At 46.0% G+C, this 61,402-nt stretch overlaps 1 protein-coding gene across 1 annotated transcript; it reads right to left on the bottom strand.

Moving 5' to 3' along the window:
* Nucleotides 1-6,871: 6,871 nt before the first annotated feature.
* DCT (dopachrome tautomerase) lies at nucleotides 6,872-30,488 on the bottom strand. Its single transcript, XM_083501242.1, has 8 exons — nucleotides 29,981-30,488; nucleotides 23,002-23,301; nucleotides 21,592-21,692; nucleotides 18,500-18,666; nucleotides 15,645-15,824; nucleotides 15,428-15,563; nucleotides 9,916-10,117; nucleotides 6,872-7,607 (listed from the first exon to the last, which is right to left on the bottom strand). The coding sequence occupies exons 1-8, from the start codon at nucleotides 30,276-30,278 to the stop codon at nucleotides 7,426-7,428; spliced, it is 1,566 nt and encodes a 521-aa protein (XP_083357368.1). The 5' UTR covers nucleotides 30,279-30,488; the 3' UTR covers nucleotides 6,872-7,425.
* Between the last annotated feature and the right edge of the window lie 30,914 nt (nucleotides 30,489-61,402).

Raw genomic sequence — 61,402 nt, 5'->3', positions numbered from 1 at the left:
CAATTCAAAGTGTTGGTGCTGACCTTTAAAGCCCTAAACGGCCTTGGTCCAGTATATCTGAAGGAGCATCTCCTCCCCCATCGTTCTACCCGGACACTGAGGTCCAGCACCGAGGGCCTTCTGGCGGTTCCCTCACTGCGAGAAGCCAAGTTACACGGAACCAGGCAGAGGGCCTTCTCGGTACTGGCGTCTTCCCTGTGGAACACCCTCCCACCAGATGTCAAAGAGAACAACAACTACCAGGCTTTTAGAAGACATCTGAAGGCAGCCCTGTTTCGGGAAGCTTTTAATGTTTGATGTATTATAGTATTTTAATATTCTTTTGGAAGCCGCCCAGAGTGGCTGGGGAAGCCCAGCCAGATGGGCGGGGTATAAATAATAAATTATTATTATTATTATTATTATTATTATTATTATTATTATTATTATTATCTAATAAGTAAGAGACCTTTGTCTTAAGCCTTTGTCTTGCAGCACATGGTTCAGCTATGGAATTTTCTACTACAAGGCATTGTAATGGCCGCCCAGTGAAGATGGCTTTAAAGGGGCTTTAGAGGATAGTTCATGGAGGATAAAACTACCAGTGGCTTCCAGCCATGATGGCTATGTGCTACCTCCATCGAGGTGGGTATCAGAAATGAAGAGAGTCCTGTTGTGCTCAGGATCTGCAATTGGGATTTCCCACAGGCATCTGATTGGCCACTGTGAAAAGATGATGCTGGACTAGATGATAATAATAATAATAATAATAATAATAATAATAATAATAATAATAATAATTTATTATTTGTACCCCGCCCATCTGGCTGGGTTTCCCCAGCCACTCTGGGCGGCTTCCAACAAAGATGAAAAATACACTAAAATGTGGTAGATGGTCCATTGATCTGAACCAGCAGGGCTTTTCACATGACGTCTTCCCTAAACAATGCCTGTTTGCATCCTATATCCTTCCATATCAGGCCAGAAGGGCAACTAAGCACTTAAGACAGTGGCAAGTCATGTAGGGATCAATGGGGCTTCATGTTTTTAGAGAGGCACAATACCTCAGATAACCTTAAGTATCAGGGAGGGGGGGAATAGAAGATGCTAATGAAGTCACAATTAGGTTTCAATTAAATTAACAACAAGCTCTCTTAGAATTCATAATCTAATTTGTTAATCAGCCTGCAGCAGCAGCATCTCTCGGTGGGGAGTACAGGGAGGTTAAACCAAGTGTAGCAAATCACCGAATGTATTAAATTAAATCCGAACTATTGAAGGGTACAGAGTGTGCTGCCACATTCAGACACAAAAAGGGTTCTAAAGAGCCTACACCATATATAGACTACCCCCTCGCCAAAGAGTTGCAGCTCTATATTATGACAAGAAAGACACCATCCCCAAAAGCAAAAATGAACAAAACCAAGTTCCCATTCTGTGAGTTAGGTTGGGCTGAGTTTTGTTGACTGGTCTAAAGTCCCTCACTGAAATTCATGGCTAGATGGACATTTGAACCTGGGTCTCCCAATCCTATATGTTATAACCACTACACAACGCTTAGCCCTGGATTAGGAAGCATGGGCAAGTATCTCTGCTTGAGGCATACAAGGTAAAAGGTAAAGGACCCCCTGGATGGTTAAGTCCAGTCAAAGGCGACTATGGGTTTGTGGTGCTCATCTCGCTTCAGCCGAGGGAGCTGGCATTTGTCAACAGACAGCTTTCCAGGTCATGCGGCCAGCATGACTAAACCGCTTCTGGCACAATGGGACACCGTGACAGAAACCAGAACACACGGAAATGCCATTTACCTTCCCATCACAGCGGTACCTATTTATCTACTTGCACTGGTGTGCTTTCGAATTGCTAGGTTGGCAGAAGCTGGGACAGAGCATTGGGAGCTCACCCCATCGCAGGGATTCGAACCGCTGACCTTCTGATTGGCAAGCCCAAGAGGCTCAGTGGCTTAGACCACAACATCACCTGCATCACCAGAATTACAAGAGTATTGCGGGAGTATTGCATTCACCTGCCTTCCTCACTGGTGTCTCCAAATGCTGCGCCAAACACATGCCTCCTTTGCAGGAAATGTGTGTTAGTGTAACCAGACGTCCCCGTTTTCCGGGAACAGTCACCGTATTTACAAATCAGTCCCCATACAAAATCCATTGAGGTTGAAAAGTGTCCCCGGATTCATTGAAAAAAATCTGGTAACCTTATGTTAGTGAGACCAGACATCGCTTCTCTATTCATTCCCTGACCTCCACACTTTCATTTTAAAGAGAATACAAATTTACAGGGTGGGAAAGGGATAATATGTTTGCCTCTCCCTTTTCAAACTGCTTTGTATTAAAATTTTACAACACAAACACTATAATAAACCTAAAAAGACACAAGTCAGGGGTGGTGTTGACAGCTGCCAGTACAGTATTAGACAGAAATGAGGGCAGTTTGCTTCATGGTGTTAAGGGCGTTTCACCTTAAAGCTGGAAAAGGTTCTGAAAACGACAACCAAAATGTTCCAGAGGGTGGAGCAATTCCCCAGTCAGGAGAAGTTACAATAGTCAGGGATTTTTTCATTTAGAGAAAAGGAGAGTAAGGGGATATACAATAAAGGTGTTTAAGATTACTCGAGGTGTGGATAAAGAGGAGAGAGGGAAGTCTTTCCTCCCTCTCTCATAATACTACAACCTGAGACTCCCGAGTGAAGCTGAGTGCTGGAAGACTCTGGGCAAACAAAAAAAAGTGATTATTCACACGGTGGCAGCACATAGCTAAACAATGGAACACGGATAACTTTGAAGCCTTATTTAGGCAGATTCACAGAGGATGGGACTACGAATGGCTGCCATTCACAATGGCTGTGTCCTTCCGCCAGCATTGCCAAATTCAAGCTTCTGGGAACAGAAGTTTTTGCGTATTTCTAGAAGCTTATACTGATGCTGTGGTTGTTTTTTTAAAAAAGAAAACAGTATTGTGGCTGCTACACCGCTCATCTCCCCTTTTAAATGCCTGTAGTTGTAGCCCCTCTACACCAGTGTGGTGTAGTGGTTAAGAGCGGTAGTCTCGTAATCTGGGGAACCGGGTTCGCGTCTCCGCTCCTCCACATGCAGCTGCTGGGTGACCTTGGGCCAGTCACACTTCTTTGAAGTCTCTCAGCCCCACTCACCTCACAGAGTGTTTGTTGTGGGGGAGAAAGGGAAAGGAGATTGTTAGCCGCTTTGAGACTCCTTAAAGGGAGTGAAAGCCGGGGTATCAAATCCAAACTCATCTCTTCTTCTTCTTCTTCTTCTTCTTCTTCTTCTTCTTCTTCTTCTTCTTCTGTCTTGGTGGGCATGCATTTTTGGGGTGGGCCTCAGCTCACTCTTAACCAGGGGTCAGCAACCTTTTTGAGCCATGGGCCGGTCCACCGTCCCTCAGGCCTTGTGGGGGGCTGGACTATATTGGGGGCGGTGGATGAACGAATTCCTATGCCCCACAAATAACCCAGAGATGCATTTTAAATAAAAGGACACATTCTACTCATGTAAAAACACACTGATTCCCAGACCGTCCACAGGCCAGATTGAGAAGGCGATTGGGCCGCATCCGGCCCCCGGGCCTTAGGTTGCCTACCCCTGCTCTTAACCTTGTGGTACCAGCTATAGGGCTGGTGTCAAGGGCTGGACTGAGGAGGAATGGTGTGGACCGCCCCCTCCCTTTTCTTGAACCTCCCCAAGAACAGGAGGACAGTATTGATTTAGAACAGTGGTTTGCAGAAGGGCATAGTTCAAAGGCTGCAGAGGGGAGAAGCTGGGAAATATTGGAAGAGGAACAGTAGGAAGAAGAAGCACCACCAGGGGAGAGACAGCTGACAGACTCAGTTTCCTTGGAAAGCATTCCTGACTCCCCCCTCTCCCAGAACCAGGTGGGCATTGAGGGTATTGGAGCAGAGAGCTCAGAAGCAGAAAGCTCAGATTAGCCGACACAGGAGTGACGTCTGATGGGGAGGCGTAGGGGCATGGGACTTTACTTGGATGCCATTATTAGGGAAGGCTGCATTCCTTCATTGCTCTCTGTGAATTATTGAATAAATTGCTTGGTGAGAACTTTTATCATTTCTCTGATTCTTGGCTACCACCGTGAGAGGGATCTGATTCCCTAAAGCCTGACTGTTGGGCAGAACAAATTCACACATGCCGTACGCAGAGCATACAGACACCTCTCCCTTTGAGATCCGCAGCAGTTTTGAGCATGAACTTTGTAGGAATCCCTCTTGCGTACAAAGTACACCATACCATGGTCCAGCAGAGTTTGCGTTGTCGTAGTCCCATCTATGCAGAGCACCTGTTTGCACTCTGCTTCAGGCAGGGATATCTGAGTACTGTGGATGAATATCGGCTGTTCTGTACACGGAAGTAAAATTGTTCCCTTTTCCATGTGCACGGTGACCTGACAGCCTAAAAGCAAGGGAGGCTCTGGGATGATGCCGTGACGCAGTGCGTCCAGAGGTTTGTCATGGGACTGGCTTGTGTACCAGGGTTGTTTTCGATACCACCCCCTTGTAGCTTAGAGTCAAAAAGGTAAAGGACCGCTGGACAGTTAAGTCCCATCAAAGATGACTATGGAGTGCAGCACTCAGCTCACTTTCAGGCTGAGGGAGCCGGCAATTGTCCACAGACAGCTTTCTGGGTCATGTGGCCAGCATGACTAAACCACTTCTGGCACAACGGGGCACAGTGACGGAAACCAGAGTGCACAAAAACACCATTTACCTTCCCGCTGCAGCGGTACCTATTTATCTACTTGCACTGGTGTGCTTTCGAACTGCTAGGTTGGCAGGAGCTGGGACAGAGCTTAGAGTGCACCTCTGTTGGAAGAGGCCCTCCAATATGGAGCCCTTGATCTGGGTTGAGACCGTGTTTCAGGTCAGGATGCCACAGCTGCTTTTTCTTCAAAACAAAAGTGGCCAGTTTAACCATGCTTTTTCCCCAAAGCTTTGGTCCTCGGTTTTGATTCTGATCAAGCAGAAGAGGTCGTTCTCAAGCGAGCCACAAGAGGGCAACCCACACTTTCATGCAGAACAGTTTCCCATGCCTTCTAAAACAAAGTTTTCTCTTCCTTCTTGCATTTTTTTGAAGATTGCGTTTTATTTAATGAAGCAAGCAAAACACAGGAGGGAAAGTAAGACTTACAGCTCCATGATCTGTAGGTTGAATAGCCACATTTCACTGGGATCCAAAGTGCTACTGCAATGTGTATTAGCCAAGGATGTAATACAGAAATATCAGCACATTTTTTTTAAAAAAATGAATTTATGCAAACAGTTAAACAAAACAATGTAAAATCCAGCAATCACTAGCTGCACTTGGAAGCAAGGTTCTTCTGTGACCTGGAGCTGCTCTGAATCAGGCCTATACATTTGTTTCCAAAAAGTGCACCCACTATTTGTGGTGCAGTGTTTAGAGTATCTGACTAGCACAAGGGAGACTTGGGTTCAAATCCCTATTCAGCCGTTTAGCTCACTGGGGGACCTTGGGCCAATCACTGGTTTTCAGCCTCACCTACCGTATTTTTCGCCCTATAGGATGCACCGTCCCATAAGGCGCACCTAGTTTTTTGGGGGGGGAAATAAAGGGGGGAAATTTATTTTTTCCCCCCAGGTGCAGGGCTGGGGCGGCCCGAGCTTCCCCCGACCCCAGCCCCCAAACAGGCAGCTCTCTGCAAGCCGTGGGAGCCCAGCGCTGGCTCCCGCTGCTTGCGGAGAGGTCCGCAAAGCCTGGACGCGCTGAGATCAGCGCGCGCAGGCTTCGGGATGCCAGCAACTCTCCCCAAGCAGCGGGAGCGCTCCCGCTGCTTGCGGAGAGGTCCGTGAAGCCTGGAGAGCGAGAGGGGTCGGTGCGCACCGACCACTCTCGCTCTCCAGGCTTCAGCGAAAGCCTGCATCCGCCCCATAGGACGCACACACATTTCCCCTTCATTTTTGGAGGGGAAAAATTGCGTCCTATAGGGCGAAAAATACGGTACCTCCAAGAGTTGTTATGCAAATAAAATGGGCAGAGAGGGAATGCCATGCATTATTCTTGAGGTCCTTAGAGGAAAACTGAGATAAAAACAAATAATAATCACTTTTGGAAGCAGGATAGAGGGGAGAGGCCCACTGAATCCACTTTTTTCTCATGCTCTTCAACAGGCAATTAGCACTATCAGATACTGGTGGACACCTTTTCACCAGGGAGCAGACATACAAGTAGGAATCAAAGTATGTTACTGCACACAAAGAGATGAGGAATTTAATGTATACAGAACACTTCAGTGAAACATGCGAAGCACAGTGTAATAAGCACTCAGAGCCGACTAAAAATATAGGAAGGTAGCAAACGACAACACTTCTCCCCTGGCAAGTGTTCTTTAAGCACCGTGGGCATGCTCTGTACAGCACTTAGCACGCTGTGCTAAATAAATGTTAGAACAGCATTCACAGTTAAGTAGTTAGGAGATCAAAGTGGTGTTACCCATATGATGGATATGTGGATATCAGCATTGCCTGTCTATAACAAGGCATACAGTGGTACCTTAGTTCTCAAACTTGATCCATTCCGGAAGTCCGTTCCAAAACCAAAGTGTTCCAAAACCAAGGCATGCTTTCCCATAGAAAGTAAGGCAAAATGGATTAATCCATTCCAGATTTTTTAAAACAACCCCTAAAACAGCAATTTAACATGAATTTTACTACCTAACAAGACCACTGATCCATAAAATGAAAGCAACAAACAATGTACTGCATTGTTTGCAGTCAATGTACTGCAGTTGTTTGCAGACAATCAATCAATCAGTAGCTGAACTGGGTTCCACATAGTCACAAAAACAAAACAATAAAGCCGCAAAAACGATAGCAAAAACAGACAGGCCTCAGTGTAACACTCAAAATGGAGTATGTTCGGCTTCCGAAAAAAGTTTGCAAACCAGAACACTTACTTCTGGGTTTGCAGTGTTTGGGTTCCAAGTTGTTTGAGTACCAAGGCGTTTGAGAACCAAGGTACCACTGTATTTTGAATGTGTGCAACACATCAGTTCTTCTCCTCTATATTTGTGCACCTAGCCACCTATAACACCTAAGAGAAATCTCTCAAGGTAACTCTGGGCTAAGAGCGGACAAATCAATTTCACAGAGATTCGGCAAGCTGGGGAGGATTCCTTCCTGCACATGTGAGCACCCCACTTTAAATCCTGTGAGAGCCGATGAGTTGCAGGAATCAAGATCTGCACCTGTCCTTTCAAAGGGTGTTGACGTGCGAGATGTCAGCCTCAAATCAGAAAGGAATGGAGGCTTAGTTGAACTGGTTATAAAAGTATAAGTTGTCCGGGCGTTGTTCTCTGTCAAGATGCTAAAGCGACAAATGGTATGTGTTGACCAACTGACTTCTCAAGGGCAGTCAATTGCAAAACACTTCGTACCCACCCACCCCCCTAGGCTTCGTCGCTGTATTTCTTCACGCTAAACCTTGCGTTCATTAGCGGCTCAAAACCTTTCCGGTGTCTCCGGTGCTGGAAGAGGACAAGCAGAAGGACCAGAACAAGTAAAGCAATCAGAGCTCCTCCAATGGTTGACCCAACCATGAGAGCCCAAGTGCGGGCCTCTTCAGCCGATTCTGTGAAGGCAGAAGAGCAAAGGCAATTGTTAAGTTGTGGGTGAACATATCAGACGACACAGCGATTCTTCAAACAGCTCTTGTTTATTCACAGGCCGGAACAGAACTGAACTGAAGGGTTCAGCCAGCCTGCTTATGTAGAGCTCCACTAGAACGCAACAGTAACCATTTTCTGTAATTATCCAATCACTGAACGTCACTTTCAGTCCCTTATTTGCATAAGTGGACCTGAGTGAAAACTATCTACATTATCCCCCTGCTGGCCCAGGGTGAGAACTTCAGTACATAACACCAATTATGGTCTACAAATGACAAACAGGTCAAATCTGTAATGATACACTGGGCGGGAGACTTTGGGTATAACATACAGCTCACAGCTTGGGAGAGGTTATGGAATTGGGATTTAAAGTTCACGGCATGTTATGTGTCACGCCTGTGGGGCATGCACTGGGCCCCCTCAATACCAAGGGGTCCCAGCCCCTTTAATAATAATAATAATAGTAATAGTAGTAGTAGTAGTAGTAATAATAATAATAATAATAATAATAATAATAATAATAATAATAATTTATACCCCACCCTCTCCAGCCAGAGCTGGGCTCGGGGCAGCTAACACCAATAAAATTACAATAAAACATAATGGGGGGGGGGGAGAGAGAAACTAAAAAAAACCACACCAGTTTATTAAAATATGGGTTAAAATACAATTTAAAATGCAGCCTTATTTTAATAGTAGCCCATAAATCAAAACCATAAGGGGAGGGAAACATAAGGGTCAGACTGAGTCCAAACCAAAGGCCAGGCGGAACAGCTCTGACTTGCAGGCCCTGCAGAAAGATGTCAAGTCCTCCAGGGCCCTAGTCTCTTGTGACAGAGCGTTCCACCAAGTCAGGGCCAGTACTGAAAAGGCCCTGGCCCTAGTTGGGGATTGTAAGCCAAAACAACCTGGGACCTCCAAAGTGTTGTTATTTGTGGACCTTAAGGTCCTCCATGGGGCATATCAGGAGAGGCGGTCCCGTAGGTATGAGAGTCCTAGGCCACAACAAAGACTGAAAGGGCCGGAGATACGTCAGCCCTCAAAGTTGGCATGTCTGCTGCCAAGGGTTGGCTGGTGCTGAGAGTGACACTGAGTGTCTGAAGCTGTTGGTCCGAGGGTCTTCTTGTGGTTCCCTCATTGTGAGATATGAGCTTACAGGGAATCAGGCAGATGGCCTTTTGGGTAGTTGCGTCCGCCCTGTGGAACGTCCTCCCCCAACAGATGTCAAACAGATAAATAGCTTTGTGATTTTGGGGACTTGAAGTTCACGGCATGTTATACACTGAAAGAAAATTATATGAAAATGATGTACCGACGGCATCAAACTCCTAGTAAATTAGCAAAAATGTATAAAACGTGCTCAAATGTATGCTGGAAATGTAAGGGGAAAGAAGGCACCTTTTATCATATGTGGTGGAATTGTAAGGTAGTAAAAGGATTTTGGGAAATTATATATAATGAGTTGGAAAAAAATGTTTAAAATAACCTTTGTTTAAAAGCCTGAAGTCTTCCTTTTAGGAATTCTAGGTGTGGAAATCCCAAAGGAGCAGAAAATACTATTTATGTATACGACCACGGCTGCACTGATGTTACTGGCCCAGAGATGGAAAGAAGATAAATTTCCTACCAGAGAAGAATGGCAGATGGAGTTAATGGATTATGCTGAAATGGCTAAAATGACCGGAAGAGTCCGAAATCAGGAAGACCAAAATTTCAATAAGGAATGGGGGAAATTTATAAGCTACCTTAAAGACCATTGTAAACAGTTAAAATCGTTAGTAGGATTGGAATATCACTTGTAGTTTAAGGTTAAATTACAGACATAGTGGAAGAGGTAAAGGATTTGGATTAAAGATGAGGGAGGAAATAGGATTAATAATAGGACCAAAATAGGGGAGGATGGAAGTCCAGGAAATTCCTTGGAATCTTGCTTTTATGATTTATGCCTAATATAACTCTAAATTTTTAATTTGAAACACCAAATAAATAAATTTTGTAAAAAGAACAAAGAACAAAGCCACAGCCACACTCTAACCATTACACTAAATCCCTGGACAACTGCCATAATTGACAATGCTTCCATTGTTTTTAATAGCCATGCTATTAAACCGGTGGGGATTGTAAACCAAAACAACCAGGGGCACCCGTTTGGCAAAGGCTACCACGCTGTGCCTTTAGCCCAGAGTGGTACCACACTGCGACAACGGGTACATGCTGCAGTGCTGAGCTCTTGCAAGCTAAACTATATAACTCACAAAACTATCTAGTTACCAGGCAAGTCAATGGCATAGCTGTAGCCAAGTTGTTCTGCAGGTAGAAACAGTTCATCGTTGGCCACTGGAGGGAAGAAAGGCACCATGTTGAACTTCCGGTTGTGGCCAATAGGAGCCAGTTCTTCGGGCCACGCACTGCCAGATGGGCGGAATCGTTTCATCCATTCATCAAAAATAGCGTCCGTAAAGGAATGGAGGACCTGGGAAGCCAATTCACACATGATCTTAAGCTCACAGGGATATGCCCAGGCCAATATGATGAAAACAAATAATTTGCCCGTGTTCATTTTATTCCCTGTGCTGTTTATCATCTATATGAAACTACTGAGTGGGGTCATCTGGAGTTTTGAAGCACAGTGGTGCCTCGGTTAAGAACAGCCCTATTTATGAACTATTCGGTTTACGAAACTCCGCAAAACTGGAAGTAGTGTCCCCGTTTGTGAACTTTACCTTGGTCTAAGGATGGAAGCCGAATGGTGGCAGGGCATCGGAGGCAGGAGGCCTCATTAGGGAACACATCTCAGTTTAAGAACGGTTTCAGCTTGAGAACGGACTTCCAGAACGGATTAAGTTCGTAAACCAAGGTACCACTGTACATTGACAGCAATAAGCTGATGATACACAACTCTGTTTCTCTTTTATATCTGTGAGGTGAGGCAGTGGATGTGCTGGACCGATGTCATGCCTCAGTAATAGACCGGATGAGAGCCAACAAACTGAAGCTCAAGGCAGATAAGACTGACGCACTGTTAGTGGGTGGTTCCCTAGACCAGATGGATGGGAGGTTGCCTGCTCTTGATGGGAGTCGGAGTCTATCAACACTTGAAGGCCCACACATTTCCTAGTCCTATCATAATGCAATCAGCAGTGCTGGCTGTTACTTCCTGGCATGCTTTGAAGTGACACCAAGACTCAATATTTAAAATAATCCAAATTTCAGATAAATGAAGCCACGATCTGTAGGTAAGGGGAGCAAATGAGCCTCAAATCCTCGGTGAGTTAAGGACTTCTGCTGCATGCAAAGTGAGGCTGCAGTGGATTGAGCAGATGAGACTAAGAGTGGGTCCAATGGTCAAAAATATGGTTTCTGCAGGTGTTGTAGAAGGAAGTAAGGGGCAGATGGCGCTCTTCAACCCAGAAAAGTAGCCCATCTTGTTATCTCACAGGATACCTTTGGGAAAAGGGACGCGGGTGGCGCTGTGGGTTAAACCACAGAGCCTAGGACTTGCCGATCAGAAGGTCGGCGGTTCGAATCCCCACGACAGGGTGAGCTCCCGTTGTTCGGTCCCTGCTCCTGCCAACCTAGCAGTTCAAAAGCACGTCAAAGTGCAAGTAGATAAATAGGTACCACTCCGGTGGGAAGGCAAATGGCATTTCCATGCACTGCTCTGGTTCGCCAGAAGCGGCTTAGTCATGCTGGCCACATGACCCGGAAGCTGTACGTCCGCTCGCTCGGCCAATAAAGCGAGATGAGCACCGCAACCCCAGAGTCAGTCACGACTGAACCTAATGGTCAGGGATCCCTTTACCTTTGGGAAAAGAAAAGGTTAAGGAATAAACTCTACACAAATCTGGAGTGGAGTCCCTAAGATGGTTGGACCTTGTACACCTCTTTCCAGCAATTCCTGCAGCCAAGCTAGTGTCAAACATATTGCTCTGCTTTCCTTTGGACCACATCAGGGAGGTAATAACAAGCGGTATGTTACAACAGCTGTGAAGGTGGATGAAGGCTGCAGCAGATAAGAATCTACTGGTCATCGTGACTACTCATGCCATTGGAACAGAGCCTTACTGCGAAGACTGTGCACTGGTCAGCATGCACTGATCTACACACATAGAACAAATTCAAGCACAGGCATCTTCCAAAAACCCAACCCAAAGCCAAACCCCAAAAGTCCCACGGTGATCGGCAAATGGTAACGGGGGCAGGATCGTGAAATCTGGAAGCCCCTAGTCATGAACTGGCACATGGGCGGTGGATACAGATTTAGTCGTTCTGACTCAAGGAACGAGGCAGTTGAGCAGCTCAGCAGCTGTATCCATGACTGAGCGGTCCTTTTTAGGATCCACTCGGCTCACCCCAAAAAGGGGAAGGAGCTAGAAAAGGTGCCCTAAACATAGTCTGCCTCCCTTTTTCCCTGACTGGATTTTCAATGTCCCCACTGTGGAAGGACGTGTGGATCTAGAATTGGCCTCCACAGTCACTTACGGACTCATTGTTAAAACCGTGTTTATGGGAGACAATCTTACTCAGCTATACGAGTGATCACCAATCAAAGGAAGAAGAAGAAAGAATCAGGGAGATCTTGTCTAGACAGCCCAGGACCTCCATACATACTGCCCAAGCTGCACACAGTGGAAGGTTACTTTGGTGCAGCTAGCACAGTGATTTGGTGGTGCACTCAATATTCTCTTGAGACAGATGGAAGCTAGCAACAATATTTAAGAATTGCAAGGTTGGATTTAATAATATATCAATATTACTATATCTAGATTCTCTAATAGGCTGGTCCTGGGATGCGGGTTTTCATTTTCTCTCTGTTTTTATCAGTTTTATTTATTACATTTAGATCCCTGTGGAGTTCAGGAAACTTTACATGGGGCATCAGCTCTACTGAGAACAGCATCTTGTGCCTTCAGGTTCTGCTCTGGTCAGACGTCACCTGGAGTACTGTGTCCAGTTCTGGGCACCACAATTCAAGAAGGACACTGACAAACTGGAACATGTCCAGAGGAGGGCAACCAAAATGGTCAAAGGCCTGGAAACAATGCCTTATGAGGAACGGCTAAGGGAGCTGGGCATGTTTAGCCTGGAGAAGAGGAGATTAAGGGGTGATATGATAGCCATGTTCAAATATATCATAGAATCATAGAATCATAGAATCATAGAGTTGGAAGAGACCACAACGGCCATCGAGTCCAACCCCCTGTCAAGCAGGAAACACCATCAGAGCACTCCTGACATATGGTTGTCAAGCCTCTGCTTAAAGACCTCCAAAGAAGGAGACTCCACCACACTCCTTGGCAGCAAATTCCACTGTCAAACAGCTCTTACTGTCAGGAAGTTCTGCCTAATGTTTAGGTGGAATCTTCTTTCTTGTAGTTTGGCTCCATTGCTCCGTGTCCGCTTCTCTGGAGCAGCAGAAAACAACCTTTCTCCCTCCTCTATGTGACATCCTTTTATATATTTGAACATGGCTATCATATCACCCCTTAACCTCCTCTTCTCCAGGCTAAACATGCCCAGCTCCCTTAGCCGTTCCTCATAAGGCATCGTTTCCAGGCCTTTGACCATTTTGGTTGCCCTCCTCTGGACACGTTCCAGTTTGTCAGTGTCCTTCTTGAATTGTGGTGCCCAGAACTGGACACAGTACTCCAGGTGAGGTCTGACCAGAGCAGAATACAGTGGCACTATTACTTCCCTTGATCTAGATGCTATACTCCTATTGATGAGGCCCAGAATTGCATTGGCTTTTTTAGCTGCCGCGTCACACTGTTGGCTCATGTCAAGTTTGTGGTCAACCAAGACTCCTAGATCCTTTTCACATGTACTGTACTGCTCTCAAGCCAGGTGTCACCCATCTTGTATTTGTGCCTCTCATTTTTATAAAAGGATGTCACATAGAGGAGGGAGAAAGGTTGTTTTCTGCTGCTCCAGAGAAGCGGACACGGAGCAATGGAGCCAAACTACAAGAAAGAAGATTCCACCTAAACATTAGGAAGAACTTCCTGACAGTAAGAGCTGTTTGACAGTGGAATTTGCTGCCAAGGAGTGTGGTGGAGTCTCCTTCTTTGGAGGTCTTTAAGCAGAGGCTTGACAACCATATGTCAGGAGTGCTCTGATGGTGTTTCCTGCTTGGCAGGGGGTTGGACTCGATGGCCCTTGTGGTCTCTTCCAACTCTATGATTCTATGATTCTATGATTCCTTCTCTGGGCCACAGAGAATGAAAATCCACCTCCTTCTTTGGGTATCAACCATTCTTTAAAAACCTGCCATGAAGGAACACAGCCGTGGCTTCTTTCCTTAGGCATCGTTACAGAATGGTACTGCAGTCAATCAGAGTTCTTAGATTTCCTACAAGTTTTTTTCCATGTACCGTAGTTCTTCTATTTGCATTACTAAAGCTGCAGGGTTCGAGCTTTAATTTAGCCGCCAGATGGAGCTCACATACTCCATTATGCCCCCAGAACACCGATGGAAGATCTTATGAATTAACAGAGGCACTTTCATGCATACGAAATATTCCTTCCCTGCTTCCCCCCCTCCCCCGTCTGCCCACATAGGGGTTCTGTGAGGTGCACGAATAGGACACTCACAAAAGGGTTGTAAACACTTTATCAAAACAAAACTAGTAATGAATCAGATTTTGATTTGTCTTAATAATAATAATAATAATTTTATTTATACCCCACCCATCTGGCTTGGTTTTCCCAGCCACTCTAGGCTGAGGAATATTCCCCAACAGAAAATTAAAAACACCAAACATTAAGAACTTCCCTAAACAGGGCTGCCTTCAGATGTCTTCTAAAAGTCAGATAGTTGTTTATTTCCTTGACATTTGATGGGAGGGTGTTCCACAGCCTCCTCCCGTCTGTGTCTATATGATCGGATCAGAGAGTTGTTTTTACCTCCACAATTCATTCCATTATTTTGAAACGCAGGCCAGATTTCGAAAGTGGACTAAAGTCTGTTTATAGGGCATCAGATCACCGATTCACCAACCTGAGTACTTTTGACATATGTTGGTTAACTCTGAAGTAGCAACACTTTAACCCAGTGGTTCTCAACCAGTGGTTCACTGACTCCAGGGGATCTGTGTAACCCACCCATCACAGGTCCGGGACAACCTGTTTTTTTGGGGGGGGCATGCTCTCATGTGAGAGCACAGCACCTAAAAACGTGTGCGATCATGGCTGGCCACGTGTCTTGCTGAAGATCGCAGCTCCAAAAAAGGCACATGTCTGGCTCTAGCGAAAATTGAAAACGTCAATATTGGGTGGATAGCACCAGCAGGTACACCAAATAATCAAGAGAAGACATGACTTCTGTTCTCATTCGTAGAAGTGGTCCTCCTGGGAAATGTTCCCCAACAGGTAAATGTAAAGGACCCCTGAACAGTTAGGTCCAGGCAAAGGCAACTATGGGGTTGGGGTGCTCATCTCGCTTTCAGGCCGAGGGAGCCTGCGCTTGTCCACAGGCGGCTTTCCGGGTCATGACTAAACCACTTCTGGTGCAACAGAACACCATGACGGAAACCAGAGCGCACAGAAATGCCGTTTACCTTCCCGCCGCAGCAGTACCTATTTATCTACTTGCACTGGCGTGCTTTCGAACTGCTAGGTTGGCAAGAGCTGGGACAGATAAACAGGGGCTCATCCCATTGTGGGGATTCAAACTGGCAACCTTCCGATTGGCAAGCCCAAGAGGCTCAGTGGTTTAGACCCACATCCCAATAGGCATATTTGGTTACAAGGACTTCAAGGGACCCAAAATGAGATAAGGACATACCACAAAGACAGGATCGTTCACTGCAGAATGAGGGAAAGCACTCGTTCCGTTCAAGACTGAGTGGACCAAGTTATGGAGGCTCACGGCTGATGGGCCCAGGGTTCCGTTGGGTTCATTGAAGCCTTCCAAAGTATTCCTGTGTCAAGCAACGCAGAGCATTACCATCTCACAAGCTCCCTTGTGCAGCAAAGCAAACGATGCAAACCAAAGAACTAACCTGAAGCTAAAACTAGAATTCCGAAAGAAAGGCGGCTTGTCAAAGTCTTGCAGAGAGAGGCAATTCTGGACATCTTCCATGGTTGGTAGCCGGTCCCCTGCTTTGCTGAATGGGTTCCTCTGCAGAAGTCCTTCATTGGTCCCGTTACAAAGTGTAACCAGGCGGTTATAGTCATCCAAACTTGGGTTTACAAATAGAGAGACATGAAGCAGTCAGACTTGATTTTGTGCTGAGCTTTCTTGTTACTGATTTTATGCAGGGAGGAAAACAGGCCAAAAGCTTTCATTGGTTTTAACTGGAAGATTACCGTATTTTTTGCTCTATAAGACGCACTTTTTCCCTCCTAAAAAGTAAGGGGAAATGTGTGTGCATCTTATGGAGCAAATGCAGGCTGCGCAGCTATCCCAGAAGCCAGAACAGCGAGAGGGATCACTGCGCAGCGCTCCCTCTTGCTGTTCTGGCTTCTGGGATTCAGAATATTTTTTTTCTTGTTTTCCTCCTCCAAAAACTAGGTGCGTCTTATGGCCTGGTGCGTCTTATGGAGCGAAAAATACGGTGATTGGCCGGTCCTTAGTTAATCTTCCCATTGGGGGAAATGTTGATCACCCATACATCAAGTGTTTGCGCACCAGGGAGCATGGGAGCAGGGGCGTCTTACCCATAGAGGCTAGTGGCACGGGGCGCCAGGGCGCCAAGTTCTGGAGGGTGCCAAGGAAGAGGCGGAAGCTGGACGCAGCTCCTCCCAGAATCAGCTCGCCACCCTTGCCCACCTCCACCATGCCGCGTTGAAGCAGTGCCGCGCCTGGAGCCTCCGTCTGCCGTGGCCACCACGGCACAAAGCGTCCAGGTGAGCCGGGAGGCGTCGCATCCAGCCTCCGCCTCTTCCCCACTGGAGGAGCCGCCCTCCAGCCGCTGACCACTTCCTGCAGCCCTGCCGGCAGTGCAGTCCTCCTTAAAAAAACTCTGGGAAAAGTTTTGTACCACGGTGCCGGATATAATAATAATAATAATAATAATAATAATAATAATAATAATAATAAAATTTATTTATACCCCGCCCTCCCTGGCCAGAGCCGGGCTCAGGGCGGCTAACACCAGTAAAATTACAGCAAAAACATAATGGGGGGGCAATTTAAAATACAGGTTAAAATGCAATTTGAAATGCAGCCTCATTTTAAAAGTAGCCCATAGATCAAAACCATAAGGGGAGGGAAACATAAGGGTCAGGCTGAGTCCAAACCAAAGGCCAGGCGGAACAGCTCTGTCTTGCAGGCCCTGCGGAAAGATGTCAAGTCCCGCAGGGCCCTAGTCTATTGTGACAGAGCGTTCCACCAAGTCGGGGCCAGTACTGAAAAGGCCCTGGCCCTAGTTGCGACCAATCTAACCACCTTGTGACCTGGGACCTTCAAGATGTTGTCATTTGTGGACCTTAAGGTCCTCCGTGGCACATACCAGGAGAGGTACTGTTAGGATATTTCCGTTCCACCTTAAAAGGGAGCAGGCTTTGTGAGTCACAGAGTCTGCGCATGTCCTGTTCACAGGATGTTTATGTTTCCTGTTGCTTTCGATTTCTCTCTCGGTCGAAGACACTGACGCAGAACAGTCATGTCTTTCTTTGTTCTGATCAACGCTGAATAAAGTCTGTAGATAATGCTCACCTGAGTGCGACTTCTGCTGTCAATTAACTGCTGATGAGAGTGTGCATGAGCTCTGGAATGTGGCAAGGTATTTCTAGACACTCATGCCGCTATTGCTGATAGTGCGTGACTACAGGGATTGATGGATCATCCGGCAGCCGGCTTGGGGCCATGATGGACTATATCTCCCTGGCAGTATCCCAACAGGTACGTGGGTCCTAGGCCTAATGCTTAAGACGGCCCTGCACAGGAGGTACAAAATGTTGGATCTTTGTGTTGAGATAACAGTTATCTCACACAGTTGAGATAATGGTCAGGCAGATTCAGAGCTCGGGGAGTTAGAGGTCCCAACTGAGGAATCCCTCTTGGAGCCATGTGCAAGGAAGGTGAAATAAATCATGCTCAACAAATTAAAAATAGATTTTTCTTCAAATAGTTGGTTGTATTCAGGCACCTATGGATAAGCCGCTCTCTTCCCCCCCCCCTTCCTCTCCAATTTGCTGAGAGGAAATCAGAAGCTTTTTCTTCCATTTTTGATTACTTTATTTTTCACTCTATAACACGCACCCGACCATAACACGCACATAGTTTTTAGAGGAGGAAAATCCATAGGCATGCCACCCGTAGGCATTCCCTCCATAACACTCACAGACATTTCCCCTTACTTTTTAGGAGGAAAAAAGTGAGTGTTATGGTGCAAAAAATACGGTAACTAAGGTTTGTTGTTATGTCTGAACCCAAACAAACTGTGGGCAGTCTTATTTACACTTTAGGAAAACAAGTCAACTTCAAACTGTGGCTTGTGGTCCTGGTTTGTTTCGCTAAAGCATAGTGAAGATTAACCACGGTTGTGGCTTCGGGCATAAGCGCAAACCAGAGTTAACTACAGCTGTGCTGCAGAAGGAAGTTGGAAAACAGAGTCTGTATGTAGCACCAAACCATAGTTTAGCATTACATCTGAACCAAGTCTCGGTGGCAGCTATTGCTCATTAAACCGAAAATTATCTTACACTTCCTCCAGAGATTTTAAAATGTCACCTTTATTGAGGTTTTGATGCGGCATTTCTTTAAATGCAATGAGTGAGTTCATTCATCAAGGAAAAGGCAGATAATTCTTGAATTTATTGACAGCTCAAAAAAAAATAAATCAAAGGAGGAGTTAAAAACCTGGATGCATAAGTATCCCCAATACCTCAGTTCTAAACAAAATTGTGTTACCTGTTGCATACTATCTGCCACTGTGAAAACCTTGAATTCCGACTTATTAGGTTTGGGTCGTCTGGACTCGGTGCTCCCAAAAGCTGATCAGTACACACATCACATTCATTTCTGCCTGTAGCAAAATTCCAATAAGGCAATGCAAAGGAATCGTTCCCAATCATCCGCTAAAAACAAGAGGGGGGGGGAAATGGAGGGGGTGGAAATGAAACCACTTTGGATTAGTTCTTTGCATAAAACATTTGTTAAAATTATTTCCACATCTCAACAAACCTCATATAACCTCTTTGCAACACTTTCCCAAACTGTCGCTTTCCTTTTTCAAATCCAGGTCATCACAATCCCTACAAAAACATGGATATCTCTTCAGGTAGGTGTGCTATATTTGCCTGAAATCAGAGCACAAAGTTTCTACACACACACACACACACACACACACACACACACATCTGCCTTGTGTTGCATACAAAACAAATCTATGATTCTATCAGAAGGGACGCTGAGGATCATTGAGTCCAAGCCTTTGCAATGCAGGATGTTATGTACTGAGTTGAATAGGATCCAAAAGGCAGCAGTCTGATTGGTCCTAGAACAATAGGATTCAGAATGCAGCAGTCTGATTGGTCCTAGAACAATAGGGTCCCAAATGCAGCAGTCTGATTGGTCCACAGGAGCCACCCAATCCAGCTCCAGGTGGAAGTGAATCCGCAACCTGATTGGCCTACAGGTGAATCCCGGAATTAGCCAATCATGTGGGGCCCATTGTGTAAATAATGTATATAAAGCAGACATTCTGGGGGAACTTTCATTCCTCCGCACCACTATGAGCTGAATAAAGAGCATGAAATCCACTCTAGACTCTGAGTACCGTATTTTTCGCTCTATAGGACGCACCGGACAATAGGACACACCTTGTTTTAGAGGGGGGAGAACAAGAAAAAAAATTGTCCCCCTCTCTGCCCAGTGCCCCTTCAGTGAAGCGGCAGGAGGTGCTGCACAGAGAGGAGAATTCCCCCCCCCTTGTTTCCCCCCTCTAAAACAAGGTGCCATTCAAGGTGCGTTCAGTCACCTTCAGGCGGCTACCTTGGTGCTGGGGGGGAAGCCCACCGCCAGCCCCAAAGAGCAGGTCGGGGAGCAGCAGAAAGGCGCACAGCGGAGAGGCTGCTACCATAGCCGCGCGCCACCTCTCCAGCCGGGAGAGGGTCGTGGGGCTATGGCAATACCCCCACCTCCCGCAAAAGCCCACAGGAGCACGCGACTCCTGTGGGCTTTTCTACGAGGAGGGAGAAGGGACTGACTGGTCGCGTCAGTCCCTTGTCCCTCCTGCGGAAAAGCTTGCAAGAGCCGCGCGGAGCTTGTGTGCGGCTTTTGGGGGCTTTTCCTGCCTGCCTCCCCCCTGTATTCGCTCCATAGGATGCACACACATTTCCCCTTCATTGGGGGGGGGGGGAGTGCGTCCTATAGAGTGAAAAATATGGTATATTTCACAGGAATATACAGCTGTCCCATATAGGGATTGAACCTGCGACCTTGGTGTTATCAGCACCATGCTCTAACCAACTGAGCTATCCAATGGATTGCCTTTGCATCAAAATGAAAAGAGAGGAACAATGTAATGATAGCAGACAACAGACAGCGAGACAAACATAGTTTTAGCAGAAGATGAACAGCAGTGGAATGGAAACAGTGTTGCATGAGAAAATACAGGGGGGGGGAGAAGGAACGCTCAGTCCTCAGATGGTGGGCGCCCTTTGTGGGACCATGTGCAGCACCCCCAAGACTCGTGGGACTTACCAGCTCGCCATGCTGACCCGCCTCCCTGATGCCACAGCCGTTGGGTGTTCCTGCCAAACCTTGGTTCAAATAATCCAATCAGTGGCACTGGTGGAGGCAGGGCCAGCCAAGGGGTCTACTCATGCTGTTTATTAGGGGGCGGAGCCAACAGCAAAGCATGCAGTGGTCTCTCAGGGGTCGGGGGGTCACCGCCTGGACATCCAAAACAATCATTCTTACATGCCTAATTAGAGTGGGGTGGCCTTGGATTATTTTCTGTGTAGTTTATGTTGGGAATCTGCCAGGGAGATAGTGTCCATCACGAGCCCCCAAGCCGGAGTTCTGGACGATCCATCGGCCTCCCGTAGACAGGCAGATCCAGCAGTTAGCGACACGAAGCCTCTGGAAATTCCTAGCCACATTCCAGGCTTGTGTACACTGTTTATCAGCAGAAACACAGCCAAAAGCTTGCACCGCAGAAGAGTATATTTAGCATATTTACAGACTTTATTTAGCGTAGAACAGAACAAAAGAAAACGTGACCGTTCTGTGTCAACATCTCTGGCTGACTGGCAAAAACGAAAGGAATATCAGAACATAAACATCATGTGAATAGGACATGCGCAGACTCTGTGACTCCCAAAGCCTGCTCCCTTTTAAGGTGGAACGGAAATATCCTAACAGTTTATCCCCACCTCAACTGATCCGTCTACCAGCCAATGCAGCTGTGGTCTAAACCACTGAGCCTCTTGGGCTTGCCAATCAGAAGGTCAACAGTTTGAATCCCCACGACAGGGTGAGCTCCCGTTGCTCTGTCCCAGCTCCTGCCAGCCTAATAGTTCAAAAGCACACCAGTGCAAGTAGATAAATAGGAACCAATGTGGCGGGAAGGTAAACAGTGTTTCCGTGCACTCTGGTTTCCGTCATGGTATTCCATTCTGCTGGAAGCGGTTTAGTCATGCTGGCCACATGACCCAGAAAGCTGTCTGTGGACAAATGCCGGCTCCCTCAGCCTGAAAGCGAGATGAGCGCCACATCCCTATAGTCACTTTTGACTGGACCTAACCATCCAGGGGTCCTTTACCTTTACCAATGCAACAGATAGGGAAGTTCAAATCCTTTGTCACATCATTCTCTTTCCTCAGGACTATCTTTACACATTTCCCATTTAGTGCTAGAATGCTAAACCTTGAGGAGGCTCATTATGCTGAGAATTCCTTCCTCTCGGGAATGGGGAGGAGTGAGAGGGAGGGAAGGAGGGCTTAGAAGCTTCTCTGTTTGCATCTTTCAAACATACACCAGTCGGTGTTTTCACTAACCTGCAGATCTCTTTCCAGCAGCAGCAAATGATACCTGTGCCAAGTTACAAAGGCAGGTCCTTGGTGGGAGAAGTCTATTGCTGTGAAGGGGCGGCCTGGTCCTGTGGGTTAAAATGGAATTCAACTTAGAAAGGGGACGTTTTCGGAAGACACAAGACCTACCCACTCTGGAAGAATGGCAGATGAAGGTGATAGACTACATGGGACTGGCTGAAATGACTGGCAGAATCCGGGACCAGGGAGAAGAGTTGGTGGAAGAAGATTGGAAAAAATTTAAAGACTATCTTAAGAGACATTGTAAAATTAATGAGTGTTAAAATGTTGTGGTTATAGAAAATAAGTGGACTACAGCTGTAAAGATTAAGTTAAAAGAAAAGAAAGGTTTACAACTAGATAAAATTAAGGGGGATGATTTGCTGAATTAAATATTTGAAATTTGAATGCAGAAAGGGGAGGTATGAGGAGGTCAGTGAAGTAAATCTTAAGAAAATAAGGATTTGAAATTATACTTATTTGTTTTTGTGTGTGTTTGTTTATGTTTATATAATTTGTGAAAACTCAATAAATATTTTTTAAAAAAATAAATAGAAAGGGGACGTTTTCTCTATCACGTTGGATAGAAATCCATTTTTAAAAACATTGCTACAATGCCTTGACAGACGAGGGAAAGCTGCGCCTTTTGCTGTCCTGGCTTATAAATTATGGCACATTCTTGTTTCTAAAATTCTAGATATCTACCCATTTAGCTGACTGCCATATGCCCAGGATTCAGATTAGGCCAGGTAGGCGCAGATGAAATGTTATCTGCCAGCACCATTCTTTTTTCTTATCCTATGGTGAAAATCCTGTATGCTCTGCATGGAAAGTCAGAATGCAAAACTATTTCCATTTTTGGCTATCAGAACAGTGATCGTATGTGGCTCTAAACTTTATGTTTCAGGCAAAGGAATGTAATACTAGAACATTTCCACATCTATTTCTGATTTATTGGTTTCTTTTTTATGGCTTTCTTGTGTGTTCTTAAAGAAACGTATGTGCGCCCCCCCCCAAAAAAAAACCCAGTGTAAAATAAATGTAATACAAATTCAAACCTCAGTACTGTACAAACCATACTGCCTTTCTACTAACTAGACTATTCCAAAAATTACAGGAATCCTAAGAAGCTTCAAGGAGCATTCCAAAGCTCCTAAGTAGGGAGAATGGGGAAAAAATCTTCTTCCCCAGAAGAGGGGAAGTTCTCAGACAGATCACATCCACTGTGTTGAAAATGTTCCATTTCATATGTTAACTACTGTGTGTTTTTCCAAAGTGGTTTCTTTAAAAACAACAACAACAACACTCTGTTGACATTCCTTTTAGTGTGTGTTTCACCTTTTTCTATCTTATCCCTTGCTAATGGAATTCACCAACCTAAAAGAGTGTCTCTGACTGAGTAATAATGAAGCCACACATAGTAATTGTAAATGCTGCAATTTGCAACTTGCGGGTCAGTTCCACTGGGACCAAGCAGACTCAGCCAATGCTGTGTAGCGATCACATAGTCGGGGTGAACGGTGGTCTTTGCGCGGCTAAGGGCATCCAAGAATTGCTCTCGCTCTTCCTCCGTCAATGCGTGGATATTCTTCCGGACAACCAGAGGCTTCTTCTCGTCACAGTTGGGCCCTGACCAACCAAATCTGCAGTCCCCACAATTGTAGCCGGCAAAGTTCCCTGTATTAAAAGACAGCATCAGTCATACGTCAGCATACAGAAGCAGAAGATGTTACACAAACCTCTCTGTGATGACGAGGAGTTAAAGGCTGAATAAATGCTAAACATTCAAAGCTATCAGGGACCGTGCTAAGGAGGTCTGCACTGAGGAGGAATTCTGGGAGCCTCCCCTCCCCCTCCGCCTGCTCCTGCTCCAGATCCTGAATCTTCCCAGGATCAGGAGGACAGTATAGATTTGGAACAGTGGTTTGCAGAGAGACATAGCTCAGAAGGCAGAAGCTGGGAAATACTGGATGGGGAACAGCTAGGAGAAGAAACACTGGGAGAGAGAGGGTTAACAGATTCACAGTCTCTGGACAGCATTCACTCCCCTTCTCTAAAGTCAAGGAGAGCTCAGAAAGTGGCAGAACAGAAAGCACAGAGGGTACAAGCTCAGATTACAAGACGTAGGAGTGATGTAGATTAATAGGGACGGAAAGGGTTGGATTCCTTAATTGGGAGCACCCCATTTCTAGGAGACGTGTTCTTTGTTCTCTCACTGTGATTATTAAAGTTTCTAACTGGTAAGAAGACTCCTTTTCCTTTGTTCTGCTTATCTACCGCCATGGGGGGAGGAAGCCAATTCCCTGAAGCCTGACAAAAGCGCACACAAACACATACATGCACATCAAGAATCCTGAGAACTATAATTTGTTAAGGAGGCTGGGAATTGTAACTCAGAGAGGGGTAAACTCCATTTTCCATGATTCTTTGTGATTCTTTAAATGTATGTTGTGTATGCAGCCAAAATGACTGCTCCATGCTCTCCAACATCTCAGAAGGGCTGTTTCCATAAATCCACCTCCATGTGAACAAATGAGACCATGACTGCTACCTTGGTCAGATTTGCCAGCCATCCTCCCTGAAGTCTGCAGAGTTGGTGTGACATTTGGGGAAAAGAGGTCTAAACCTGATGAGCAAGCTCACCATGCAGTAGGTAACATGGAGCCAGCTATGAGAACAGATTTAAAATATATATTTATTTTTAAGCAGTACTATTCCCCTTCCCTAGTTCTGAGATCTGGAGAGATCCCTGCCCCCTGGGATTTAGCTTCAGCAGAAATAAAAACCCCAGAAACAGAGTATAGGCTGTGTAGACATGGCCAGGGTCATTCTTTGCCTCAATTCAGATCAAAGCTGGTTGGGGGGGAAAGACCCCAAAATGCAGTACTTGATAAGAAATGACAGTATAGATACTGATTGGGACTAACACCCTATGAACACCACTTGGTGCAGGGAGCACATGGGATGCAGAGAAAAGGGGAGCGTGTGGACAGGATTTGCTGACTTGTCTCAACATACGAGGAAAATCTATCACATTCATAAAAGATGAAGTATGGAAGAAGCCATCTAAGAGCCATAATGGCTGGTAATTGCTTGCAATTAAATTCATGACCTCTGCCCTAAATCAGTCGACGCATTCAAACAATAATCCCTTACAAGGAGTATTAGCAGAAGAAAACTGGAATAGGTCAGACTTTCATATTCAATTATTTCTGATTTATAATACCCTAGCTACAAGGAGGAGCAGTGTCCACAGAACAAAGTATGGCTCTAATAACAGTAGCTCAGTAAGGCTACTGATCCACTGCCCCGTTGGTAGGTCATTAACAGAGGCAGTTTTATAGAAGTGCAAACACTGTGGTTGCATTGCAGGGGGTGCCAAAATGATGCTGCAAAAAAGAGTGAGAGAGGTAGGGGCGCTCAATTTTAGCATCAGGCAAGGCACCACTGAAATTTGAGAGTTTGCCACTGTCATTAACTGCAACCACTGAGCCTCTTGGGCTTGCCAAACAGAAGGTCGGCAGTTTGAATCCATGTGATGGGGTGAGCTCCCATTGCTCTGTCCCAGCTCCTGCCAACCTAGCAGTTTGAAAGCACACCAGTGCAAGTAGATAAATAGGTACCACTGCAGTGGGAAGGTAAACAGCGTTTCCGTGTGCTCTGGTTTCCATCACAGTGTCCCATAGCGCCAGAAGCGGTTTAGTCATGCTGGCCACATGACCCGGAAAGCTGTCTGTGGACAAACGCCGGCTCCCTCGGCCTGAAAGCGAGATGAGTGCTGCACTCCATAGTTGTCTTTAACTGGACTTAACCTTCCAAAGGTCCTTTACCTTTTACCCTCCAACATTTCTCCAATGAAAATAGGGATATCCTATTCCATACTCTCCAACATTTCTCTGATGAAACTAGGGATGTCCTAAGGAAAAGCGGGACATTCTGGGATCAAATCAGAAACCGGGACATCTTCTGTAAATCCGGGACTGTCCCTGGAAAATAGGGACACTTGGAGGGTTTGCATATATAGCATGCACAACTTTGGTCTCTCAAGAAATCCAGCTAGGTTGGCAAACTGTGTTGATTGACCCACCTAACTCAAGAGAGACCATCAGTCGTGTACTGGCACCTTGCTTCATAATCTCCCAGCCTCAGACCAGAAGCAAGCAAGCAAAGATTTAACAAGGTCCTAGTGGGCCACCACGGGATGCGGGTGGCACTGTGGGTTAAACCACAGAGCCTAGGACTTGCCGATCACAAGGTTGGCGGTTCGAATCCCCATGATGGGATGAGCTCCCATTGCTCGGTCCCTGCTCCTGCCAACCTAGCAGTTGAAAAGCACGTCAAAGTGCAAGTAGATAAATAGGTACCACTCCGGCAGGAAGGTAAACGGCGTTTCTGTGTGCTGCTCTGGTTCACCAGGAGCGGCTTAGTCATGCTGGCCACATGACCCGGAAGCTGTATGCTGGCTCCCTTGGCCAATAAAGCGAGATGAGCGCTGCAACCCCAGAGTCAGCCACGACTGGACCTAATGGTCAGGGGTCCCATCACCCTTTACCTTTAGTGGGCCACCACATGGCTGCTGGGGCACAAGTTGTGCAGACCCGATCTAAATTTGGGCATGAGTGCATGGGGACAAACCAGTTCCGACAAGCAGGAATTATTTTTCCCCTGCTCTGGCTTGAAAACAATTGCATTCAGAAGTAGCGTCATGCCTGATGATAGTTTTAAAGTGCCTAAGCTCTGCAGGGACATTTAAGTCACACTTCTAAATAACTCTTCTGATAACTGCAATGACAAGCTGCAATTGTTTCAGATGGTTCAGGCAAGCGAATGTCATCACTAACTCTTTTAACTGCATCTGGGAAGGATACAGTCAAGATTAACACACACACCCCACAATGGAGAAAATGGAGATGGAGAGAACATGTGTTGTTTGACGAGGTGCAAGACGAGGTGCAAATGCCCTGTTTTCAGAACCGAAACCTTTGTGGTCTGAAGTATCTAGTTCAGTGTTTCCCAACCTTTTTTGGGCAAAGGCACACTTGTTTCATGAAAAAAATCTCGAGGCACACCACCATTACAGCCCCGTGACGTCAGCGCGCAGCGTCACGCCGGGAGGGACGCATGAAAGTGTAAGATTCAATTTTTTTCCCTCCCCCTTGCCTTCCTTCTGTGCCAACCGCCAAAAAGCCAAGAATCGCGGGACCACCGGCGGAGGGGGGGAGGGCGAGCAGAGGCAGCGGCGAGCCCCGTTCCTCCCCATCCGCCCCATTCCGTGCAAGGAGCGCGAACAGGTGTGAGAAGGGGGTCAAACCTGCGGGTCGGCGCCGGGGAACCTCCAAGCTTTGGGGGTGGGGGGGAGGAGGCAGCAAAGCAAGGCAGGAAGGAGAGCGCGGCTTGGCGAAGTACTCGGCGGCGAAGGCCAGCAGGTCCGGCGGCCGGTGCCGCAGCACCTCCACCGTGTAGCCCTGCAGCAGCTCAGTCAGACCCGGTGGGATCTCGATGCTCATCTTGTAGCCGAGGCGCGCGGGAGACTCAACGGACGGGCCCGGGAGAGAGAGAGAGACACGACGGAGAGAGAGCGGGAGTCCCTGCTCGCCGTCGCCACCGCTACAACTACTGTGGCGGTTGGTCGTGGTCGCCGCTGCCGCCGCCGCCGCCCACCTCTATCTATCTCTCCCCCTCAGCTTTCTACGCGGGCCTCAAGCCGGAGGTGGGGGGTGGCCGCCACCGCTTTCTCCGCCTCCATGTCCTGCCTCCTCCTCCTCGAGCCCTCCGTCAGCCCTGAGGGAACCGCCGCGCTCGCGCCGCCGCTCTCTGACACGCGAGAAAGAGAAAGGAACGGAGCGGCGGGGTAGTCGGGGGAAGGAGGGGGCGGAATGGAAGCGCGAGGCGAGCTGCGCATGCCCAGCAGGAAGTGGCGGAGAACGCCACAGAGAGAGAGAGAGAAGCAAGGGAGGGCGGGGAGTGGGCGGGAACACGCTTCATGCGTCACAATAACGGACAAGAGGCGCTCGAGGGATAGATTAGGACCTAATTTGACTTTTACAAAAAAAAAAAAAAAAATCTTTCGAATTTTCCCCACGGCACACCAGGCCAACAGTGGTTGGGAAACACTGATCTAGTTGCCACCTGGCTCCTGTTTGAAGCTTACCTGCAGACAATGCTAGCTCCAGATTTTGGGAGCTCATGAACAAAATACCCTCTCTAGACTGCCTACAAATATGAGTGCCTTAAGAGAGCTCCCAGTTCAGACCAAAGATCTATCTAGTCCAAGTAAAAGTGGGGAGGATCCTTTCCCCTGCCTTAATATCCTTGAAGTAAAAATGGGATGTAAATATAATGAATAAATTAACATAGCATTATCTCTGTGTTTTAACCTGGCAGTCAAATTGACATTGAGGGACTTGATAGGTACAACCGCAGCAACTGTTACTGGCCCTTTTCTTTCTTTTTCCTTTTCTCGCCTCTGGGCAAATTGGCTACCCTAATGCATTTGATGCGGAACACACAAATGCTTTCAAATGAAACCTTATCTGTCAGCTCAAAACTTTCGCTCAAGCTGCCTCATGCGCTGTTCTTACATGAGGTCTCATAACTGCACTTTGTGTTCTGGTGGCTGAAACATTTGGCAAAGACGGAACAGTGCTGCCTTTAGCATAACAGTGCGATATTATCAGCAAAGCAGCCACCAGAAGGTTAAACTAATGCATTAGAAAAACAAACAAATATACCAGAGAACACACTTTGGGAGATCTTGGAGATTTCCAAAAGGATCTCTTGTTTGTCTAATTGCTGCTACTAAACTGGTAATTAGCTCCAGATCTTCCTCCAAATTAACGCATTTCAAAAACCCAAGAGCAGGAAGAGAAGAAAATGTCGTATTCATTTTAAAACTGTTTTGTTATTGTTTGGTGACTGTGAGCATCTATTTATCAGTCTGTTGGCTACTAAAACATTCCCAAATGATGGGAGATAGCTGGAATAGAAATCTCTCCCTCAGCTTCTGCAATGTGATATCCAGTGCTTGGAGAAGATGACGACTCTCTAGGTGAGAAGCAGAGTAAATAAAGTTGGATCCAGATGTCAGTCTGAATTTAGAGAGCATTAGAGAGAGTTTGGGAGCTGTAAAATTGTCTGGAGGTATAAAAGCTGAGCTGAGCTTTCAGAAATGCTGTAAGGGATTTGCTTTCTACTGTAGGAGTTTCTGTTTGTTTCCAATATACTCTGCTCATATACTTACAATTTCAACATATATTGCAAAGGCACCATAAATCTCTAGTGGTCTCTCCCCCAATGGAAGTCAAATTTGTAGCTCTTCCCTTGTAAATTTTCACCATTCAGGAAAAAGAGGACCATATAACAGTACATTGGCCTTAGTGTCGTTCTTGTCAGGCAATTAGTAAGTTCCATGAATCAAAAGGGCTCTTTTTAATGTGGGGGAAAGCCTAAAAGTGGCTAAAGTGCCAAACTCTGCTCTCCTGCCTGATGTACATCTGATTCGGGTCTGAACACATTACAAAGCTGTGCACCTGTAGCCATTTTTTTCCTGCTTCTGTATAGCTGTTTTTGGAACGTTAATAGGGAAAAATAACATCGGAAGCTGTCAATACGTATCACAAGTACTGGGGATGAAAATAAGAAATATAAAATGTAGCTTTGTGTCTATTTTGCACATGCAAAATAGATGGAACCCGGCAGAATCATGGGGACCTTCTAGTACAGTGGTACCTCGGGTTAAGTACTTAATTTGTTCCAGAGGTCCGTTCTTAACCTGAAACTGTTCTTAACCTGAAGCACCACTTTAGCTAATGGGGCCTCCTGCTGCCACTGTGCCGTTGGAGTACAATTTCTGTTCTCATCCTGAAGCAAAGTTCTTAACCTGAAGCACTATTTCTGGGTTAGCGGAGTCTGTAACCTGAAACTTATGTAACCTGAAGCATATGTAACCTGAGGCACCACTGTATATTTCTGAATCTTCCTGGCTTTCTCCAGAGAGTAAGGAACCTCCCTCCCAGTATACCCGAAGGAGTGTCTCCACACCCATCATTCAGCCCTCATACACTGAGGTCCACCTCCGAGGGCCTTCTGGCGGTTCCCTCACTGCGAGAAGTGAGTTAACAGGGAACCAGACAGAGGGCCTTCTCGGTAGTGGCACCCGCCCTGTGGAACACCCTCCCATCAGATGTCAAGGAAATAAAGAACTATCTGACTTTTAGAAGACATCTGAAGACAACCCTATTTAGGGAAGTTTTTAAAGTTTGATGTTGTGTTTTTAATATTCTGTTGGGAGCCGCCCAGAGTGGGTGGGGTATAAATTATATTATTATTATTATCATCATCATCATCATCTTCTCACCTGTACACTGACAACTTCTGTTGAAGAATTTCAGCGGCCATCGTTCTCGGTCGTCCACATTGCGGAGAGTGTAGGGCCCACTCCAGGGTCTGGTGTCCACTTGCACCTCCTTACAGATGCCCCTGCCTTGCTGCGAGCCGCACACGTTGTTAGAATTAGGCCCCAAAGGAGGGCAGCATTGCTTGGACTGCAGCATCTCCACAGTCATGCACACCCGTGGGAATTGTGCCGTGGTCTCCGGAAGCCAAAAGGGGCTCAGGCATCCTAAGAGAGCGCAGCAAAGAAGCAGGAAGGCCATCAGTATCAGACTCCAGGACTTCTCGACTCTCTTTGTTCAACCTGCAAAGTCAGCATGAGATTCAGGGCAGGCGGTCTTATTCGCAGCCTCTGGGCTGAACAAGCAAGCCAGGTTTTATGTGACCAAATGAGGTCTCCAACCCACAACCGGGTTAGACTTTGGGGCGTTTGCTTAATCCTGGAGCCTAATTGTATTGAATGCGGTAGAAACGAGGACAGTTTGGTCCTTTGTTGCTTGCCAAGAGGCCACGGCTGGGGGGTTTCTGTGTAGGGGCAGCAAACCCTAATTAGAAGGATTAGCTTTCTACCAACCCTCGTGCTTAGCACATGACATCAAGGGCAAAAAGAGGCCTTTTGAGAGGTGGGGGATATGTGAAAGACTTTGGCTCTGGGTCTCCTTGTCTTCTCTCTCGCTTGTTCTCTTTTGTACTCTGCAACACCGCTAGCATCAGAGTTCATGCACTGTGCATGGAGACACCGGTTTCTTTGTGGCATAGATAGCTAGAATAAATATAATGTTATGCAGAGAGAGAGAGAGAGAGAGAGAGAGAGAGAATTTAAAACAGTAACCTACTATAAAGCCTTAAATAAATACTCAGCGCTGAAAGCCTCAGCCTATCTGCTGCACCTATCTCTGGTTTGATAATATTGTGAGTTTCTTTGTCTTGTCTTTGTTCTTTCGGACTTGCCTTGTATTTTCAGGTTGGTTCTAATTGTTCATAGCTGCAAAAAGTAGCATGCAGGCACCAGATGGCTGAGGTATAGAACTTCTCTAGAGATAAATAAAATAAGTACTGTATAAATAAATTGGAAGCAGATAATCGTTTATGAGAAAACCAAGAGCAGTTGGAGGGAAGTTTTCGCTTCTCAACGTGGAGCATATACACACATCTTTTGTGCCATTGTTACCTCTGAGAAGACAGGATATGCAGATCTTTTAAACAGTATCGAAAATCTGCTAAATATTGTTACTGGAGGAAAAAGCAATATGAGTTTGCAAGCCACTAATAGTGACATTCCTCTTCCAAACCATTTTCTTCTCTCTTTCTCTCTCCCTCCCTCCCTCCCTCTTTTAAGTATATTTCTGGCCTGAAGAATGTCAAGAAAGGAAGGAGGGAGAAAGGAAAGGAAAGGAAACAGGAGCCAACAATTGCTATAGTCCTTGATCAGCAACAGAAGGGGATGCCAGACTGCTGGGAAGTGAGTCACATGCTTTGTATGCATAAAGGTTTAGATAAACCGATTGGAAGCAGGGCTGACTTGGTATAAGACAGCTTTCCATGTGCAACTGTTTCTGGGGAGGCTGGTCCATATCTTCACATGCATAAGATCTCAGGTCCAGTTCCAGGACTGGAACAAGTGTTTTTGGAACTTTCTGGGCACAGGGCAAGCAGAAGTGTGAATGAGTCCTTGCTGTGGGCTTTCCTCCCCCCTACTTTCACAGGGGTACACCCTCCAATGTCAATGTTCTCCCTCCAAGCACACCCACCTCATAAGATTGCCTGCCCCAATTCCTGCCCACAAGGCTTGTTTGGTTTGGTTTTCTTGTGCCATCTTGCATCTGCCAATCTCCCTAAACTGAGGATTCATTTCATAAAGTAATGAAACAGCATTACAAACACAATTAATTCACCAGAAATTCGCCTTGAGCAACCCCATCTCAAGAAACGGTCGGCAAGTTGTCTGCCAACTTACCCAGGCCAGACTTTTAAGATGATATCAAACATGTACATACTCATTCAGGTGACATCTCCCCCTTCCCCTGAAGGTTCAAAGCTTTCTATTTCATTGTATGCTTGCAATAATCCAGTGAGGTCGTTTGGGCTGCGAGGTTATCACAGCCTATGCAACCTCATGGGATTATTGCACTTGGTACTTCTTTGCCCAAATTTTCTTGGGTTTTTTATCATTAGAAGGCAGAACATGAGTGCAGCCCATGAAAGAAACACTAGCAAACACTAGACTTCTGCAATGTGTCACAGAGGAGGTGGCTGGGACTCAGGCAGAAATCCTTGGGACGAGAATTGGAGAATTAACAAGCAAGCTCCTATTTTCATCTGAGAAATATCGGAAATTAAGTTGGAAGTTAAATGACTCCAACCTACTGCTATCACAGTCAACTTAATGTTATTGCACCCCATTAGCTAGGGTGCGACAATTATTTAACTAATACACATTCTGATTTTACCAGGTATCTATATTTGAATGGAAGTAGGCTTAGATATTTGGACAAACAGTTGCTTCCCAACCTCACACAGTTGCTCATCACCATCACTCCAGCTGGAATCTGAATTATGTCTCCAGCCGTAGGCTCAAGCACTGAGAACCAGTACTTCTTAAAACTGGGGCTCCTTCAGGCACTGAAGCTATGCATCCCATAGAAAATGACTAGATGGTGCTCTGGACACACCCCTTGGCTAATCTGCAGAAACTGTGGTTCCTGAGACAACGCAATTCCTCTCCTCAAAGTGCAAAGCAAACATGTTAACAGGGTTCCTTCGTATTAAGGTAAAGGGTAAACCCCTGACCATTAGGTCCAGTTATGACCAACTCTGGGGTTGCAGCGCTCATCTCGCTTTATTGGCCGAGGGAGCCGGCATACAGCTTCCGGGTCATGTGGCCAGCATGACTAAGCTGCTTCTGGCGAACCAGAACAGCGCACGGAAACGCCATTTACCTTCCCGACGGAGTGGTACCTATTTATCTACTTGCACTGGTGTGCTTTCGAACTGCTAGGTTGGCAGGAGCAGGGACCGAGCAAAGGGAGCTCACCCTGTCGCAGAGATTCGAACCACCGACCTTCTGATCGGCAAGTCCTAGGCTCTGTGGTTTAACCCACAGCGCCACCCGCATCCTGTTCCTTCGTATTACACCACGAGAAAAGCTGTAAGAGGCCTCAGACCAGTAACAAAAGCATCACTGGATGGCAGCCCATTGACACCATGGCAGTGAAGTATCACTTCTTTGCCACCACTTTGTAGCCTGGGTAACATGTTCACCCTTGTGTTAGTCTAGATGTACATCAGGGTTTACCAACACCAAAGTTCTAGCTATCTCCCTGCCCTGTTTCATTGCCCATACATCCCCAGAAAATCAAAGTATTGGATGGGCTCTGTATTGGAGGACGGGATGCATAGGAACAATCATGTCAAACTCCTGAGTCATCTCCACATCCCACAGAATGACCAGGACATTGACAGAATAGTCAACCATTCTAGCCAGAAACTTCCCAAGAGCTCTCAAGAATCACTCCAATTCCTACTTGGAATCCTCATCTCCTGTTCCTCTGACATCAAGTATGTGGTGGCTGGATTCCAAGGGATAGTGCAGAAATGATGTTTCTCCTCAAATGTATGGCTTCCTGGCAGGCCCAGCACTCAGAAAGGGCCATCGCCTACCCACATCTGCCAGGCTGTCATCAGGACCATCTCTTGGTGCTTTGTGGCCCTGCCATGTTCACCACCACCAAAGCTGTGTTTGTGGCACTGTTGCCGCTTGCTGCCATCACTTCACACAAACCTCACTTTTAAACAGGAGCCAAATTCATGCTTGTTGTCTTTGTCCATGGGGTTTTCTTGGCAGGGATACTGGAGTGGCTTGCCGGTTCCTGCTCCAGATGGATCACATTTGGTCAAACTCTCCACTATGACTTTTTGAATTCTGGTGCTGGAGGAGACTCTTGAGAGTTTCCCAGCAAGAAGAAGAAGAGCAAGAAGAGTTTCTTCTCTGCAAGAAGATCAAACCTCTCCATTCTTAAGGAAATCAGCCCTGAGTGCTCACTGGAAGGACAGATCCTGAAGCTGAGGCTCCAATACTTTGGCCACCTCATGAGAAGAAAAGACTCCCTGGAAAAGACCCTGATGTTGGGAAAGATTGAGGGCACAAGGAGAAGGGGACGTCAGAGGACGAGATGGTTGGACAGTGTTCTCGAAGCATGAGTCTGACCAAACTGCGGGAGGCAGTGGAAGACAGGAGTGCCTGGCGTGCTCTGGTCCATGGGGTCATGAAGAGTTGGACACGACTAAATGACTAAACAACAACAAACTCATGCTTGGCTCTGCTCCGCAGTGGCCACATTGTCCCGAAACTCAAAACTTGACCAAAGATTGGGTCAGGCATTGAGTTTCAAGCAGCGGCCCATCTTGCTGTCAGCACCATGTTGAAGTTCCAGCGAAGCCCGGCACTGGCTCTCCTACTCGATTTTTCATCTTCAAAAAGTTCTTTTCAAAGCAAGATCTGAGAAAACAGTTCAACACCAAAGGGCATACTAGCCTATGAACAAGACAAGGCAGCAGGCACGAACATTCAGCAAACGTTCAATGAATGAGTCTTCTGTGTGTGGAACACTTTGTCTCTGGTGTTTTGGTTTGTCTCGATGTGATGGTACTTTAATGACTGGCTTGTCCTTCTGGGAAACAGGAAATGTGAGCTATCGGCAGGACTGCTTGTTCACCGGACATGGGAAGCCATATTACCGAATCACGCAACTACAATTGTTTGCCGCAGGTTTGCGTCCGTATGTGAGCAAGCATTGAAGTGAATCACATGCTCCCTGAGAGTGGTTTATTTGCTTTGCTTTTTATCCGTGCAGAAACCCAGGTCTCGAAGTTGGCAGAAGGAAACACAACAGCACTGCTGTGCAGAAGTCATTCAAATTCATTGACATATTTCTGCATGTGGAACAATGGAAGCATTGATTGCCTGAAATAAATAGTAGTAGTAGTAGTAGCTAAACAAAGCAAGCTTCTTTCTTTAAGCCTTAAGGCTTTCCTGAACAATATAGCCGTAAATTTATTTTATGATGGATTTTGACCTAGAAGCAACATGATGTTATTTAGGGCAAATGTACCTAAATGATCTGTGGGCTAGGCTGGCCCTATCGCAAGCCATGCAGATCAGGAACAGAAGGAACACCTTCTAAAGGTAAAGGTAAAGGTACCCCTGCCCGTATGGGCCAGTCTTGACAGACTCTAGGGTTGTGCGCACATCTCACTCAAGAGGCCGGGGGCCAGCGCTGTCCGCAGACACTTCCGGGTCACGTGGCCAGCGTGACAAGCTGCATCTGGCGAGCCAGAGCCGCACACGGAAACGCCGTTTACCTTCCCGCTAGTAAGCGGTCCCTATTTATCTACTTGCACCCGGGAGTGCTTTCAAACTGCTAGGTTGGCAGGCGCTGGGACCGAACAACGGGGGCGCACCGCGCCGCGGGGATTCGAACCGCTGACCTTTCAATCGGCAAGCCCTAGGCACTGAGGTTTTTACCCACAGCGCCACCCGCGTCCCCTTCTAGACAAGTGTTTATTGCGGCATCACTGCTCCTCAGGCAGGCAAGCTTTTCCCAGTGTTCAGTCCCAGCTCCTGCCCACCTAGCAGTTCGAAAGCACATAAAAGTGCAAGTAGATAAATAGGTACCGCTCCGGCGGGAAGGTAAATGGCGTTTCCGTGCGCTGCTCTGGTTCACCAGATGCGGCTTAGTCATGCTGGCCACATGACCCAGAAGCTGTCTGCAGACAAACGCCGGCTCCCTCGGCCTACAGAGCGAGATGAGCACCGAAACCCCAGAGTCGTCTGCGACTGGACCTAATGTTCAGGGGTACCTTTACCTTTTTAAGGCATGGGTAGAGGGCACAGGTGGCACTGTGGTCTGAACCACTGAGCCTAGGGCTTGCCGATCGGAAACTCAGCGGTTCGAATCCCCACAATAGGGTGAGTTCCTGTTGCCCGGTCCCTGCTCCTGCCAACCTAGCAGTTTGAAAACATGGCAACGTGCAAGTAGATAAATAGGTACCACTCCAGCGGGAAGGTAAACGGCATTTCCGTGCGCTGCTCTGGTTTCGCCAGAAGCGGCTTAGTCATGACCCAGAAAAACTGTCTGTGGACAAACGCCGGCTACCTTGGCCAATAAAGCAAGATGAGCGCCGCAACCCCAGAGTCATCCGTGACTGGACCTAATGGTCAGGGGTCCCTTTACCTTTACCTTTAGGCAAACTAAGGCCCGGCCCAATCACCTTCTAAATCAGGCCCCGGGACGGTCCGAAAATCAGCATGTTTTTACATGAGTAGAATGTGTCCTTTTATTTAAAATGCATCTCTGGGTTATTTGTGGGGCATAGGAAGTCGTTTTTTTTTTTTCTCTTCAAAATATAGTCTGGCCCCCCCACAAGGTCTGAGGGACAGTGGACTGGCCCCCTGTTGAAAAAGTTTGCCAATATAGAATAAATGTTGATAACTGTATAAGGTAAACGCACGTACATAAATATATAAACCACAAGTCTAAAATAGTACAGGAGAGCAATCCAAAAGCCATCTTGGCGCTCCTAAAGACCCTCAATATTTCCTCTGCCTCCTTAATCCCCCTTGCCTGAGAACACGCAGGCAGAGAGCAATCAGGGAAGTTGCTGAAGGAATTTTGCATTGAGGGAATGTGGGAGGAGCCAACCACCCCTATTTTTCTATATAAACTGCATAAAAATTGTCAGCCCCTCCCCCAGTTGAATCCAGTTTGACATGTGTGTGTGTGTGTGTGTGTGTGTGTGTGTGTGTTTGGGGGGGGGCTTGTTCTGTCTGGAGTTAAACCCTCTTAACTCTGATTTTTCAGACAGCAAACAGAGCTCTGGCAGCCTTTGTTTTTTCAGAGCAAAAAAAAAGAGAGAAAGCTCAGCTTCCGTCTGCAGAGCAGCTATCGAACTTCAGCGATTAACCTCTCCCGAAAAGCAGGTTTTAACGTGCAGGAAGTAGTTCAAGGAGGGGATAAAAAAAAATCTCCCCTTCCAAGGAAACACCACCTGCCGAAACCCGGGATCGAACCAGGGACCTTTAGATCTTCAGTCTAACGCTCTCCCAACTGAGCTATTTCGGCAGCTGCTCTGCCGCTTTCGAGGAAGGACTGACAAAAGGACTCACCCGCTTGATTAATTCCGTGCTTTTCATTTGAAAATACATATATATTGTTTCGCTCGGCGCTGGTCTTGTCTTGGGCAGCTTCTCGACGGTGGTTGAATTAGTTGCAGGTTCCATTTCATGGCAGTGGCTGTCAGCAGCGCCTCTGCTTAAAGGGGAAAAAAACTATTTAAATAATAATAACCACCTGGAAAGGTTCCTCCCGACAAGGCTGGCGATTTCTTTAGGACTTATTTTTACACACGTTCTGAAAAACGTGCCAGCCTGTTATTTGCTGCTTTTCATATATAGAAATTTAAATTTAAATGTATTTATATTCATGTGTGTGTGTGTAATATTTACATTTTAGTATCGGCGTGGGCTTTGCAGAGAGCACCACGTGAGCTAAAAGTTTTCCTGGGAGTTATATTTTATATATATATATATATATATATATATATATATATATATATATAAAATTTTGTGTGTGTGTGTAAACTCCCAGGAAAACTTTTAGCTCACATGGTGTTCTCTGCAAAAACTTAAATATAAATATAAAAATTGATTACCTCCCCCTCTTTCCTTTTTTCCTTTCTCCTCCTGTGATGAGGCTACGTTTTAATGTTGTATTTTAATCTTGTTTTTAAGTTGTATTCATTCAACTTGTTTTTATTATTGGTTGTTAGCCGCCCTGAGCCCGCCCTTGGCTGGGGAGGGTGTAAAAATTTAAATTTTTATATATGAAAAGGAGGAAATCGCGAGATGGGCACAGCCTCTGTCGCCTTTCCTCCAGCGATAACAGCGCTATTAAAGATGCCCACGTGGCAACTCTGCCAATGTTTGCTTTTCAAGATGAGGCCCATTGACTTCAACGGGAGTTACTTCCAAGTTATGGCAGCGAAAGCAGCTGCGGGCAAGTTTTGCCACGTGGGGTTTTAAAAGCAGCATGCAAGGTTTTGCCTTATTATTAACACGCTACCAAAACTGCATTTCTATATATTGGCCCTTCAATAGTTTACCGCTGTATTAAACATACAATCAGGAAAAAATATATTCTGTACTGTAATATGAATTAGCTGCACACATGCAAATAGAATAAGAAACAAGCAACAGCTGAAAACTGCTGGCAGCATTAAGAAAAAATCCCTAAGCCCCGGTTGCAAATGCTCCCCTGAGAGGTTTGGCGGTCGAAACAGAAGGCTTTTTATCACAGAAAAGGAAATCAGCTCTCAACAACTTAACCGGCAGAAATTGTTTTTTATTTTTGAAAAAATCCCTAAGCCCCGGGGTCACAATTTCATCAAAAATCTGACTTTCGGCCTTTCACTCAAAAATGCTGCCAAACGGCTGCAAATGCTCCCCTGAGAAGTTTGGCGGTCGAAACAGAAGGCTTTTTATCACAGGAAAAGAAATCAGCTCCCAACAACTTAATCGGCAGAATTTATTTTTTTTTGAGAAAATCCCTAAGCCCCGGGGTCACAATTTCATCAAAAATCTGACTTTTGGCCATTCACTCAAAAATGGTGCCAAACGGTTGCAAATGCTCCCCTGAGAGTTTTGGCGGTCGAAACAGAAGCCTTTTTATCTCAGGAAAGGAAATCAACCCTCGACAACTTAAATGGCACAATTATTATTTTTTTAGAAAATCCCTAAGCCCCGGGGTCACAATTTCATCAAAAATCTGACTTTCGGCCTTTCACTCAAAAATGGTGCCAAACGGCTGCAAATGCTCCTGTCAGGGAACTGACATCGGAGCAGAGGAGAGAGGCGGTCCTTCCCGATTCTGCAGGAGAAGGAACTAGTAAGGGTAGAGAGAGAACGTCATCTGGGGAAGAATGTCCAGGTGACAACAGGAAGGAGGAAGAGAGGGAAAGCATCTTGGAGGAGAGGCTCCGATACTCTGGCACTGAAGGCAGTGAAGAGAGTGGAGGGCCGCCCCTGAGCACGCCCACTCTGCGCAGAAGGGTTTCACGCAGAGAGGGGAGGCGGAGAGTATCTGTCAAGGAGCTTCTATGCTGGAGGAAATTTAGAAAACGCCCACTCACGGATTCGTCGAGCGACTGAGCAGCAGCAGCACCCAAGCTGCTCAGTCAGGGAAGACACACCACTATCCTAAGCGGTTTGGAACCGCTAGAAGGTTACACACAAGCAACCCCTATTCCCGTGACAGCAATCCGTGAGTCACTTACGTTGCTTGTGTGCTAGAGCACTGGGGAGCAGTCATGAGTCAAACAGAAGGAGCAGGTGCAGGAGAGGGAGCCAGAGGCGGGCAGAGTCTTGAGGAGAGAAATCGAGACCTGGAGCAGCAACTGGCACTACTAGCGGCGTGGCTGGATGAGAGGAGGGCACATGACACCCAGGGGAAGATTACCCCCATCGCAAGAAAGGTACCGGGACTAGTGCAGAAGTTTGGGGGCAACCCCAGAGACTATAACGCTTTTAAGACTGAAGTGCAGTATGCGTTGGACCTGCAGTATGATGATTTTACCGACGATGGGGGAAGAGTTGCTTTCGTGGTGGGGCACCTGGAGGGGCAAGCCAGAGATTGGGTCCGCCCCTTGATGGCAGCGGAGAACGCTGCCTTGAAGGACTTGAGAAAGTTCTTTTCCGCGATGGACCACATGTTCTCGAGTGATGTGGAACAGAGTGTGACGCGCAAAGAACTGATGGGGTGCAAACAAGGAAACCAGTCAGTGAGAGAGTACTGGTCGAGATTTGCTATGTTGATCCATAAACTTGGGTGGGATCTGAGTTCGGAACCGATTCAAATGCTTTTTGAGGAGGGGCTATCCCCTTGGGTGAAAGACGAACTTTCCCGCTCGCCCCGCCCGCAATCGATGGATCAGCTGACCAAGTTGGCGCTCGCTGTAGGAGTTAGACAAGAGACGCGCGCTTTGGAAAGGCGGGAAGGGAGGCCAGAGCGTTGGCATGAGAACCGGATTCCAGACATGCCAGCGTCAGCAGTGTCGCCCGAGGAGCCAATGGAGATCGGAGGAGTGAGCGCGCGCGGGTTTTCAAACTCCAGCGAGGTGCGCAAGAAGGAGGGGAAAAACAGCAAGAGGTGTTTCCTCTGCCAGCAGCCGGGACATTTTGCCAGAGCATGCCCTCAGAAGAAGGCGTGGCAAGGAATGGTGGGGGCAGTGGGGAGTGAGGAGGAGAAGAAGGAGGAGCCGGGAAACGGCAAGGCTTGGCTGCAGGAAGGAGGGCACAGCAGCCAGGCGAGCAACCAGTAGAAGTGCCCAAACCAGACCCCCCCCCCCGAGCAGCCATTTCAATAGAGGTGGTGCTAGAGCTCCCAAACGGACACCCCATCAAAGTGAAGGCGCTGCTGGATTCAGGCAGCTCTTGCAACTTCTTTAGCAAGGATTTTGCGCTAGAGCACCAGCTCCAGGTGGTGCCTTTGGAACATCCACTGCAAGTAACCACGATAGATGGGAGAGAACTTTTGGGAGGGGAAGTAACCCACCAGACCCCTCCCATGAAAATGACAGTTTCCAGACATACTGAAACCATTGCCTTCCACGTAGCCACCCTAGCAGGACCACCCATCATACTGGGAATGAGTTGGTTGGCATTACACGACCCAGTAGTAGGGTGGCACCAGAGGACAGTCACTTTTGGGTCAGCTCACTGTGTAGAGCACTGCCACGGAGGGGAAACCTCGAGGATGGCGGTAGCCAGGGTGGCAGGGATGGCGGTGGGAGAAAAGGGGAGAGTACCACCTCAGTATGCAGACCTGGAAGAAGTCTTCAGTGAGAGAGAGGCGGATAGACTCCCCCCTCACCGGCCCTTTGACTGTCAGATCAATCTACTCCCAGGGGCTCAGTTACCAGTGGGTAAGCTGTATGCCATGTCTGATAGGGAGATGCAGGAGTTGAGAAAGTTCATTGACAAGAATCTGAAGAGGGGTTTTATACGTGAATCAAGGGCTGTGGGGGGGCAGTCCAGTGTTCTTTGTGGACAAAAGAGACTCCAAAGAACTACGCTTGGTCGTAGATTTCAGGTCCGTCAACAGGGTGTCGGAGCCTGTGACCTTCCCTATGCCCAGGATTGATGACATTTTGGCCAGGGTGAGGAAGGGGAAGATCTTTACTAAGCTGGACCTTCGGGGGGCGTACAACTTGATAAGGATGAGGGAGGGGAATGAGTGGAAAACCACCATGTTCACCCCTCTGGGAGCCTTTAAGTACCTAGTTATGCCCTTCGGACTCCAATCAGGCTCATCCACATTTCAAAGTTTCATGCACCATGTGTTGGGGTCATTGCTCTACAAGAATTGTGTAGCTTTCCTGGATGATGTCCTAATCTATTCAGAGAACGAAGAGCAACATGTAAAAGATGTCAGGGAAGTGCTGAAGAGACTGCAGGAGCACCAACTGTGGGTCAAACTGGAGAAGTGCCAATTCCACGCTCGAGAGGTGGAGTTCCTTGGCTATCGGCTGTCAGACAAGGGCTTGGCGATGGACCCGGGCAAGGTGCAGGCAGTGCTAGAATGGAAGCCTCCCAAGAACAGGAAGGACGTGCAGAGGTTCTTGGGGTTTGCAAATTTCTACAGGAAGTTCATCAAGAACTTTGCCCATCTAACGGCACCCATAACGGATTGTCTCAGCAGTAAGAAGAAGTTCGAATGGACGGAAGAGGCCCAGCGTTCCTTTGAAAAGCTTAAGAGGGCTTTCGCGTCGGAAGAGCAGCTCCTACATGTGGATCTGCGGAAGCCGATGAGGCTTGAGACGGACGCGTCAGACAGAGCTGTAGGGGGAATATTGCTCCAGCAGGCACATGGGGAGTGGAAACCGTGTGCCTTCTTCTCAAGGAAGATTAACAAGTCAGAGCAAAACTACACAGTTTACGATCGAGAACTGCTGGCAATTCACGAAACGTTTCGACGGTGGCGACATTTTATCATAGGCGCACAGCACAAGGTCCAGGTGTGTACTGACCACAAGAACCTGGAGTATTGGAGAACGGCCAGAGTGCTCAACCAACGACAGGTGCGGTGGGCTCAAGAGTTCTCCAAGTTTAATTTTGAGATTAGGTACATGCCCGGGAAGGAAAATGTCAGAGCAGACGCCCTCTCCCGCAAGCCTGAATATGAGGAGGGGGAGGGAGGACAAGAAGCACGACATGTCATTCCCGAGGACAAATGGGTCTGTGGGGGAGTGTTCGTAGGGAGGCAAGAGCTAGCCGGGTTGACGAGGGATGATCAATATGCACAAACCAAGATGCGAGAGATTGGGACCTCCGGGGAAACTCAAGGGGAGTTTGAAGTCAAGGACGGGGCATTGTACTATAGGGGGGCCTTGTACATACCTGAGGGGGAATTGAGAAGCAGAATACTCAAACAGATGCATGACAATCCCACGGCGGGACATTTTGGACAACATAAAACCATGTTACGGGTCACCAGGCAATTTTGGTGGCCACGGGTGAGAGAGGATGTGAAGCAATACGTACGAGGGTGCCAGGTTTGCCAGAGAGCGAAGGGGGAGAGGTCGGCTCCTGCGGGGTTACTGGAACCATTACCTACACCAGAGAAACCATGGGAGGTGGTATCAATTGACTTTATGACTGATTTACCCAAGGCCAGGGGGAAAACGGCAGTAATGGTGGTTGTTGATTTGATGACAAAGATGTGCCATTTTATCGCGTGTTCGCATGCGGTGACTGCAGAAGAAATGGCCAAATTGTTTGTAGAGCATGTTTTCAGGTTGCATGGCGCCCCCTTGAGTATTTTATCCGACAGAGGCCGGCAGTTCACGTCACGCTTCTGGAGAAAACTTATGAGTCTGCTGGACGTGGAGGTGGTGTTCTCTACGGCCAGGCATCCGGAGACTAATGGACAGGCAGAGAGAGCGAACAGCGTGCTGCAACAATATCTACGATGCTACGTCAACGAGAGAGAGAAGGACTGGGTGGACAAATTAGCGTTGGCTGAGTTTGCATACAATAACGCAGAACATGTGTCCACAGGGATGAGCCCGTTTATGGCAAATTACGGGTGTCATCCCAGGGCTTTTCCAGGGGAAGGGGAGGGAAGTTGGAGTGTTCCCGCCGCGGAGGAGTTTGTGGAAGAAATGGCGGCTTTACACCAACAGCTTAAGTTAAACCTGGAGAGAGCCAAGGAAGTGTATAAGAGGCAGGCAGATCGGCACCGCAGGGAGGGAGAAAGCATAAGAGTGGGGGACCAGGTGTGGCTGTCCACCAAAGGGTTACCGTTCAAAGGAGGATGCAAGAAACTACGGTCAAAGAGGCTGGGACCGTTCGAAGTAACTCAGCAAGTCAATCCGGTGACCTTTAGGCTGAAATTGCCATCTCACATGAAACTGCACCCGGTGTTTCACAGCTCCTTACTTTCACCATTCAGGGAAGGGAGGGAATGGGATCAGCAAAATAGAACACCCTTACATCCACAGATGGAGGAAAGGGAACTCAGTGGACATGCAGCTGAGATTCTCGATTCTAGGTGGAAAGGGGGGAGGGGGGAGTATTTGGTGGCATGGGAGGGGGAAACAGCTGAGGAAAATGCATGGGTACCAGCAGAAGAAATGAGGGATGAGTACCTGCAGGAGGAGTTTCATAGGAGGTACCCGAGAAAGCCCAAACCACCAGAGAGATTCTAGAGGGAGCAATTTGGTACCACCAATGAGGAGGAAGAGTTTGCGGGTTTTCCCGTCTCCGACGAGGAAGGGGGGGGGGTTGGCCCGAAGAAGAATCTGAGTGGGAAGATTGGGAAGAGCAGAGAGGGAGCAGCAAGTGGAGAAGGGTGTTTGAACCGTCAGATGGAGAGGAAAGTTCTTTCCTAGGGTTCCATGCATCTCCGTCAGAGGGAAGGACGGGGGGAGGGGAGGCCCTGGGAGGGAGGTGGATGTCAGGGAACTGACATCGGAGCAGAGGAGAGAGGCGGTCCTTCCCGATTCTGCAGGAGAAGGAACTAGTAAGGCTAGAGAGAGAACGTCATCTGGGGAAGAATGTCCAGGTGACAACAGGAAGGAGGAAGAGAGGGAAAGCATCTTGGAGGAGAGGCTCCGATACTCTGGCACTGAAGGCAGTGAAGAGAGTGGAGGGCCGCCCCTGAGCACGCCCACTCTGCGCAGAAGGGTTTCGCGCAGAGAGGGGAGGCGGAGAGTATCTGTCAAGGAGCTTCTATGCTGGAGGAAATTTAGAAAACGCCCACTCACGGATTCGTCGAGCGACTGAGCAGCAGCAGCACCCAAGCTGCTCAGTCAGGGAAGACACACCACTATCCTAAGCAGTTTGGAACCGCTAGAAGCTTACACACAAGCAACCCCTATTCCCGTGACAGCTCCCTTGAGAGGTTTGGCGGTCGAAACAGAAGGCTTTTTATCACAGGACAAGAAATCAGCCCTCAACATCTTAACCGGCAGAAAAAGATTTTTTTGAAAAAATCCCTAAGCCCCGGGGTCACAATTTCAGCAAAAAATCTGAGTTCGGGCAATTCACTCAAAAATGGTGCCAAACGGTTGCAAATGCTCCCCTGAGAGGTTTGGCGGTCAAAACAGAAGGCTTTTTATCACAGGACAAGAAATCAGCCATCGACAAGTTAACCGGCAGCAAATTATTTTTTTCAAAAAATCCCGAAGCCCCTGGGTCACAATTTCATCATAAATCTGACTTTCGGCCATTCACTCAAAAATGCTGCCATACGGTTGCAAATGCTCCCCTGAGAGTTTTGGCGGTCGAAACAGAAGGCTTTTTATCACAGGAAAAGAAATCAGCTCTCAACAACTTAACCCACAGAAATTGTTTTTTTTTGAAAAAAATCCCTAAGCCCCGGGGACACAATTTGATGAAAAATCTGACTTTCGGCCATTCACTCAAAAATGGTGTCAAACGGATGCAAATGCTCCCTTGAGAGGTTTGGCGGTCGAAACAGAAGGCTTTTTATCACAGGAAAAGAAATCAGCTCTCAATAACTTAACCGACAGAATTTATTTTTTTTGAGAAAATCCCGGGGTCACAATTTCATCAAAAATCTGACTTTTGGCCATTCACTCAAAAATGGTGCCATACGGTTGCATATGCTCCCCTGAGAGGTTTGGCAGTCGAAACAGAAGGCTTTTTATCTCAGGAAAAAAAATCAGCCCTCGATAACTTAACCGGCATTCAAAAATCTGACTTTCGGCCATTCACTCAAAAATGTTGCCAAACGGATGCAAATGCTCCCTTGAGAGGTTTGGCGGTCGAAACAGAAGGCTTTTTATCTCAGGAAAATAAATCAGCCCTCGACAACTTAACCAGCAGAAAAAGATTTTTTTGAAAATATCCCTAAGCCCCGGGGTCACAATTTCATCAAAAATCTGACTTTCGGCCTTTCACTCAAAAATGGTGCCAAACGGCTGAAAATGCTCCCCTGAGAACTTTGGCGGTCGAAACAGAAGGCTTTTTATCACAGGAAAAGAAATCAGCTCCCAACAACTTAATCGGCAGAATTTTTTTTTTTTTTGAGAAAATCCCTAAGCCCCGGGGTCACAATTTCATCAAAAATCTGACTTTCGGCAATTCACTCAAAAATGGTGTCAAACGGTTGTATATGATCTCCAGAGTGGTTTGGCGGTCGAAACAGAACGCTTTTTATCAGAGGACAAGAAATCAGCCCTCAACAACTTCAACGGCAGAAAAAGATTTTTTTTGAAAAAATCCCGAAGCCCCGGGATCACAATTTCAGCAAAAATCTGACTTTCGGCAATTCACTCAAAAATGGTGCCAAACGGCTGCAAATGCTCCCTTGAGAGGTTTGGCAGTCGAAACAGAAGGTTTTTTATCTCAGGAAAAGAAATCAGCCCTCGACATATTAACTGGCAGAAAATAGATTTTTTTGAAAAAATCCCTAAGCCCCGGGGTCACAATTTCATAAAAATTATTACTTTCGGCCATTCACTGAAAAATGGTGCCAAACGGCTGCAAATGCTCCCTTGAGAGGTTTGGCGGTCAAAACAGAAGGCTTTTTATTACAGGAAAAGAAATCAGCCCTCGACAACTTAATCGGCACAATTTTTTTTTTTGAGAAAATCCCTAATTTCATCAAAAATCACTCAAAAATGGTGCAAAACGGTCACAAATACTCCCTTGAGAGGTTTGGCGCTCGAAACACAAGGCTTTTTATCACAGGAAAAGATATCAGCTCTCAACAACTTAACTGACAGAAATTGTTTTTTTGAAAAAATCCTTAAGCCCCAGGGCCACAATTTGATGAAAAATCTGACTTTCGGCCATTCACTCAAAAATGGTGCCATACGGTTGCAAATGCTCTTCTGAGAGGTTTGGCGGTCGAAACAGAAGGCTTTTTATCTCAGGAAAACAAATCAGCCCTCGATAACTTAACCGGCAGTCAAAAATCTGACTTTCCGCCATTCACACAAAAATGGTGCCAAACAGATGCAAATGCTTCCTTGAGAGGTTTCGCGGTCGAAACAGAAGGCTTTTTATCACATGAAAAGAAATCAGCTCTCAACAACTTAACCGGCAGAATTTATATTTTTTGAGAAAATCCCTAAGCCCAGGGGTCACAATTTCATCAAAAATCTCACTTTTGGTCATTCACTCAAAAATGGTGCCAAACGGTTGCAAATGCTCCCCTGAGAGTTTTGTCGGTCGAAACAGAAGGCTTTTTATCACAGGAAATGAAATCAGCCCTCGACAACTTAAACTGCAGATATTTTTTTTTGAAAAAATCCCTAAGCCCCGGGGTCACAATTTCATCAAAAATCTGACTTTCGGCCTTTCACTCAAAAATGGTGCCAAACGGCTGCAAATGCTCCCCTGAGAGGTTTGGCGGTCGAAACAGAAGGCTTTTTATTACAGGAAAAGAAATCAGCCCTCGACAACTTAATCGGCACAATTATTATTGTTTTGAAAAAATCCCTAAGCCCCGGGGTCACAATTTCATCAAAAATCTGACTTTTGGCTATTCACTCAAAAATGGTGCCATACGGTTGCATATGCTCCCCTGAGCAGAAAAAAACCGGCAGAAAAAAATCAAAAAAATCCTGCCGGTGAAGTTGTCGAGGGTTGATTTCTTTTCCTGAGATAAAAAGCCTTCTGTTTCCACCGGCAAACCTTTCAGGGGAGCATTTGCAACCGTTTGGCACCATTTTTGAGTGAATTGCCGAAAGTCAGATTTTTGCTGAAATAGTGATCCCGGGGCTTAAGGATTTTTTTCAAAAAAATCTTTTTCTGCCGGTTAAGATGTTGAGGGCTGGTTTCTTGTCCTGTGATAAAAAGCCTTCTGTTTCGACCGGCAAACCTTTCAGGGGAGCATTTGCAACCGTTTGGCACCATTTTTGAGTGAATTGCCGAAAGTCAGATTTTTGCTGAAATAGTGATCCCGGGGCTTAGGGATTTTTTCAAAAAAATCTTTTTCTGCCGGTGAAGTTGTTGAGGGCTGATTTCTTGTCCTGTGATAAAAAGCCTTCTGTTTCGACCGCCAAACCTCTCAGGTGAGCATTTGCAACCATTTGGCACCATTTTTCAGTGAATTGCCGAAAGTCAGATTTTTGATGAAATTGTGACCCAGGGGCTTAGGGATTCTTCGAAAAAAATCTTTTTCTGCCGGTTAACTTGTCGAAGGCTGATTTCCTGTCCTTTGATAAAAAGCCTTCTGTTTCGACTGCCAAACCTCTCAGGGGAGCATTTGCAACCGTTTGGCACCATTTTTGAGTGAATTGCCGAAAGTCAGATTTTTGATGAAATTGTGACCCAGGGGCTTAGGGATTTTTTAAAAAGAAAACAATTTCTGCCGGTTAAGTTGTTGAGAGCTGATTTCTTTTCCTGTCATAAAAAGCCTTCTGTTTCGACCGGCAAAACTTTCAGGGGAGCATTTGCAACCGTTTGGCACCATTTTTGAGTGAATTGCCGAAAGTCAGATTTTTGCTGAAATAGTGATCCCGGGGCTTAGGGATTTTTTCAAAAAAATCTTTTTCTGCCGGTGAAGTTGTTGAGGGCTGATTTCTTGTCCTGTGATAAAAAGCCTTCTGTTTCGACCGCCAAACCTCTCAGGTGAGCATTTGCAACCATTTGGCACCATTTTTCAGTGAATTGCCGAAAGTCAGATTTTTGATGAAATTGTGACGCCGGGGCTTAGGGATTTTTTGATGAAATTATGTTAGGGATTTTTTCAAAAAAGTCTTTTTCTGCCAGTTAAGTTGTCGAGGGATGATTTCTTTTCCTGAGATAAAAAAGCCTTCTGTTTCGAACTCCAAACCTCTCAGGAAAGCATTTGCAACCGTTTGGAAACATTTTAGAGTGAATTGCCGAAAGTCAGATTTTTGATGGAATTGTGACCGCGGGTAGGGATTTTTTCAAAAAAATCTATTTCTGCCGGTTAAGTTGTCGAGGTATGATTTCTTTTCTTGAGATAAAAAGCCTTTTGTTTTGATTGGCAAACCTCTCAGGGGAGCATTTGCAACCGTTTGGCAACATTTTTGAGTGAATGGCCGAACGTCAGATTTTTGATGAAATTGTGACCCCGGGGCTTAGGGATTTTTTCAAAAAAATCTATTTCTGCCGGTGTCAGAGCTACCTCAGGTCCCAGCTCACAGTGGACCAACGCCAGTTTGTAGTTATATAAAATAGTCTTTATTGAAGTTCAGTTTCTCTTTCAGAGGCGCGGCGCGCAGCTCTACATCTTAAACTCTAGACCGCCGAAGCTCCGTCTGAGTCTCCTCCCCTCAGGCACCAGTTTAAGACTCTAGCCTTGCTCCACCTCTTCCTTTGCTCTTTCCGCCTCTGGGTCCTCCTGTCCGCTGGGGTCTCACCCCTCCTGGACTCTTCTGACGCTGAGTCCTCTGAGTCTTCCCCCTGCCTCCGGCGGGCTTTAGGACCCGGTTCCCAATCCGGGTTTTCTGCCGTCCCGCGCGCCTGTACATTTGAACTTGGCGCGCGCGCCCACCCGGCCACCTTCCTCCTGACCGTTACACTGCTCCTGTCACTGCTTTCCCCTTCGGGGATGCTAGCTGGGTCTGACCTCCCCTCCGTTCCCTCACTCTCCGACAGGGGCGTGGCCAGTCCTGACTCCTCTTCCCTCCCTGCTGGAGGAGACGCTGGCTCTGACCCATGGGACTCCTCCCCCCCACTGCGTTCTGGTGGGGAAGCTGGTCCTGATCTCCAGCTACTGCTTTGGGAGTCTCTGCTGGCCCCGTGCTTCTGGTGCGTCTCCCCTGGGACCCCCCTTGCCCTGACCATCGGCGCCCCCTTTTGGGAATCTTCTGATTCACTGTAGAGGCTCACGGAACCTCTCGGGTCACTGTCACTCTCCCCTCCGCTGCCCTCAGATTCTTCCCCTTCGCTCTCCATTTCCTCTCTCCCCTGTGCCTCTGCTCCTGAGCCCCTGACAGCCGGTTAAGTTGTCGAGGGATGATTTCTTTTCCTGAGATAAAAAGCCTTCTGTTTCGATCGCCAAACCTCTCAGGGGAGCATTTGCAACCGTATGGCACCATTTTTGAGTGAATGGCCGAAAGTCAGATTTTTGATGAAATTGTGACCCCGGGGCTTAGGTATTTTTTCAAAAAAATCTTTTTTTGCCGGTTAAGTTGTCGAGGGTTAATTTCTTTTACTGTGATAAAAAACTTCTGTTTCGACCGCCAAACCTCTCAGGGGAGCATTTGCATCCGTTTGGCAATATTTTTGAGTGAATGTCCGACAGTCAGATTTTTGATGAAATTGTGACCCCGGGGCTTAGGGATTCCCCCCCCCAAAAAAGTGTGCCGATTAAGTTGTCGAGGGCTGATTTCTTTTCCGGTAATAAAAAGCCTTCTGTTTCGACCGCCAAACCTCTCAAAGGAGCATTTGTGACCGTTTGGCACCATTTTTGAGTGAATGGCCGAAAGTCAGATTTTTGATGAAATTGTGAACCAGGGGCTTAGGTATTTTTTCAAAAAAATCTTTTTCTGCCGGTGAAGTTGTTTAGGGCTGATTTCTTGTCCTGTGATGAAAAGCCTTCTGTTTCGTCCGCCAAACCTCTCAGGGGAGCATTTGCAACCGTTTGGCAACATTTTTGAGTGAATGGCCGAAAGTCAAAATTTTGATGAAATTGTGACCCGCTTAGGGATTTTTTCAAAAAAATCTTTTTCTGCCGGTGAAGTTGTTTAGGGCTGATTTCTTGTCCTGTGATAAAAAGCCTTTTGTTTCGACCGCCAAACCTCTCAGGGGAACATTTGCAACCGTTGGGCACCATTTTTGAGTAAATTGCCGAAAGTCAGTTTTTTTCTGAAATTGTGACCCCGGGGCTTAGGGATTTTTTCAAAAAAATCTTTTTCTGCTGGTGAAGTTGTTTAGGGCTGATTTCTTGTCCTGTGATAAAAAGCCTTCTGTTTCGACCGCCAAACCTCTCAGGGGAACATTTGCAAACATTTGGCACCATTTTTGAGTAAATTGCCGAGAGTCAGATTTTTGCTGAAATTGTGACCCCGGGGCTTAGGGATTTTTTCAAAAAAATCTTTTTCTGCTGGTGAAGTTGTTTAGGGGTGATTTCTTGTCCTGTGATGAAAAGCCTTCTGTTTCGTCCGCCAAACCTCTCAGGGGAGCATTTGCAACCGTTTGGCAACATTTTTGAGTGAATGGCCGAAAGTCAAAATTTTGATGAAATTGTGACCCGCTTAGGGATTTTTTCAAAAAAATCTTTTTCTGCCGGTGAAGTTGTTTAGGGCTGATTTCTTGTCCTGTGATAAAAAGCCTTCTGTTTCGACTGCCAAACCTCTCAGGGGAACATTTGCAACCGTTTGGCAACATTTTTGAGTGAATGGCCGAAAGTCAGATTTTTGCTGAAATTGTGATCCCGGGGCTTAGGGATTTTTTCAAACAAATCTTTTACTGCCGGTGACGTTGTTGAGGGCTGATTTCTTGTCCTGTGATAAAAAGCCTTCTGTTTCGACCGCCAAACCTCTCAGGGGAGCATTTGCAACCGTTTGGCACCATTTTTGCGTAAATTGCCGAAAGTCAGATTTTTGCTGAAATTGTGACCCCGGGGCTTAGGGATTTTTTCAAACAAATCTTTTACTGCCGGTGACGTTGTTGAGGGCTGATTTCTTGTCCTGTGATAAAAAGCCTTCTGTTTCGACCGCCAAACCTCTCAGGGGAGCATTTGCAACCGTTTGGCACCATTTTTGCGTAAATTGCCGAAAGTCAGATTTTTGCTGAAATTGTGACCCCGGGGCTTAGGGATTTTTTCAAAAAAATCTTTTTCTGCCGGTGAAGTTGTTTAGGGCTGATTTCTTGTCCTGTGATAAAAAGCCTTCTGTTTCGACCGCCAAACCTCTAAAGGGAACATTTGCAACCGTTTGGCACCATTTTTGAGTAAATTGCCGAAAGTCAGATTTTTGCTGAAATTGTGACCCCGGGGCTTAGGGATTTTTTCAAAAAAAATTTTTTCTGCCGGTGAAGTTGTTTAGGGCTGATTTCTTGTCCTGTGATAAAAAGCCTTCTGCTTCGACTGCCAAACCCCTCAGGGGAACATTTGAAACCGCTTGGCACCATTTTTGAGTAAATTGCAAAAAGTCAGATGTTTGCTGAAATTGTGACCCCGGGGCTTAGGGATTTTCTCAAAAAAATCTTTTTCTGCCAGTGACGTTGTTTAGGGCTGATTTCTTGTCCTGTGATAAAAAGCCTTCTGTTTCGACCGCCAAACCTCTCAGGGGAACTTTTGCAACCGTTTGGCACCATTTTTGAGTGAATGGCCGAAAGTCAGATTTTTGCTGAAATTGTGACCCCGGGGCTTAGGGATTTTTTCAAAAAAACCTTTTTTGTGCCAGTGACGTTGTTTAGGGCTGATTTCTTGTCCTGTGGTAAAAAGCCTTCTGTTTCGACCGCCAAACCTCTCAGGGGAACATTTGCAACCGTTTGGCACCATTTTTGAGTAAATTGCCGAAAGTCAGATTTTTGCTGAAATTGTGACCCCGGGGCTTAGGGATTTTTTCAAACAAATCTTTTACTGCCGGTGACGTTGTTGAGGGCTGATTTCTTGTCCTGTGATAAAAAGCCTTCTGTTTCGACCGCCAAACCTCTCAGGGGAACATTTGCAACCGTTTGGCACCATTTTTGAGTAAATGGGCGAAAGTCAGATTTTTGCTGAAATTGTGACCCCGGGGCTTAGGGATTTTTTCAAAAAAATCTTTTCCTGCTGGTGAAGTTGTTTAGGGCTGATTTCTTGTCCTGTGATAAAAAGCCTTCTGTTTCGACCGCCAAACCTCTCAGGGGAACATTTGCAACCGTTTGGCACCATTTTTGAGTAAATTGCCGAAAGTCAGATTTTTGCTGAAATTGTGACCCCGGGGCTTAGGGATTTTTTCAAACAAATCTTTTACTACCGGTGACGTTGTTAAGGGCTGATTTCTTGTCCTGTGATAATAAGCCTTCTGTTTCGACCGCCAAACCTCTCAAGGGAACATTTGCAAACATTTGGCACCATTTTTGAGTAAATTGCCGAGAGTCAGATTTTTGCTGAAATTGTGACCCCGGGGCTTAGGGATTTTTTCAAACAAATCTTTTTCTGCCAGTGACGTTGTTTAGGGCTGATTTCTTGTCCTGTGATAATAAGCCTTCTGTTTCGACCGCCAAACCTCTCAGGGGAACATTTGCAACCGTTTGGCACCATTTTTGAGTAAATTGCCGAAAGTCAGATTTTTGCTGAAATTGTGACCCCGGGGCTTAGGGATTTTCTCAAAAAAATCTTTTTCTGCCAGTGACGTTGTTTAGGGCTGATTTCTTGTCCTGTGATAAAAAGCCTTCTGTTTCGACCGCCAAACCTCTCAGGGGAACTTTTGCAACCGTTTGGCACCATTTTTGAGTGAATGGCCGAAAGTCAGATTTTTGCTGAAATTGTGACCCCGGGGCTTAGGGATTTTTTCAAAAAAACCTTTTTTGTGCCAGTGACGTTGTTTAGGGCTGATTTCTTGTCCTGTGGTAAAAAGCCTTCTGTTTCGACCGCCAAACCTCTCAGGGGAACATTTGCAACCGTTTGGCACCATTTTTGAGTAAATTGCCGAAAGTCAGATTTTTGCTGAAATTGTGACCCCGGGGCTTAGGGATTTTTTCAAACAAATCTTTTACTGCCGGTGACGTTGTTGAGGGCTGATTTCTTGTCCTGTGATAAAAAGCCTTCTGTTTCGACCGCCAAACCTCTCAGGGGAACATTTGCAACCGTTTGGCACCATTTTTGAGTAAATGGGCGAAAGTCAGATTTTTGCTGAAATTGTGACCCCGGGGCTTAGGGATTTTTTCACAAAAATCTTTTCCTGCTGGTGAAGTTGTTTAGGGCTGATTTCTTGTCCTGTGATAAAAAGCCTTCTGTTTCGACCGCCAAACCTCTCAGGGGAACATTTGCAACCGTTTGGCACCATTTTTGAGTAAATTGCCGAAAGTCAGATTTTTGCTGAAATTGTGACCCCGGGGCTTAGGGATTTTTTCAAACAAATCTTTTACTACCGGTGACGTTGTTAAGGGCTGATTTCTTGTCCTGTGATAATAAGCCTTCTGTTTCGACCGCCAAACCTCTCAAGGGAACATTTGCAAACATTTGGCACCATTTTTGAGTAAATTGCCGAGAGTCAGATTTTTGCTGAAATTGTGACCCCGGGGCTTAGGGATTTTTTCAAACAAATCTTTTTCTGCCAGTGACGTTGTTTAGGGCTGATTTCTTGTCCTGTGATAATAAGCCTTCTGTTTCGACCGCCAAACCTCTCAGGGGAACATTTGCAACCGTTTGGCACCATTTTTGAGTAAATTGCCGAAAGTCAGATTTTTGCTGAAATTGTGACCCCGGGACTTAGGGATTTTTTCAAAAAAATCTTTTTTTGCCGGTGAAGTTGTTTAGGGCTGATTTCTTGTCCTGTGATAAAAGGCCTTCTGTTTCGACCGCCAAACCTCTCAGGGGAACATTTGCAAACATTTGGCACCATTTTTGAGTAAATTGCCGAGAGTCAGATTTTTGCTGAAATTGTGACCCCGGGGCTTAGGGATTTTTTCAAAAAAATCTTTTTCTGCCGGTGAAGTTGTTTAGGGCTTATTTCTTGTCCTGTGATGAAAAGTCTTCTGTTTCGTCCGCCCAACCTCTCAGGGGAGCATTTGCAACCGTTTGGCAACATTTTTGAGTGAATGGCCGAAAGTCAAAATTTTGATGAAATTGTGACCCGCTTAGGGATTTTTTCAAAAAAATCTTTTTCTGCCGGTGAAGTTGTTTAGGGCTGATTTCTTGTCCTGTGATAAAAAGCCTTCTGTTTCGACCGCCAAACCTCTCAGGGGAACATTTGCAACCGTTTGGCACCATTTTTGAGTGAATGGCCGAAAGTCAGATTTTTGCTGAAATTGTGACCCCGGGGCCTAGGGATTTTTTCAAAAAAATCTTTTTCTGCCAGTGACGTTGTTTAGGGCTGATTTTTTGTCCTGTGGTAAAAAGCCTTCTGTTTCGACCGCCAAACCTCTCAGGGGACCATTTGGAACCGTTTGGCACCATTTTTGAGTAAATTGCCGAAAGTCAGATTTTTGATGAAATTGTGACCCCGGGGCTTAGGGATTTTTTCAAACAAATCTTTTACTACCGGTGACGTTGTTGAGGGCTGATTTCTTGTCCTGTGGTAAAAAGCCTTCTGTTTCGACCGCCAAACCTCTCACGGGAACATTTGCAACCGTTTGGCACCATTTTTGAGTAAATTGCCGAAAGTCAGTCTTTTTCTGAAATTGTGACCCCGGGGCTTAGGGATTTTTTCAAAAAAATATTTTTCTGCCAGTGACGTTGTTTAGGGCTGATTTCTTGTCCTGTGATAAAAAGCCTTCTGTTTCGACCGCCAAACCTCTCAGGAGAGCATTTGCAACCGTTTGGCACCATTTTTGAGTAAATTGCCGAAAGTCAGATTTTTGCTGAAATTGTGACCCCGGGACTGAGGGATTTTTTCAAAAAAATCATTTTTTGCCGGTGAAGTTGTTTAGGGCTGATTTCTTGTCCTGTGATAAAAAGCCTTCTGTTTCGACCGCCAAACCTCTCAGGGGAACATTTGCAAACATTTGGCACCATTTTTGAGTAAATTGCCGAGAGTCAGATTTTTGCTGAAATTGTGACCCCGGGGCTTAGGGATTTTTTCAAAAAAATCTTTTTCTGCCGGTGAAGTTGTTTAGGGCTGATTTCTTGTCCTGTGATGAAAAGCCTTCTGTTTCGACCGCCAAACCTCTCAGGGGAACATTTGCAACCGTTTGGCACCATTTTTGAGTGAATGGCCGAAAGTCAGATTTTTGCTGAAATTGTGACCCCGGGGCCTAGGGATTTTTTCAAAAAAATCTTTTTCTGCCAGTGACATTGTTTAGGGCTGATTTCTTGTCCTGTGGCAAAAAGCCTTCTGTTTCGACCGCCAAACCTCTCAGGGGAACATTTGCAACCGTTTGGCAACATTTTTGAGTAAATTGCCGAAAGTCAGATTTTTGCTGAAATTGTGACCCCGCGGCTTAGGGATTTTTTCAAAAAAAATGTTTTTCTGCCGGTGAAGTTGTTTAGGGCTGATATCTTCTCCTGTGATAAAAAGCCTTTTGTTTCGACCGCCAAACCTCTCAGGGGAACATTTGCAACCGTTTGGCACCATTTTTGAGTAAATTGCCGAAAGTCAGTTTTTTTCTGAAATTGTGACCCCGGGGCTTAGGGATTTTTTCAAAAAAATCTTTTTCTGACGTTGAAGTTTTTTAGGGCTGATTTCTTGTCCTGTGATGAAAAGCCTTCTGTTTCGTCCGCCAAACCTCTCAGGGGAGCATTTGCAACCGTTTGGCAACATTTTTGAGTGAATGGCCGAAAGTCAAAATTTTGATGAAATTGTGACCCGCTTAGGGATTTTTTCAAAAAAATCTTTTTCTGCCGGTGACGTTGTTGAGGGCTGATTTCTTGTCCTGTGATAAAAAGCCTTCTGTTTCGACCGCCAAACCTCTCACGGGAACATTTGCAACCGTTTGGCACCATTTTTGAGTGAATGGCCGAAAATCAGATTTTTGCTGAAATTGTGACCCCGGGGCCTAGGGATTTTTTCAAAAAAATCTTTTTCTGCCAGTGACATTGTTTAGGGCTGATTTCTTGTCCTGTGGCAAAAAGCCTTCTGTTTCGACCGCCAAACCTCTCAGGGGAACATTTGCAACCGTTTGGCAACATTTTTGAGTAAATTGCCGAAAGTCAGATTTTTGCTGAAATTGTGACCCCGGGGCTTAGGGATTTTTTCAAAAAAATCTTTTTCTGCCGGTGAAGTTGTTTAGGGCTTATATCTTCTCCTGTGATAAAAAGCCTTTTGTTTCGACCGCCAAACCTCTCAGGGGAACATTTGCAACCGTTTGGCACCATTTTTGAGTAAATTGCCGAAAGTCAGTTTTTTTCTGAAATTGTGACCCCGAGGCTTAGGGATTTTTTCAAAAAAATCTTTTTCTGCCGGTGAAGTTTTTTAGGGCTGATTTCTTGTCCCGTGATAAAAAGCCTTCTGTTTCGACCGTCAAATCTCTAAGGGGAACATTTGCAACCGTTTGTCACCATTTTTGAGCAAATTGCCGAAAGTCAGATTTTTGCTGAAATTGTGACCCCGGGGCTTAGGGATTTTTTCAAAAAAATCTTTTTCTGCCGGTGAAGTTGTTTAGGGCTGATTTCTTGTCCTGTGATAAAAAGCCTTCTGTTTCGACCGCCAAACCTCTCAGGGGAACATTTGCAACCGTTTGGCACCATTTTTGAGTGAATGGCCGAAAGTCAAAATTTTGATGAAATTGTGACCTCGGGGCTTAGGGATTTTTTCAAAAAAATCTTTTTCTGCCGGTGACGTTGTTGAGGGCTGATTTCTTCTCCTGTGATAAAAAGCCTTCTGCTTCGACCGCCAAACCTCTCAGGGGAACATTTGCAACCGTTTGGCACCATTTTTGAGTAAATTGCCGAAAGTCAGTTTTTTTCTGAAATTGTGACCCCGGGGCTTAGGGATTTTTTCAAAAAAATCTTTTTCTGACGGTGAAGTTTTTTAGGGCTGATTTCTTGTCCTGTGATGAAAAGCCTTCTGTTTCGTCCGCCAAACCTCTCAGGGGAGCATTTGCAACCGTTTGGCAACATTTTTGAGTGAATGGCCGAAAGTCAAAATTTTGATGAAATTGTGACCCGCTTAGGGATTTTTTCAAAAAAATCTTTTTCTGCCGGTGAAGTTGTTTAGGGCTGATTTCTTGTCCTGTGATAAAAAGCCTTCTGTTTCGACCGCCAAACCTCTCAGGGGAGCATTTGCAACCGTTTGGCACCATTTTTGAGTGAATGGCCGAAAATCAGATTTTTGCTGAAATTGTGACCCCGGGGCCTAGGGATTTTTTCAAAAAAATCTTTTTCTGCCAGTGACATTGTTTAGGGCTGATTTCTTGTCCTGTGGCAAAAAGCCTTCTGTTTCGACCGCCAAACCTCTCAGGGGAACATTTGCAACCGTTTGGCAACATTTTTGAGTAAATTGCCGAAAGTCAGATTTTTGCTGAAATTGTGACCCCGGGGCTTAGGGATTTTTTCAAAAAAATCTTTTTCTGCCGGTGAAGTTGTTTAGGGCTGATATCTTCTCCTGTGATAAAAAGCCTTTTGTTTCGACCGCCAAACCTCTCAGGGGAACATTTGCAACCGTTTGGCACCATTTTTGAGTAAATTGCCGAAAGTCAGTTTTTTTCTGAAATTGTGACCCCGAGGCTTAGGGATTTTTTCAAAAAAATCTTTTTCTGCCGGTGAAGTTTTTTAGGGCTGATTTCTTGTCCCGTGATAAAAAGCCTTCTGTTTCGACCGTCAAATCTCTAAGGGGAACATTTGCAACCGTTTGTCACCATTTTTGAGCAAATTGCCGAAAGTCAGATTTTTGCTGAAATTGTGACCCCGGGGCTTAGGGATTTTTTCAAAAAAATCTTTTTCTGCCGGTGACGTTGTTTAGGGCTGATTTCTTGTCCTGTGATAAAAAGCCTTCTGTTTCGACCGCCAAACCTCTCAGGGGAACATTTGCAACCGTTTGGCACCATTTTTGAGCGAATGGCCGAAAGTCAGATTTTTGCTGAAATTGTGACACCGGGGCTTAGGGATTTTTTCAAAAAAATCTTTTTCTGCCGGTGACGTTGTTGAGGGCTGATTTCTTCTCCTGTGATAAAAAGCCTTCTGCTTCGACCGCCAAACCTCTCAGGGGAACATTTGCAACCGCTTGGCACAATTTTTGAGTAAATTGCCGAAAGTCAGATTTTCAAAAAAATCTTTTTCTGCCAGTGACGTTGTTTAGGGCTGATTTCTTGTCCTGTGATAAAAAGCCTTCTGTTTCGACCGCCAAACCTCTCAGGGGAGCATTTGCAACCGTTTGGCAACATTTTTGAGTGAATGGCCGAAAGTCAAAATTTTGATGAAATAGTGACCCCGGGGCTTAGGGATTTTTTTCAAAAAAATCTTTTTCTGCCAGTGAAGTTGTTTAGGGCTGATTTCTTGTCCTGTGATAAAAAGCCTTCTGTTTCGACCGCCAAACCTCTCAGGGGAACATTTGCAACCGTTTGGCACCATTTTTGAGTGAATGGCCGAAAGTCAAAATTTTGATGAAATTGTGACCTCGGGGCTTAGGGATTTTTTCAAAAAAATCTTTTTCTGCCGGTGACGTTGTTGAGGGCTGATTTCTTCTCCTGTGATAAAAAGCCTTCTGCTTCGACCGCCAAACCTCTCAGGGGAACATTTGTAACCGCTTGGCACAATTTTTGAGTAAATTGCCGAAAGTCAGATTTTCAAAAAAATCTTTTTCTGCCAGTGACGTTGTTTAGGGCTGATTTCTTGTCCTGTGATAAAAAGCCTTCTGTTTCGACCGCCAAACCTCTCAGGGGAGCATTTGCAACCGTTTGGCAACATTTTTGAGTGAATGGCCGAAAGTCAAAATTTTGATGAAATTGTGACCCCGGGGCTTAGGGATTTTTACAAAAAAATCTTTTTCTGCCGGTGAAGTTGTTTAGGGCTGATTTCTTGTCCTGTGATAAAAAGCCTTCTGTTTCGACCACCAAACCTCTCAGGGGAGCATTTGCAACCGTTTGGCAACATTTTTGAGTGAATGGCCGAAAGTCAAAATTTTGATGAAATAGTGACCCCGGGGCTTAGGGATTTTTTTCAAAAAAATCTTTTTCTGCCAGTGACATTGTTTAGGGCTGATTTCTTGTCCTGTGATAAAAAGCCTTCTGTTTCGACCGCCAATCCTCTCAGGGGAGCATTTGCAACCATTTGGCAACATTTTTGAGTGAATGGCCGAAAGTCAAAATTTTGATGAAATTGTGACCCCGGGGCTTAGGGATTTTTTCAAAAAAATCTTTTTCTGCCGGTGAAGTTGTTTAGGGCTGATTTCTTGTCCTGTGATAAAAAGCCTTCTGTTTCGACCGCCAAACCTCTCAGGGGAGCATTTGCAACCGTTTGGCAACATTTTTGAGTGAATGGCCGAAAGTCAAAATTTTGATGAAATTGTGACCCGCTTAGGGATTTTTTCAAAAAAATCTTTTTCTGCCGGTGAAGTTGTTTAGGGCTGATTTCTTGTCCTGTGATAAAAAGCCTTCTGTTTCGACCGCCAAACCTCTCAGGGGAGCATTTGCAACCGTTTTGCAACATTTTTGAGTGAATGGCCGAAAGTCAAAATTTTGATGAAATTGTGACCCCGGGGCTTAGGGATTTTTTCAAAAAAATCTTTTTCTTCCAGTGACGTTGTTTAGGGCTGATTACTTGTCCTGTGATAAAAAGCCTTCTGTTTTGACCGCCAAACCTCTCAGGGGATCATTTGCAACCGTTTGGCATCATTTTTGAGTAAATTGCCGAAAGTCAGATTTTTGCTGAAATTGTGACCCCGGGGCTTAGGGATTTTTTCAAAAAAATCTTTTTCTGCCGGTGAAGTTGTTTAGGGCTGATTTCTTGTCCTGTGATAAAATGCCTTCTGTTTCTACCGCCAAACCTCTCAGGGGAACATTTGCAACCGTTTGGCACCATTTTTGAGTAAATTGCCGAAAGTCAGATTTTTGCTGAAATTGTGACCCCGGGGCATAGGGATTTTTTCAAAAAAATCTTTTTCCGCCGGTGAAGTTGTTTAGGGCTGATTTCTTGTCCTGTGATAAAAAGCCTTCTGTTTCGACCGCCAAACCTCTCAGGGGAGCATTTGCAACCGTTTGGCAACATTTTTGAGTGAATGGCCGAAAGTCAAAATTTTGATGAAATTGTGACCTCGGGGCTTAGGGATTTTTTCAAAAAAATCTTTTTCTGCCGGTGACGTTGTTGAGGGCTGATTTCTTCTCCTGTGATAAAAAGCCTTCTGCTTCGACCGCCAAACCTCTCAGGGGAACATTTGCAACCGCTTGGCACAATTTTTGAGTAAATTGCCGAAAGTAAGATTTTCAAAAAAATCTTTTTCTGCCAGTGACGTTGTTTAGGGCTGATTTCTTGTCCTGTGATAAAAAGCCTTCTGTTTCGACCGCCAAACCTCTCAGGGGAGCATTTGCAACCGTTTGGCAACATTTTTGAGTGAATGGCCGAAAGTCAAAATTTTGATGAAATTGTGACCCCGGGGCTTAGGGATTTTTTCAAAAAAATCTTTTTCTGCCGGTGAAGTTGTTTAGGGCTGATTTCTTGTCCTGTGATAAAAAGCCTTCTGTTTCGACCGCCAAACCTCTCAGGGGAGCATTTGCAACCGTTTGGCAACATTTTTGAGTGAATGGCCGAAAGTCAAAATTTTGATGAAATAGTGACCCCGGGGCTTAGGGATTTTTTTCAAAAAAATCTTTTTCTGCCAGTGACATTGTTTAGGGCTGATTTCTTGTCCTGTGATAAAAAGCCTTCTGTTTCGACCGCCAATCCTCTCAGGGGAGCATTTGCAACCGTTTGGCAACATTTTTGATTGAATGGCCGAAAGTCAGATTTTTCCTGAAATTGTGACCCCGGGGCTTAGGGATTTTTTTCAAAAAAATCTTTTTCTGCCGGTGACGTTGTTGAGGGCTGATTTCTTCTCCTGTGATAAAAAGCCTTCTGCTTCGACCGCCAAACCTCTCAGGGGAACATTTGTAACCGCTTGGCACAATTTTTGAGTAAATTGCCGAAAGTCAGATTTTCAAAAAAATCTTTTTCTGCCAGTGACGTTGTTTAGGGCTGATTTCTTGTCCTGTGATAAAAAGCCTTCTGTTTCGACCGCCAAACCTCTCAGGGGAGCATTTGCAACCGTTTGGCAACATTTTTGAGTGAATGGCCGAAAGTCAAAATTTTGATGAAATTGTGACCCCGGG

This window comes from Podarcis liolepis (genome assembly GCF_965112155.1).
Source record: "Podarcis liolepis genome assembly, chromosome: 4".
Taxonomy (NCBI): Eukaryota; Metazoa; Chordata; class Lepidosauria; order Squamata; family Lacertidae; genus Podarcis; species Podarcis liolepis.
This window is presented reverse-complemented; position numbering and strand designations above follow the sequence as displayed.

Bases quoted from the DNA above. Each gene is read 5' to 3' on its own strand.
- DCT (XM_083501242.1), bottom strand. From the start codon at position 30,278: ATGGCCTTCCTGCTTCTTTGCTGCGCTCTCTTAGGATGCCTGAGCCCC. The intron at 23,302-29,980 runs GTGAGAAGATGA...CTTTTAATACAG, and splicing joins CAGAAGTTGTCAGTGTACAG to GGAACTTTGCCGGCTACAAT. The intron at 10,118-15,427 runs GTATGTCCTTAT...TTGGCTTCCCAG, and splicing joins TGAACGATCCTGTCTTTGTG to GTCCTCCATTCCTTTACGGA.